The 72,089-nt window shown below is 44.9% G+C and overlaps 1 protein-coding gene across 5 annotated transcripts; it reads left to right on the top strand.

The window, feature by feature from the left end:
* Positions 1–6,507: 6,507 nt before the first annotated feature.
* Positions 6,508–39,845, top strand: ZC3H12A (zinc finger CCCH-type containing 12A). 5 transcript variants are annotated; one of them, XR_005777568.1, is made up of 10 exons: positions 6,508–6,568; positions 10,403–11,354; positions 11,446–12,261; positions 13,792–14,357; positions 22,545–22,684; positions 23,221–23,455; positions 23,885–23,991; positions 25,042–26,246; positions 35,279–35,281; positions 39,835–39,845. XR_005777568.1 is itself a non-coding variant. In XM_040424424.1 (8 exons), exons 4-8 carry the CDS (start codon positions 13,837–13,839, stop codon positions 25,974–25,976), a joined length of 1,938 nt encoding a protein of 645 aa, XP_040280358.1. In that variant the 5' UTR covers positions 6,508–6,568; positions 10,403–11,354; positions 11,446–12,261; positions 13,792–13,836; the 3' UTR covers positions 25,977–26,374. The 5 variants fall into 5 exon arrangements, 4 of the variants coding, with proteins under 4 accessions (XP_040280358.1, XP_040280360.1, XP_040280361.1 ...); XM_040424424.1 differs by lacking the exons at positions 35,279–35,281; positions 39,835–39,845 and having other exon boundaries at positions 25,042–26,374; XM_040424426.1 differs by lacking the exons at positions 11,446–12,261; positions 35,279–35,281; positions 39,835–39,845 and having other exon boundaries at positions 10,403–10,510; positions 25,042–26,374.
* Positions 39,846–72,089: the final 32,244 nt, after the last annotated feature.

Genomic DNA, 72,089 nt, shown 5'->3' on the forward strand with positions numbered 1-72,089 from the left:
TTATAGTGCTGTGCCTGCCACAAATAAAGCTTGTTGAAAGGTTGCAGGGCAGCCAATCAACAAGCTTTTAAGCTGTATGCCCTTAGAAGCCATCACAGCCATGCCTACTAATGGCATGGCTGTGATTGGCCAGTGCATCATGTAACCCAGCCTCTATATAAGCTGGATCACGTGTAACACCGCCCTTCAGCTCTCAGTAGTGAAGGGACAGAAAGCAGGTAGCTGAAGTGAGGGACAGTGTTAGTGCAAATTCTTTTGTGGGTGCAATACACCATCTTTGCACCCCTGACACAGAAAGATGGCTGTAAATTCTGTGGGTGACTTATAGCGATTTTTATTTTATTTTTTGTGGGTGCAATACAACATTGTACTTTGTACCCCTGACACACAAATATAATAGTTAATCCGTCTGTCTGTTAGGTGCACGTCATATACCCATTTATTGCGTGAAGTACACCTGCACTGCATACGTGACAGGGAAATTTATATATTTAATCTGTCTATTAGTTAGGTGCATGTCATATACCCATTTATTGCGTGAAGTACACCTGCAGTGCATACGTGACAGGGAAATTGATATAGTTAATCCGTCTGTTAGGTGCACGTCATATGCTCATTTATTGCGTGAAGTACACGTGCACTGCATACGTGACAGGGAAAATAATATAGTTAATCCATCTGTTAGTTAGGTGCACGTCATAGAACCAAATATTGTGTGAAGTACACCTGCACTGCATACGTGACAGGGAAATTGATATAGTTAATCCGTCTGTTAGTTAGGTGTGCGTCATATACCCATTTTTTGCGTGAAGTACACCTGCACTGCATGTATGACAGGGAAAATAATATAGTTAATCTCTCTGTTAGTTCAGTGGGTGACCTCAAAGAATGAGGAGAGCATCAAATAAGGGAAGTGGCCCTGGTCGTGGTGCTGCTGGGGTTGGTGGAGCTCCTGTTGCAGGGAGAGGACGTGGTCGATCTGTGCCAGCTAAACCCCCAAATGAAACACCTTCCTCAGGTGCACGTAGGCGACAGAACGTTCAGCGTTATTTTGTACGCCCGAATACCGGTATACGAATGGTGAGGCCAGAACAATTACAGGCAGTAGTAGATTGGGTGTCTGAAAATGCCTCCATTCCCTTGCATTGTCTCTCACCCGGTTCCCTGCTGAAAGCGCAGAATTGGCACCTGCAGCCCATGGGCATCTGTCTTTCACCTCACCCCCTTGCAAATCAGCCAAGCAGTCTGAGCCTCAAGTCATGCAGCAGTCTCTTATGCTTTTTGATGACTCTTCTGGCAGGGTTTCCAAGGGCCATCCACATGGCCCTGCTCCACCGCAGCACATCTCTGATGATGACGAAACACAGGTGCCAACTGCTGCGGCTTTCTGCAGTGTGCAGACTGGCAAGTAGGGCAGGGGAGAAGAGTGGGTGGAAGATGATGTGGAGGATAATGAGGTCCTAGACCCCACATGGAATCAAGATCATGCACAGCAAAAGAGGGAGCAGGGTGCAAAAGCAGAGTGGCCGTCCCCTAGCCAGTACGCCTGCTACTGCCCACCGCACCCAGGGACTGAGCACACCAAAGCCAGCTCCAAAGAGTTCCCTGGCGTGGCAGTTCTTCAGACAATGTGCTGATGACAAAAAGCGAGTGGTTTGCATACTGTGCAATCAGAGTCTGAAGTGAGGCATAAATGTTCTAAACCTGAGCACCACCTGCATGACCAGGCATCTAAATGCAAAGCACGAGCTGCAGTGGAGTAAACACCTCAAAATCCACAAAAGATCTCAGGCTACTCCTGGTCCCTCTTCTACTGCAGTCCTCTTCCTCCCCCTCTGGAGTGACAGTGGCACCTGCAAACAGAGGATCTTCCAGCAACGCCACCACGTCCGTCACTGTCACCAAGCATCTCCACAATGTCCCATGGAAGCGTTCAGCTGTCCATTTCCCAAACACTGGAGTGATAGAGGAAGTACCCCCCTACCCACCTGCGATCCCTGGCCCTGAATGCCAGCATTTCAAAATTCCTGGCCTTTTTAATGCTGTCATTCCGGCTGGTGGAGATGGAGACTTTTAAAAAATTTATGGCGGTGGCTGTCCCACAGTACAAGGTTCCCAGCCACCACTACTTTTCCAGGTGAGCCATCCTAGCCCTGCACAACCAAGTGGCGGACAAAATTAGGTGTGCACTGAGCAAAGCTATCTGTGGCAAGGTCCACATAACCACTGATATGTAGACCAGTACGCACGGGCAGGGACGTTATATTTCCCTAACTGCACACTGGGTAAATGCGGTGGCGGCTGGGCCTGAGGCTTATAGCAGTTTAGCGCATGTCCTTCCACCACCGAGGATTGCAGGACATTTCTCTTTGCCTCCTGTTGCCTCATACTACTACTACGCTTCCTCCTCTATCAACTCCTCATCTTGTCAGCGTAACACTTTCACCACCAACTTCGACAGCAGGCTGTTTTGAAACTCATCTGTTCGGGGGAAAAACCCCACACCGCGCAGTTGCTGTGGACGGGCATGGAACAACAGACCAATGAGTGGTTGGTGCCACTGAGCCTCAATCCCGGCCTGGTGGTGTGCGATAATTGTCGAAATCTTGTAGCAGCTCTGGGCCTTGCCAGTTTGACGCACATCCCTTGCCTGGTGCATGTGCTGAATTTGGTGGTGCAGAAGTTCCTGAAAATAACACCAATATGTCAGAGCTGCTGCAGAAAGTGAGGCCCGTCTGTGCGTGCTTGCCCACAAGGTGGAATTCTACCTTGCACATGCTGGGGAGACTGTACGAGCAGCACCAGGTGATAATGGAGTTTCAGCTGCAGCACGCACGGGTGAGTCGCTCTGCAGAAGAGCACCACTTCACCACCAACGAGTGGGCCTCCATTGGAACGTGTGTGCCATGTTGCGCTGTTTTGAGTACTCTACCAACATAGACAGTGCCGATGACGCAGTCCACAGCGTTACTATACCACTTCTATGTCTCCTTGAAAAAAACGCTTTTGGCGATGATAAAAGAGGATGTGGAACAGGAGGAAGAGGAGGAGGAAGAGGAATCATTTCCATGGTTATCAGGCCAGTCATTCACAAGTGGCTCAGAGGGTGGGTTCCTGCATCAACAGAAGCCAGGTACACTATTGTCCAGCCACAGCACAGTTCTGGAGGATGAGGAGGAGGATGATGATGAGGAGGAACCGTGTTCACAGCAGGGTGGCACCCAAAGCAGCTCATGGGCATCACTGGAGAGTGGCTGGAGGGATACAAAGGACACAGACGATACACCTCCCACAGAGGACAGCTTGTCATTGCCTCTAGGCAGCCTGGCACACATGAGCGATTACATACTTCAGTGTCTCCGCAACGATCGCCGAGTTGCCCACATTCTAACCAGTGCTGATTACTGGGTGGCCACCCTGCTGGATCCCCGCTACAAGGACAACGTGTCGTCCTTAAATCCTTCACTGGAGCATGATTGGAAGATGTGCGAGTACAAGCGCACGCTGGTAGACACGCTGCTGATGGCATTCCCACCTGACACCGGGGGCTCAGTGGAAGCCCAAGGCGAAGGCAGAGGAAGAGGAAGAAGTCTCCAACGCAGCTGGGGCACCGCCAGCACCTCAGAAGGGAGGGTTAGCATGGCCGAAATGTGGAAAAGCTTTGTCAGCACGCCACAACAACCAGCACCACCAGCTGATATGGAATGTCTTAGCAGGAGGCAGCATTTCACCAACATGGTGGAACAGTACATGTGCACACGCCTACACGTACTGAATGATGGGTCTTCTCCATTCAACTTCTGGGTCTCCAAATTGGGCACATGGCCTGAGCTTGCCCTTTACGCCTTGGAGGTGCTGGCCTGCCCTGCGGCCAGTGTATTGTCCGAACGTGTGTTCAGCATGGCAGGGGGGTAATCACAGACAAGCGCAGCCGCCTGTCCACAGCCAATGTGGACAAGCTCACGTTCATTAAGATAAACCAGGCTGGATCCCACAGGACTTGTCCGTACCTTGTGCAGAATAGACAAGTATACCGGCCTCACCCAGCCATTGTTATATTCCAGCGCACTTTCTCTTTGTTTTCTTTTTTATATTTCCCAATGTTTTGGGATCTTCCCAAATTTATAAAAAATAAATAAATAAATAAAAAATAAAAAAAAATACTAAAATAGTGTTGGCTACCTTCTCCTCCTCCACCACCGCTTTCACCTACACCGCCATGTCCACCGCCTCCTCAACCTCCTACTCCACTTTGACCTCCGCCTCCTAGTTAAAGATCATTATTTTTTAACTTTTTTAAAATTCTATGTTATTTTAATTCATTTTCCTATCCACATTTGCTTGCAGGGCAATTGTCCTGCTCGTACCCCTATTTTGCTTCCTTTTGCAGCGCTCATGCCTTTCTATGACTTTTTTAGAGCCATTTTAGTGCCCCAAAGTTCAGGTCCCCATTGACTTCAATGGGGTTCGGGGGCAAGTTTGGGTCCTGAACCTGAACTTTGCAGCGAAGTTCGGCCGAACCAGGCGAACCAGAACTTCCAGGTGTTCACTCAACTCTAGTCAGCACCCAAAACCATTATTATTTTCCCCACTTCATCATATTGTCATGTCTCCCTTTTTGAAGTCCAGAGTGGTAGGAACAGCTCTCACATCTATATGTCTATTCCAGAGTTGTGCCTGAGTTAGTGCAACTCACTCCAGTAAGCACAACCATAACAATTCATTTATTTGAACACAGTTCTTCACTAGAAAGCACCTGGAATGCTCCATTATTATTTTTTTGTCTATGATCAAAATCAGGGGCACAGTGTTTGCTGCTATTATATTTATGGCCATGCTTGTGGCACTTTAGAGTTGTTTGGACTATTACATAAGTGAGATGTGTTGGTAAAGCGAGAAGCTGAAGACGAGTCATGACTGGAAGAAGTCATCATGGTGGTTTGAACCAGATGGAGAAGAAATCAGGAGATGTCACTAAATGCAAATGTTTATTCTGCCGCTGACTGTTTCTAATCAGTGCTTTAGTTGCTTGTGTATTGTCCCACTCCAGTTGGATGGGAACACTCCAGATTGCTATATGTCATTTCATACCATTTTATGCATTTCCTTTGTCACAGCTGCTAAATTCCTATTTCAGGCTGGGGAATGCATTGCATACGTCCAACACTAGAGGTCTCTGTAACACGATTTATATAGGTCAGCCACAGGAAATTAGGGAGAGATTAGGAGTGAGGAGTTAGGAGAGGAGAGGAGACAGGCTTGTCTCTGTTCTCCTGGGCCTAGCCCAGGGGACCATACTACTGCAATCTTTGTAGTCCAAGACTAGGACTTATTGATCCTTTACTGTAATACCCCTTCCAGGGACCCTTCCGGGGTTTAAGAGAATAATTGCTGTATCTTGTGCAACCTTTTAAAAGAATGGAGCAGAGAGTTTGCCTGCCATAAAGGAGACCACCCTAGGGTTGCTGAATTACTGAATCATTGAATATTGCTGAATTGCAGAATAGAACTTACAGAGGATCTAAACTATTATTAAAAGACTGAGTAACCAGAGCAAGATCAGGAACCAAGTACAAGATCATCACTCCTATACAGTTGAGCTGGAACCTACATACACCACCTCACTGAGCCTGTTATTGGGAGTTACAGCTTTACCATCTGTATTTATAACAAAGTGCTGCTATACTTATTGCAAGACAAGTAAAGTTCGTGTTTGGTTCAACTACTGCCTCTCTCATCATTCAACTCTACCTCCTAATTGCACTTTACGGTGCTGACGTCACGAACGAACACAGGGGCCCAGCCACCAAAGCACATTAAGCATACCCATTAACATCAAGGGCACCTCAACTTCCATCTGGCTGGTGTTGCCTGCAATAGAAAATGCCCCTCCACAGCAGGCCGGCCAAGGGAGATGCGGCAAAAGTGAGTACAACTACTACACCCATTCGGCACACCGTTACACTCACGTATCGCTCCTGCTGTCTGGCACGTTGCATTTGTATGATCATCATCTGATTATGGGTGGTAGAATTCTGTTTTGTAAAACTAACATCATTCTTTTACAACTGTTCAAACCATACTGGGAGCTGTAGTTTCACACTGTAAAAGCTTATATGGCAAGGTCTAACCAGACTTTTCAAATGGTATTTGTACTGAACCTTTTTTAAGCTGGTGCCGTATACTGTACATGTACTATACTTGGTTCTGGAGCCCACTTCGATATGTTTTGCCTCTCCCTTGTGCTGAATTCATAGCTACACCTCTGCTACCAGACACTTTGCTCATGTTTAATCCTAGCTGTCACCTACCGCAGAACATAGAAAAAGATACTTCAAGTGGCCAGAAAATGAATTGAAAAAGTCAGCACACACTTCCTTCACACGTCACCTCAGCACTGTGTACAGTAACGGAATAGTTAATCCTTAGAGCGGGTGGAGCAGTCAGGTGTAGAGCGGGTGGAGCAGTCAGGTGTGAGTGACAGAATATAAAAGCCTCCAAAGTGGCTTGACTTGTCACTGTGGAGGAAGCACAGTAATGTGTCTGTACACTGCAACGGAGAACCTCTGTGAGTACAAATGATTTACGCTCCTCAGGTGACAGTGACAGCAGAGTGGAGCCTGTGTGAGCTGGGAAAGGTCAGGTCTGTCCTGCTGTCATAATGGTCTGTGTGCTGCTGTGACTATGTAGCAGAGCTTGGCAGGGCTGTTCTTCTGACCAGTGTCTGGATATATGAGGGGGCGGTAAAGGCGTTGATATACTGTCATTATTAGTATTGCTATTCTGATCATTGTCAGTGTTATTAAACTCCAGCAGTAGTGGCAGAACTACCGTACTTTATGGCAAAACCAGACTTTTCATGTGGTAAATAGTTACGAAAAGACACAGGTACACCAACTCCAACCTTTCTCAGAGCACCTATACCACATTCCTTTTTAGAATAATTATACCCTCCATGCCATTTGTTATTAGAGAAGCACATTGTGCTTTTTTCAACATCTATTGTACAGGGTTAAACATGAATTCATATGAAATATGGTATTTCTCACTCACACCGCAGACACTGGTGGAGATATTGAAATAGTACATCAATCACAATATATTCGGCCCGCTAGCTAGCTAGGCAGTATGCCTCCTCATCACTATGCATTCATTTCAACTAACATTTTGTGTCTGTGTTGTATTCTTTTAAAAACATGGCTTATTGTATGACTCCTTTAAGACCTCTTTCACATGTCAGTGAATCACGGATGTGTGCTGTCCATGGTCTCCACACGTATCCATTGACTTTAATGTGTGTATTCACGTCAGTGGTTTTCCACAAACTGTGGGTCTTTGGGGACTCCACAGAAGCACGCCATATTTTTGTATGTGAATACGGATCCTTCACACACATGAGTCTACGACACAGCACAGATGCCATCCGTATTTGTAACGTGGTTTTCACTGATTTTTGCTAGGATAGGCTCTGGAAATTGATTTTCAGCCTAGCAGTGTCCATGGCATACAGATGACACACAGAGAAAAAAGACACACAGGTCCTTCACTGATATCCTCACGGATGAACCACTGACCATCTTGTCACGGCTGTCCTCGAGGACACAGACATTGAAAGAGGTCACATGGCTTTCTCTTCAAAGTTGTAAAAGGTGATAAATTTGGCATATGCTATGTATTCCATTCTTTGGTAAGCATTTATTTTCTCCATGATTGTGAGCTGACACAGTTTCCGAATGATGCACCCAGGGGTACTGCAAGCGCGCCCCATTTTATGATGCCCATCACAATGTAGAACTAGGTGTTTAGCACTGGCTTTACACCCTTGCCTCATTATAAGAAACTGATCTTCCTATTGTATTCTATTGGATTAAGTTGCACCAGGTATATTTGGTGCTCTATACATGACTGTTCCAACAGTGGAGCAGCATTCCTTAATATCGTTTGCGTTATGTGTTGGAGATTATGGTTCCGTACAGTGCAGTGTGAGGTTTGTGATCGATTGACAACTTGTGAACTCCTGTCAAAGCTTAGGTTCAGAGTCCCACCTTGCTTCATCACTACGCAAACAACATGCAAACTGTCAAACAAAATGCATGTGAATGCTATGGAGAGCTTCCTGACTCATACATAGTATTTATTTAGTGTCTCCTAGAACAAAAGTGATGATTTATGCAATGTTAAATACGAAGGAATATAGGTGATCTGAGAAGATCACATTATTATTGTGAATATGAAAATGGGTGCTCATAAAACTCGTTTCCAATTTTATCACAGGGCCTATTCCTCCAATAACTTTGAAGGCACTTTGATTAGATATGTCATCCATGTCTGATCCAGGGGTGTCTGACCTCAGATCCTAATAAAGAAGCTAATCCTTTAATAGATACAGCACCCTCTTTCATCAAAACTCCACCAATCAGATATTAATGTCTGTCGTACCTTATTCATATGCCATCAACGTTAGTGATGAGAAGACCTAAATGATGGTGCATTAAAGGGGTTTTCTGGGAATGATTAACTTTTTATTTATGGACCCTAGCGTGTATAACCTAATGAAAGATTCATACTACTCCCAACCGCTCCGGTCCTCCACCCTGTGTCCTGTGCCACCACTTACAGGCTTGTTTACTTCTGGCCGGATATGAACATGGTCACATGCACTACTGAAACCAATGAATGACTTCAGTGGTGATGTGTCCCCAAGCAGCACATAGGATCGGAATATGTTGCATCTCTTAGGGAAGATGTACTGTGAAAATGCATTACTGCATGGTGTCAATTTAAATAGAGGAATTATGTAATCCGTGGATAGCTTCATATAACTTTTAAACTGTGGTGAAATAAAGGGAAAACGATCATAGACAACATGTTTCCAACCGAGGCTGCTAGAGGAATCAGCAGATTGACCTGGGTCCCACTTCAGTACTCCTAGTGAACAGCCGATTTTGCAAGGGAAAGCCACAGCCAGCCAGACATTATGTATTGTGTAAAATGTAGTATTGCATGGCAGCTATTGAAATGAATGGCCATCTGGTTTGTCCATGTAATACCTACAGGGGTTCTCTCTCTGTGTCTCTCTCTCTCTCTCTCTCTTTCTCTCTCTCTATGCATTTCCCTTAAGTTAAAGGGGTTTTCCCATAATCAATGTAAAAATGAAAATCAGACATCCTATAGTACATGACAATCTCTTTCTAACAAAGCTAGAACCAGCCCTGTACCTCACATGGATCCAGAGCTTCACCTCATTTATTGCTCCAATTGTTCTGCTCGATTTATTTCAACCTGGCTGTTCTTTCTCGGGAAATGTCCATTTTGCTGCATCTTTCTTCCTATCACAGCTGGGGGGGGGGGAGGGTATCCTTTCTCAGCTGTAGTTCTCTCCATATCAGGGGGTGTGTCCTTCCTGCTGCAGCTCTTTCCCTTTAACAGTTAAAGCTTCTAACAGTACATATGGCTGGTCACAGTTGAAGGATAGAACCAAGCATGTGCAACCATCTTACAGAGAAATTAAAAAAGAGAAAACAGCAAGTAGCGCTATACATATAAATGTGATTGAATATTCTAAATTGACCGTACATGCAGTTACAAAAGTAGTCAGACAAGTTCTGGTTTGAAAAATGCGGAATATTTTTCATGGAAAACCCCCCTTCAATTATCTGATGTCTTCCCAGTTGTAGACAGTCTGCAACAGGTATGGTGCTGTAAGCTGACAGCATCTGCTAAAGGAACATGTTCATTCAACTCAGTCCACTCTATATGGAATGTATGGACATTCCAGAGGAAACGTGGGGCAGAAAGTCTTAGGTGGCATCTGAAAGCTCAGGGGTCTGCCCATAGGAATCGACACAGTGCAATGCTAGAGGTTTGCTAGTGTGAAAATAGTTCTGAGAAAAAATTATTTTTAAGTATTTTCTTTCTATGACTGAATGTAATTTTATGTGTTGTATTTAGTCACTGATCACCATGTATGTATGTATGTATATGTATCCCTTGGACATCCAGAGGTCTATGATATGAGGGATGCTACTACACATCTGCTACTACTGAGTTATACAGTAACCCCTGCCTTTTAATGGAGGAAATTTACTTTAAGGGTATATTCATACATGGATATTTACCAATATTGTAGTGGATAGATTCAAGATATGTAATGAGAATGAACAAATCATCCCACGACAGCCCACTTATGGGTGCACTTCCATAAACCCTGCTCATTTTTGGCCTGAGACTGTCTCTGAAAATCCGTGCAGTTTAGGGACTGTTGGCAACTATGCACATGCAGGTTTTAAGTAGGTTATGCTTATTTTTTCTGCTGTTCCCTATCTGTTTTAGATTGGTAGTATCTGTCCTTTATATTTCCTCTCTTTAAATGACTGACACCTGATTTTGGCTTCACAAACAGCATGAACTGCACGTGTGAATATACCCCAAGACTGGCATGAGCAGTGACTCAGAGGATCACTACAAAGGGTGGTTTTAATGCTAAGAAGAGTTAACCTCATGCTACAGAGTTAAGTACTTATTTTTCTTGTACACTATGTATGGGCAAAAAATAGTTCCGACCACATTTCAAGGCCATTCAGACAGTAAGATACTGCACGCTTATGGCAATAAGACTAATGTTTGTGAAAAGGGAACATTGCTTCTGTGCCCACCACACTTTGAGATGGACTAGCCATCCGGATCTAAGATCTGCACTCCACAGCCTGGGAACCGCAGAAAGCGTTAATGAGAACAGAATCTCACACCTGTGGTTAAGATTGCAAAATGAACTTGGAGTGAGAATTAGGGAGGATTGCAACCATCATTGTTTGTACATATACACAGCTATTGGGAAAAGACTACACTGTAATATACTTTGGAACTGTGCCTATTGCTATTTGTACTGCTACTACTCCCATCATCAGCTCAGTAAGGGCCAATGGGCCTGGTTATTGACTCCATCATCCATACACAGGCCTTTGCACCTGCCCTTGTGCCTTGCACCCATCAGTCTAGCATCAAGGGCAACCCAATCACCAACAGACCAGAGCCCCTAGAATGTCCAGCCAATGTTAACCACCACTCCTATCATGCCAAAACTATCACTCCCCTCCTCCCAGCTCTGTCCCTGCTGGTCACTGCACTTGTCTCTTGGGTGTGTGCCAGTCTTTCAAAGCAATATGAAGAGTACAAAGTTTACTGCATGGTAAAAAAAATAAAAAAATAAAAAATTGTGAAGAATTTTAGTAAATCGGTGAAGATATGCCCTTTTTTAAGATGTATAAGATGTAGCTCACACAGTACGCCACCCCACCCCAGTGCTAAAATAGGTTGTGCCACGGGTTGTTTTAATAAAATTTAGCATAAAAAACGTGTTACTTTTGTAATTTAACTTCTGTTACAAAAATGTTCCAGTTGTTCCTCTCATATCTGCCTTTTGATTTGATGAACTCCATTGTCTAGATCCCCACCGGTCTCTACTTCTGGATCCCTCTCTACACAGGTTGGCCACTCACTGGTTGAGGTTGGTCCAGGATAGGACCATGATGTAGAGATCAGAGGGGACCTAGGAACCATTAGGACTGAAGCACCATAGGGCTGGTGATGTATGACTTTTATATATATATATATAGAGAGAGAGAGAGAATTCTGACCCTTAAAAACAAATCAACCAGACATCTTTTGTATAAAGTTTAATAAATGTACTAATGAACTAATACATTGGCCAATTACAGATGGAAAACGTCCTATGCGTGTCCTTTTCTACTTTTCCACATGTATTTTACTAAATCTATCCAATGAAGGGAACAGGGAAATTAAAAATATATGTCTATATGGGGTAGGTTAACCAAGTATAGTAAAGCTATAATGAAGCAACTGTCCTCTACACAATCATGTAGTATAATGGGTGTAACGCTGGTTTATGTGACGGTCTACCTTTTGCATAATGTTTCAGCTCTGCTTTTCTAACTCTAATATATAGCTGTAGAAAATACATCTTTAGTATTTAGCATCTCAGATACAGACACACCACCACGGCATCCAGAGATGTTTTGACATCTCCTCTAATTCCCTGATGCATACAATTGAGTGAATGTATCTTTAAATCTCCGGATGTAGCTATGTCATTACCACGCACATGTACACGCCCGACTGACTGTACACTAGCTTCCTGTTACATAAAAACACAGAGAAGAAATGTCACAGCCAGGCCTGCACTGCAAGTCTCATGCTCTCGGCTTTAGCAACTCTTCTATTTAGTTTGTGCGTCTTCTCCTGGTAAGCTATAGACATTCTGCCCCATATACATTCTACTAACTTGCATCCATAATACGCCTGATCACCAGAAAAGTTTTCTTTTTTCACCCTCTGATTCACTAATCTTCTTGTCTAGCCCCTATCATATATCCATTTGGAACATATTTATGTGTATATATAGATAGTATGTTCCTACTGAATACGTTGTATATGCTGTTTCTCATTCTCTTCTTGTTTAGCTTGTTTATAATTGTTACTATAGCCTTGCCATATACTTTTATATAGTCACTAATACATAGCTTATGCTGCTGCTTAGAGAATGCCGCAAAGCCTTCAGCTTTACTGATAAAGATGTCAGCACAAGGTATTAGTGTACCATTGCCTTCAGTAGTTAAAACAATTAAAAGGTTCATGACCAGGTCTGGGGTTTTCTGTGAAATGCTCACATACTGACGTATGAAGAATGGTGAACTGATCTCATTTATAGGAAGATTGCCCAATCTTCATCTGAACTTGCTTAACATCCTACTTCTCATTATTTATCTCATAACTATTATTGAGTATAATAATCCAGATAAAAAGCAGAAGTCTAACCACACTTATATGAATCTGAAAGTTAAAGTTTAGAGTAACATTTTCTTTTATTTTTCCACTACCCACAATAACTATGATGTCTCTTGTTTTTAATTTTATATATATATATATATATATATATATATATATATATATATATATTGGAAAGATCTGCACCTGCTCTGTGTTTAGAGCCGCAACTGGTTTTGGCTCAAAATCACTGATGGAAGTCACTGACCGAACACCGACTGTGTGAATAAGGCATTAGACTGCCACTAATGCCATTTTCTGCCATATCTATCTGAGATTCCCTTTAAGTAAACTGTGGAACCTCTTTAAGTTCAGGAATGTACAATAATAACCTTTGACTAAGCACTGTAAATTGATTTTATATCATCATTTCTGTAGCACAGAAATATTAAACCGCTATATATTTAATAATTCTAACCTATTCGTTTAACATATTTGCTTTATCAATAGCCTTAGGTTATTTTCAAACTAGCAGCAGGGGACTCCGGCAGGCTCTTCCGGCAGGCGAACAGCCTGTCGGATCTGTCCTGCCGCTAGTTCACGTGTGCCCCCGGACTGCCGCTCTGTCCCCATTGACTGTAATGGGGTCGGGCGCGGAGTTCCGGCGGCAGCGCACGCCAAGAGGCAGCCGGACTAAAAGTACTGCATGCATTACTTTTAGTCCGTCCGGCTCTCGGTGTGCGCTGCTGTGCTGCTGCCGGAACTCCGCCCCCGCCCTCATTATAGTCAATGGGGACGGAGCGTCAGTCCGTGGGCACACGTGAACTAGCGGCAGGACAGATCCGACAGGCTGTTCACCCGCCGGAACAGACTGCCGGAGTCCCCTGCCTCTAGTGTGAAACTAGCCTTAGTGGAAAGTTCTTGAGCTTTTATAATCGAGGAAGTGAGGCTTGAAAGGTGAAGTTAATAGAAGTTAACCTAAGTTAATGATTTACGTTCTGCTTGCAGATAAAGCTGGAGGCCATTGAAGCATACTAGACTGAGAACTTCAGAATGGATAGCCTTCCTTATGATCTCAGTCATTGTCTGGATCTTCCAAGTTGGAGTGAGCTCAAAATATTAAATGAGAATGAGCATTTAAAGAGTGACAACGCAGTAAAATATGGGGACTCGTTTGATTCAGGATTTCCAAGCCTAAACCATGTTGCACCCAAAGGAAAATCTCTCAAAGGTACAAGAGGTGACTGGTCACTAGAAAAGTCCAGTTCACCTGACTTTATTGACCAGTCCGAAATGCAGATGAAAATGGACTTCTTCAGAAAACTAGGCTATTCCGCAGTAGAAACCTATGCCGTACTGCAGAATCTTGGCATGGAAGCAGATATAAATACTGTATTGGGAGAGCTGGTAAAACATGGAGGCAACCCAGAAAAGGAAGCAGTGCCAGAGGAGTCAAGTGATGCTGTTTTAGTCCCACCAGGAGGCACACGCACACGGCCAACCACATCTTCAACAGAAGACAATAGTAACAACTTGCGACCAATTGTGATTGATGGAAGCAATGTGGCAATGAGGTTTGTTATTTTTCCTATACTCCAGTTTTCTAATGTAAATTATTGTGAAAATGTCGGGCAGATGAAGCCCTCCTCCTCCCCCAAACCTGCATACTTTTTAAATTAAAAAAATGGCATGAACAGCAGAAAATGTTGCTTGTGCGAAATATTGTGGCTTTTGTACGCCAGAAAACTGCCATAAAGTGTTGCTAATTCCCCTCTGTATGTATTTCTAAAAAATTGAAGGGGTTTTCACATTAAGAACATGTATCACCTATCCATAGGATATGTGATTAAAGGGTTTTTCCAGGATTACAATATTAAAGAGGTTTTCTGAGACTTTTATATTGATGACCCATACTCAGGATAGGTCATCAGTATCTCACCCAGGAGTCCCACAGGTCAGCTGTTTGAAAAGGCACCTGTGCTTGCAAATGTCTTAACCCAGGCCATTTGGCATCACATTTATCTGTCACATTGTCTAGATGCAGCTCAGCCTCGTTGAAGTGAATCGGTCTGAGCTGCAATACCAAGCACAGCTGCTGTACAATGTATGTAGTGCTTGGGGAGCTGAGTGAAGACCACGGTGTTACTCTGAGCACTGGTGCCTTCTTAAACAGCTGATAGGTGAGGCTCCCAGGTGTTGGAAATTCACTGATCAGATACTGACGCCCTATCCATCAGTTTAAAAGTCTCAGAAAACCCCTTTAATGACCCATGGGTAATCAATATCTGATCAGTGGGGGGCAGACTCCCAGTAGCCCCAGCCAATAGGCTGTTTAAAGAGTGCTCCGGTGAGTGCTGCTGCCTCTGCCTAGGTCAGTGACATCACATTCATTGGTTACATGGCCTATGTGCAGTTCAGTCCTGTTCAAGTGAATGGACCTGGGCTGCAACACTAAGCACAGCTGATAAATGTATGGCACTGTGCTATGAGATGGGGTGCCAGGAGTCAGACATCCACCAATCTGATATTGATGACGTATCCTAAGGATAGATCAGGACAGTTGATGAAGGTCCGGCCACTGGGATCTCCATTGATCATGAGAACAGGAGTCAATTCAATTCTATGGAACTGATAGAAATAGCTGGGTGCAATCCCATAGAAGTGAGTGGAGTGGAGGTCTCGCATACGCACTACTGCTCTATCCGCACAGACTTAGGGACCACTGTTCACATGATCATTAGGCTGTTACAGCTGTGAAACCCCCAATGATTATACATTTATAAGTATTCTTTGTTAGCCACCGTTTTAAAAGGGTTTTTCGAGATTTTTTTTTACTGATGACCTATTCTCAGGATAGGTCATCAGTATCTGATCAGTGGGGGTCTGACAACAGCTATTGTGTCTGACTCCTCTGAGCGCCGCTGCCTTCCCGCAGCTTACCAAGTCCACCGCCATACACTGTATAGCAGCTGTGCTTGGTATTGCTCCTAGGCCATGATGAAAGTGACGTCACTGGCCTAGTAAAAGCAGAGAGAAGGCAGCTGCGCTACTGCGAGCTCTGCTGATCGTCAGGTGTCCCAGGTGTCAGACCCCCACCCATCAGATACTGATGACCTATCCAGAGGAAAGGTCATCAGTATAAAAATCTTGGAAAACCCCTTTAAGCCTGGTTGGCTGTCACTAGTGTATTACATCCTCTCTTTCATTTCCTTATTAAAATTCAGAGGAAGAATGAAGACTTTATTCAAACAGAAGCAGTGATGATGAACGCCCATGCATTGTTTATTATCAATACAGCACATTGATCTTGATAATTTGAGGGTAGGAGTTATACTTATTCCTGAAGTCTGCTTGCACCTCCTCATCATCATATTACATTCTATTAGGTATTATTTACTATACAGGAGCATTGTTTAGTCAGTATCAGTGTACAAGAGTCACATTGTTTACAGTCTGGTACTAATATGACAGTGTATTTGGCATTTTACATGGTCGCTTGTGTAACCTGAAAAGAAGCCAGATCTATGGCTACTAGGCAGCGATCCGAGCAGCTCCAAAGCTATCTTGCCAGACAAGTGTGCAGGCTTCTACTGTGCCTCCTATTGGCAGGCGTGCAAAATACTATGCATGGTTTAGTCATTGACATTATCATTCTCTTTTATCATAGTAACACCCATGTGGTATAGATCTTTTATGTCATGACATTAAATAACACTATTAGGGCTTATGCACACAAACATATTTTCTTTCCATGTCCGATCCGCATACGGTGCGCAAAAAAAATGGAACAGACATGGAAAGAAAATATGTTCGCGTGCATGAGCTCTAATAGTGTTAATAGTGTAATACGGATGATGTCCGTGTGCATTCTGTATTTTACGGTACGGAACAGCTGGCCCCTAATAAAACAGTACTATCCTTGTCCGTAATGCAGACAATAATAAGACAAGTTCTATTTTTTTGCGGAACCGACATACGGACATACGGAAACGGAATGCACACTGAGTAACTTCGTTTTTTTTTGTGGACCCATTGAAATGAATGGATACCGCAAAATACAGAATGCAAATCTGTTTTTTGCAGACTGCAAAATACATATGGTCATGTGCATGAGCCCTTAGTGTTGAGCGCATCAAAGTTCACAAAGTGGACTTCGATACGAATTTCAGGAAACATTTGATTTTCCGCAAAGCCAAATTTCCTCGTGCCTTGTGGTAACTAATTGATTTTCCCTGAAATCACGGTAAAAATATAAACAAAACATACTTACCTCATCCATTTGCACACGAAGAGGCTGCCACAGCCATCTTGCTCAAAGATCCGGAGCGAAATCTTGTGTGCGGTGACATATGACATCACCACGCCGGTCGACGTGATGATGTCATCACTCGCCGCACGAGATTTCGCACTGGATCTTTAATCAAGATCGCTTGGGCTACCTCTTCCCACTCAAATGGATAAGGTAAGTATGATGTTAATTTTTTTTTTTTTTTTTATAAACCCCTGAAAGGCCTTAATATTCATCTCAGATGCCGCGATCAGTGATGAAACGGCATCTGAGAGGTTCAATGACGGGGGGCCAGCTCCTTGTCATTGCACCTGCTATTTACGAAGAAATGCACTTTGTGACAAAGTAATTAGCCAAAAAGCTAATTTTTTGTTCAAATTTGGCAAAGCAGCCGAATCAAATTTTTGAGAACTTTGCTTATCTCTAATCACTATAATATGGGGAAAAAAAAGGATCCTGTAGCTGTAAAAATTTAATGCAATCTGCAAGCAGCATTTTATAGAGCAGGAGGAGCGGAGCAGACTGATATAGAGTTTTATAGGAAAAGATTTGGTTATACCTGTAATTTATTCATTTAAATCTCTGCTCATTCTGGGCTTAGGAGGAGTCATGTGGGCGGTCCTATCAGTAACTGACAGCTTACTCTGCATCCTTTAGTATACAGAGTAGAACCGCCCACATGACTCCTAAGCACTGAAAGCGCAGAGATTTAAATTAATAAACTAGAAGTTACACTGAATCTTTTCCCATAGAACTATATATCAATCTGCTCAGCTCTTCCTGCTCTATCATAATGCATTTTCATGGTGACAAATTCCATTTAATACAGTCAAGGCTTTCCCCACACATTCCTATTGAATCAAAGGGATACATTCGTTTGTAGCCATTCAGCCTGGCCCTAATATAGTTTCATTTACTTGAATGCATGTGAGCAGTGTACTGATAAGTAACCGTCACAGATTTACTCATCTAAGCAAGGAAAAGAGGACAGTTAATATTCTGCCTTCATCTGCTTTTTGTGGCTGAGTGAATTCTATGGAAGGCTCTGCTTTTTTCGTTGCAAGCAGCACTGTGCTGATTCATTTCCTGTGTTCTGAGGGGTTTTGTTATCTGAGTTTTGAAACCTATTTCAGAGAATTGTAAACGTAGAAGATGCATACCCCTTGACCCATATTTAAAAGTGACACAAATCTTCTCCTTCATACAATAGATTTTGCACCAGATAAAGCTGTACTTTCAGTTTGTGGATTGTCTGATCAAGAAAAATGTGCATGTTGTAAATAGCATGTGCAATGCAAGATATATCAGCTGATAAGTATACCCTCATAAGCTTAGGAGGAGAGATAAAATCCTGGCAGACCATTGTACAGATAGAGGACATCAAGGAAGAAGGCACAAAATAAAGCAGAAACATCAAACCCTTGTGGGTATATATATATAATCTACATATCTATCTTCTATCTATCTATCTATCTATCTATCTATCTTTCGCCTTCAATCTCATATCTCATAGTGGTTTTTAGGTAGTGCACCCTCTTCTATAGTGGTCTCTGGTGGCGTCATGATGTTGTCATCGCAACCTCCTGCACGTTAGCACTGCCTCATATGCCACAGGCCTAGTGGCCTTCAGCCTATGAGGCTAAATCGCGGGGCACAGAAACCAATAGTTCCCTTCCCCAGCGCTCCCTGGGGATCAGTACCAGCTGGCCCATAGGCCGGTACTGGGCCATGGCCCAGTGGATGGGGACCGCTGCTATAGAAGACACAGATATAGCCAATGTATAGCCAATAATAACTTCACACTTAAAGTGCTCCTGTACTTTAAATATGTCATAGAGACTTTTGAGGTTTTGATCAGTGGAGGTCTTCATGCTGAGACCCCCACTGATTGCACTCTCTGTCGCTGCAGGAGATGGACTCATAGACTCTCTATTGAGTCTGTCTCCTGTAGTGAGGGCTTCTTTCTCCTCCCTCTAGCGAAGGATCACTGCCAATCAATACCTCTGATATGTCCATTTGACATATCATGCTAAAGTTTGCTATGACTAAACATGCTAAGATTGCTACATCTGTAAGTAACTATAATCTGAACAGCAGTTTCCATCGTCAATACCAGGAACAAAACTTAAAGGGGATCTGCAGTTTTTTTTAAACTGATGATCTATCCTCTGCAGAACCCCTTTAAAGTAGGGAAAAGTAGAAAAAATATTTTGCTTGGATATAAGGACACTGTTTATTGTATCCAGTCAAAGAAAAGTGTTTGACACCGCGGAACAAAGTGCAAGGTTTAATGTAGTGGTGTCAGGTGGACGAGAGGGAATTTCCACTCTGCTGCTTCCTGTATAGTGACTCTGCTGCTACATTGTTCCTCAATGATTCACATGCCCAGAGACCTGCCTGCCTGAGCAGCTCACTACTAGTCTTATGCAAATGTGCTGTATGTAAATCTCCACACTCTTTCCTCCTTCTGGGAATTTTCTTTGCATTTGCAAATTCAGAGTCTCTCATCTGAGACAGTAACACCTTTTAGCCTTGGGTAAATACTACACATATCGTAAAGCTCAAGCAGGAACTACACCTAAAGACTGCTTTTATGAAGTCATATCCCATTGTATTGATGCTTCCAGTTTCGAGGTTGTGGTTGATATTAAAGGGCCATCATCAGATCTCATGCTCTACATATAACCTTGTATGTTCCTGTTGCGATTTGATTTATAAGTTCTTTAGCTTAAATGGGTTGTATGACATTAGAAAAAGAGTTTCAAAAAAATTCCAGAAAAAGTGCCACTTTTGTCCATGGGTTGCATCAGGTATTGCATTTTGATCCATTGACTTGAATTTAGTTTATTTTACCATAATAATGGGACTTGCCTACATAATACCAATGTGCCGCTGATAGAGAGTGTTGTGGTGCCCTACATTATGTTATAATACAGGACTGAACAAATCTTAGGAGCAAGGCCGCCAATGCACCTAGTTTTTGCTAGTATCTAAATTTATAGATTTTTTTTCTTTGGACTACTAGGTTAATTTTCACCATGTACTAAAAAAAAACTGGTTCATGGAGTGGCTGAACTGGTTTGTCTACAAGCCTTGCTAAAATCTATCCTATTATTGCTTTTATATGTAGGTATTTTTTTCCCCACTTTCCAAAGGAGCTGTTTAAGCAGGAAATGTGGTAAAAACAAACAAACACTCGGCTAGTAAAATTCATCAGCACTCTGGTGCTACCCCTCCAGTGATTTACGCCGGTCTTTGCTTACTTGAAGACTTCACGTACAACCATGTGACCACTGCAGCCAATCACTGGCCTCAGCGCTCTAGCTAAGGCCAGTGATTAGCTGCTAGACCACATTAATGTGCAAGTAGGGAACATTATCACTGCAGCAAAGTAAATAAAGACCGGTGGGATGGGGGGGCTACTGGAGCATCTGTGATGGAGGACCTAGGGATTGAACAGATATATATTGTTTTTTGTTTGTGTTTCTTTCCCGCTTTCCCAATATGTTTTTTCAATCTGTTTTAGTCCTGGATTGTCCCTTTAAGTAGGCTTTTGTAAGATTAGAGATCAGAACAGTGAGTTATGTGTTTTGGTTTTAAAAGACAATATTTAGTTTTGTCTCTAAGTCCTGAAGCTTATGCTGACCTTGTTCTTTTGCACTAAAGTTAAAAAACACTGTACTGTAGTGGAAGTGTTTGAAGCACTAGTTTCTGCAATTTCCACCAGACCTTTTAGAAAATAACACATCAGAATCTCCACAGGACTATGGTGATTCGAATATGTTAAGTGCTATAATACTCCCAGCATCTTTTCTTGAATACATATTCTAGTCTAAAAGTTTTCTTAAAGAGGTTGTCCCAAGATATAAAGGTGGGGGAATCTGTCTGCTGTCACCCTCATGATCATCAGAATGGGGGTTACCCTTCCACTTATTCATGGAGTGGTAGACGAGCATGCACACTGCTACTCCATTTATCGCTATAGGATGGCCCAATAGATTATGGCTATATTGCTCGGCTCTCTTCATCGGTCCCATAGAGATGAATCAACCAGCAGCATGCATGCATGCTTGACCACCGTTCCATTCGTAAGGGGTGCAAAGGGTCCACATTCTTGTGATTGATGGTGGTACTAGCAGTGAAACCCTCACCAGTCAGAAGCTTATCATCTATCCTAGTTCATCTTGGGACTATTCTTTAATGAATAAGTGCAATTGGAACTTACATCTTTGCTGTAGATTTCCTATTATATAGAATGGAATCTACAAGAAACCATACACGCTGCAGCAGTATGGCATGGTGAAATCAGAAATGCTCAGGAAATTATTACTCTTAGTACAACGTAAATTATCTCCACTTCAGATTCAGATTTTTTTTATCTCATTCAGTTTGCCCATTATCCAGAATCCTCCACCTTTACACCATTCTTCGTATAACAGCCAAATTATTAATCTTGTGATAGGTGAATATAACAGGGACATAAAATGTATCAATAATGTGACATGGGGCAGATTAAACAGATAGTAGTTTAAAAGATTGTGATAGATAGATAGATAGATAGATAGATAGATAGATAGATAGATAGATAGATAGATTTAAAGCTGTTTGAATACATATGTGTACAAAACTAAACCAATGCAAAGCTTTGGGACAATTGTGATCCTTTCTTGAATGCTATTACAATCTCATGTTTTGTGCATCATGTTCTAAGAGTCTGTACAACATGGTTGATTGATCCATGATGGAAAATAGTTAATAGCTAAAACTTGGTGATCGTGCAACCTGACTTGTTCAACCAGGAAATTGTCCTTCACAAATACTCATTAATAACATGTTGAAGGTCACCTGTAATATGAGAAGACGGTTATTTTTATTCATATTGATTTCCTGGTCAGTGACCTTTGATGGAACAGCTGTCCATAGTTCTCAGTGGTCAGGCACATCGCAGTTTATATATTTGTGCCAATAAAGACATCTAGAAGATATACAGATGCACAATTATTTCTCATGTTTAGTTTAGGAAAACATCTACAACCTGGAGCAATTTATAGTTGTTTTACCAATACTGGGTTTCCATATTTTGTCACCTCACTCCACACGGCTTTTGTGCACCAATTTTCATGGTAACATAGTAACACAGTTTGTGAGGCTGATAAAAGACATCCATCCATCCTGTTCAGCCTGTTATCCTGCAAATTAATCCAGAGGAAGGCAAAAATCACCATGAGGTGGAAGCCAATTTTCCTCCTTTTTAGAGGAAACAATTCCTTTGTGATGCTAATCAGGCAATAAGAATAACTCCTTGGATCAACAACCTGTATCCAGAAAGCTAGTACATAGTAACTTTTTCATTTTCATTTCTGCATTGTTCTTTATTGCTCTTCACCTTCTTTAGAATTAGCCTTTTTCTATATATGTTTTTGTCTATTGCTAACAATTACATGAATTACATAAATATTTTCACCTTCTATAGCCATGGAAATAAAGATGTATTCTCCTGTCGTGGAATATTGCTCGCTGTCAATTTTTTCCTGGAAAGAGGCCATACAGATGTTACAGTCTTTGTACCATCATTCAGAAAGGAACAGCCTAGGCCTGAAATGCCCATTACTGGTAAGTACAAATAAGTTACACCTAAATGACTATAGAAGAAGTGTTCCAAGACTATTCCAACAGTCATAGTCTCACACTGGTATATTCTTATCATATTATTAGTCTATGCCTAGCCAATGACATGTACATTGATTCATAGGTGATGTGTAGTGTCCCTGTTGCTGTAATGTTCGTAGGGTTCTGTTAACCTGTCACTGCACCCAAAGGCCCACATTAATCATTCAATGTGCACTAGTAAACTGGTGGCACAAGCCATTTTTAAACTAAAATGTGAGACCTTTGTCATATCCAGATTTGAAAAGTGCTGATAAAAGTGGGCAAGGTTTATCAGAAGAGGGCATGGTAAGCATCTTTTACATAGATTCAAGAAAATTGAGCACATTTTGGGGTAACTCTATGAGCAGGTGTAGATTATATTTTCTGACTTTAGGACATCCCAATTAGCAACACATTTTTTAAAAGGCATGTACCTTCTGATACATTTAGTTCAACAAAAATTAAATTGCTAACTCTCAAAACATCATTGTTTTCTTCAGATCAACACATTTTAACTGATCTTGAGAAGAAGATGATTTTGGTTTTCACTCCTTCTCGGAGAGTTGGTGGGAAGCGGCTGGTGTGCTATGATGATAGATTTATTGTCAAGTTGGCCTACAAAAGTGATGGAGTTATCGTTTCAAATGATACCTACAGAGATCTCCAGAGTGAAAAGCCAGAATGGAAGAAGTTCATAGAAGAGCGGCTTCTCATGTACTCCTTTGTTAACGACCTGTAAGTGGAGTTGTTGGATAGTTAACAAATATTCTAAAGGGGTTTACCGAGACTGACAAAAAAGTTAACGATTAATGTTAGCAATTAAAATAAAAACACTCATCTTGTCAGCATATCCCAGTTCTAATGGTATGGCTCCAATCACTTCTGGTTGCCGTCGGACCAGAAATGTGACATACTGTAACGTGCTATTTACATCCATGTTACCACTGCAGACCAGTCAGTAGCCTCAGTAGGGATGTCTGCAGGAATGATAACTTGTAATACCAGTTTGATTTAGTCACAAACAACTCAAGCTTGGCCTATCTTGATTTCACATCATTTGTATTTTATATGCTAGTTAAATATAGTTTAAGTTATGTGCATATTGTTCAAATTGCTCATATTTTTGAAAACACGTTGCCTACTCATTTTATGTCTTTAAATCAGATTTATGCCTCCCGATGATCCTATGGGTCGAAAAGGACCAAACCTGGATGATTTCCTGAGGAAACGGCCTATTGGACCAGAAAACAAAAAAGTACAGTGTCCTTATGGTAATGAACAATTCTCTTTTTCTCTCTACCAGCAAATATCTTGACTTTTCAAACCCAACGAGTACCTCTGTACCAGCAGATTACAGATTTACTGGACTGCTACAGCTAAATAAATCATGTAACCAGTCACTGAATAGGTCAGGATAGGTCATCAATATCACATTGGTGGGGTCCAACTTTCAGCACCCTGCCGATCAGCTGTTTGAAGGGGTCACAATGCTTACATTAATTGAACAAAGCTGCAATACACTGCACCAGTGTATAGTTAGATGGACCTACAGTATGTAAACAATTAAGCACGAGCCCCACAGCCCCCTTCAAACAGCTAATTGTCTGGGGTGCCAATAGTAGGACTCACATGGATCTGATTCTGAACTCCTAAAGGCCCATTTAAAAGGCTCTTTAATCCCATCATTATTTTGAGAGCCAGGGCTATCATGTAATTTACAATAAAACAGTAGTTTAGATCTATTTAATGCACAGTTTCTATAAATTCGGAATTAATGAGGGGTTAACTTGGGACACACTGATACCATTCCTTTCATCATTATTAACTGTACCATACAATGTCAAACTTCCTGGTTTGGAGGTGGGACCTGCATGATCTTCCTAGCATCCTCCTCCTGGCTTCCCTGCACCACTGCCGTCACCTCCCTAACAAACACCTACTTAATGTCAGAGGATTAAAGTGTTCATGTAACTGCATGAGGTGGTCATAATGACTCTGTAAAGCCACTTTAGCTGAAGTACCCGATGATGTCCCAGACACAAACAGGGCAGAGCTGTAACTTGCCCATCTTTTGGTCACATGATACGTGGATTGTGTCAACATGCCACAGGAGGCTCTGGGGAATAATTTTTTTGCTGACCGGATAATGCCTTTATTAATGAACTATACCTGAACTATACTGAACTAGTAATTTTCTAGGCATCAAATTAACAGAACATTTCTGTTTATGTGTTGTCTAAAGATCAAATATATTAATAGGTCTGTGTTGAAATCCATTTATTGCTATATTAACTAACATAAGTTTAAAACTTTGACTGCAGGTAAAAAATGCACCTATGGAATGAAATGTAAGTTTTATCATCCAGAGAGAATAAACCAAACTCAACGTTCGGTTGCTGATGAACTGCGTGAAAATGCAAGGTTGTCACCTACTAAGAACAATGCTTATTTAGAAGACAAAAAGATGAGAAAAGTGTCAGTTGCTGAGATATCTACAGTGGATCCAGACTCCACTTTTATGCAGAAACCTCCTTTAGAGAGAACCGGATCTTCTCAAAAAGCTAAGACATCAGACAAGAGTAAATTAAATCAATGGAATGGAACATCTGAATGGTATCCTCATGCTGTCTGCCCAAAGGACTCCCATAATCAAATCTCTTATGACTCTGGTGTGGAACTATGGACAAGTGTTTCAAACAGTTTCTGTGACCATTCTCATGATTACTGCAACAGTAATCATCGGATGCCATGCTGTCAGCATACAAAGGATTTGGACAGTGATCCGCGTAAACACTATAGTTCTCAGAAATTGGTTCCACATGGTTGCCATGCAACCTCCTTTTACCCATATAGTCCATCTTCTCCCTGGTCTTCCCAAAATGCATCACACCAAACTTATGAAAGAGAAATGGCTGAGAAGTCTACCACAGCCCATCATAGTGTACCAAATGACTATACACCCGGGCCTACCCACTCACTAGAGTTTTGGTCAGAACCAGGACCCATTCTTCATTCTTCCAGGAGACATCAGTCTAACTATCAATTATACAGCCCGGTTCCACCTTCTAGAAATGATTATCAAAAATGGCAAAACTCAGATAATTACGCAAGAGAGAGATTAAGCATGCGCAACAAACTGTGTGCCATCTTCCAGCCCTCATTAGTAGATTCTGTGATGAGCATGTTTCCAAATTTGCTGGATCCACAAAGGCTTGCAGCAGAAATAGTGAATTACAAGACTCAAAATGGGTTGTGAAAGTAACCAGATATTTGAAAAGAAGCCTAATGATTAAAAGCCTTTTCTGGTAAAAATGATTTCACACAGCAGTTCACACAACATGGCCCCTGAAACAGAAGACTCATACATACCAGCTCCACGCTGTTTCGGTCCTCCACTCTGCATCCACTCTCTCCATCTTACAAGCCCAAAACTGTTTACATCAGAATGGCTATGGGCATGGTCACATGCACCTCTCCAGCCAATGACTGGCTTCAGTCATGAAATGCTCCTTGTGGTCACATTACTGTCATTGCCCATAGCCAGCCGGATGTAAACAGTGCTTAGACCAGAAGATGTAGAGGGCGGAGGCAGCATGGATCAATGGAGCAGTTAAGTATGAATCTTCTGTTTCAGGGGGTATGCTGTAGGAACTTTAAAAATATTTTTTTTTTTTACTGGAAAACCCCTTAATGTAGGATGTAGAGCCATTGAGGGAGATTTATTAAAACTGGTGTAAATTGGTTTAGTTGCCCATAGCAACCAATCAGATCCAACCTTTAATTTTTCAGAGCTCATTTGGAAAAAAAAGGTGGAATCTGATTCTGGTTGCTATGGACAACTACTAAACCAGTTTTCCTTTACACTGGTTTTGATAAGTCTTCCCCACACTGTTTATTATTAGTACTTGAAATAACTGTTAAAAAAACGACGCATTATTGTCCTCAGGACTGGTTTTGTGGCTCAGTTTACACTGTGGAAGTTCCACTTGAAAGTGGTGTTCCATTCTCACTAGGATATGCCATCACTTCATGAGAGGTTACCACCCCTTCAAAGAAGCCCTGTCATCTCTCCTGACTATTTTAATAAATATTTGCATTCTCCAATACTACACCATCTTTTTTAGAGCTTTGTGATATACCACTAGAGTAAAGGAGGAACTGCACAACACAGAGTTCTAAGACAAGATGCTCCAGAGCCATTATTTCATGGGAAGTGCAAGTATATACTAAAACAGACGTGGCAGTGGTCATGCATTTTCTTATTTTTAAGAAATGACTGAAAAACAAATTTTGCAGTGTTCATTTACTAAAAGAAAGGCTACACAATACTTAAATTCCTGATTAGAATATATGTTCAAAAACTGTGACTTGAGAGTTTGTTTTTTTATTGAATATAGGTATATCAGATTTTTTTTTTGTATAGTTTTAAATGTTTATATACTGAAATATTTTAGCCAAAAAGAAACATTATATGTTTCAGAAGCAAGTTAACTGGGCTGTGGTATCATCAAGTCTTTCTTAGGCCTCTTGCACAAGAACGTGTGTTGCCTGTGCCCATGCTGCGGACCGCAAATTGTTATGCGAAATGCATGGGCACCGACCGTGGCCCAGCCGCACTTGAATGGGGTCCGCGATCCATCCGTTCCGCAAAAAGAAAGTTCTATCTTTTTGCGGAACGGAAGCACGGAACGGAACCCCACGAAAGCACTCCATAGTGCTTCCGTTCCCTAGTTCCGTTCCGCACCGCATCTCCGGATTTGGGGACCCATTCAAGTGAATGGGTCCGCATGCATGATGCGGAATGCACACGGCCGGTGTCCCGTTTATTGCGGACCAGCCGTATGCGGGCCGCAATACGGCCACAGGGGACATACTGTCGTGTACAAGAGGCCTTAAAGGAATACTTTGGGAAAACACAGTGCTTATAACAGGGCCTAAGGGGTGCACCACCAAAAAGAGAATCCCTGCATTATCTTACAATATAGTGTTTCTCTAACTATAGAGCCATTCTTTGACCATATGTATGTCTGACACAGAAGTGCCTTTTATTTATATGCACTGTCCAGGATTCAGTTCAGGATTGGAATGCTTTCTAAAGTCCTCCTGAACTCAGATTTTTGTGTGATTTAATTACACAAGATGGAGTTATGGCTTCCAGGAGCTACTATTAGAAAATATTTTACAATTCAGGACTATTTTGTTTAATTCTTATATGCTACTTAGGGTTTGTATTTGACTTGCCTTTTTAGTGGATCACAATGTAAGTCTATACTGTACTTAGCTATGTAGAGCTATAACAAACATAATGACATACCTGTCATGGGAAAACAACCTAAAAAATTGCCACAGAGCAATTGACAAGTTGATACATATTGTATCAGAACCTGAGTGCAAATCCAGTGGTTTGTTATTATCCAGTGACGGGATTGAGACTTTATCTAGAAACCTTCTACTTGCCTTTAATATCATTGTCAAAATATCACTGCAGATGGCAGTAACGCTAAGGGTACTTTCACACTAGCCTTTTTGTTTTCCGGTATTGAGTTCCGTCGTAGGGGCTCAATAATGGAAAACAACTGATCAGTTTTATCCTAATGCATTCTGAATGGAGAGCATTCCATTCAGTATGTATCAGGATGCATCAGTTCAGTCCCTCTTACCTTTTTTGGCCGGAGAAAATACAGCAGCATGCTGCAGTTTTCTCTCCGGCCGAAAATCCTGAACACTTGCCGGAATGCCGGATTCAGCATTAATTTCCATTGAAATGCATTAATGCCGGATTCGGCCCCAAGTGTTCCGGCAAAACGTATCTGTTCTTTCTGTGCGCGCATGCGCAGACCATTAAATCTAGGGGGAAAAAAATACCAGATCAGGTATTGCAATGCATTTATGAGACGGATCCGTCTCACAAATGCATCCTTTTGCGTCCAGATTGCCGGGTCGACGGAACTGCCTGCCGGAATCCTCTGCCGCAAGTGTGAAAGTACCCTAAAGCTTCAAGCTTATGAAGTGGTTTTGGTAGAGAAATAAATGTTCTATATGGCCAAGGCTACATTCACATGACAGTGAAAATAGTCTAACTAAAAACTGCAAAATGGTAAGTTTATAACAGATGTTCTTTTCACTGACACCTTTCTTAAAAAAAAAATAACTCTATAGTCCATTGTTTTTAAAACAGAAATGTGACAGCTATTAAAAATTGTACGTCACATATCTGTTTTTCACTGTTATGTGAATGTAGCCTAAATGTGTCTACTTCATAATTTTTTTTGTTCAATCTTTGTAACTAACATGTACGAGGTCAAGTGGACATACGGCTTCATTTATCACAATTTTCTTAGTAGAAGTTGCTTTGGTGACCACAGAAACCAATCAGAGCTCAGCTTTCATTTCTTAAACTGATCTTGAAAAACCAAAGCTGCTCTAGGGTTGGTTGTTCCAGGTAACACGAGAGTTTTGATAAATGAGGCCCACTATGTTATTTCTTTACATGTGTCCTAGATAGAATGTATTTTGTTTTTCTTTTCATTTGGTTACCATGTTGATCCTTGAACTTGGTAATATGTATAACCTCTGTAAATGGCACTATGTGCCATTTCACCACTCAGGAATGCAAATATTTTAATATCTGATTATAAGCATTACATGAGCTGTAATGTTTCAAAATTGTAAGCAAAATGCTTTCTTAATTATTTAGTTGTAATATAACCTGTGTAATAATATCAGGTGAAATCCCATGGATGGGTTTCATTCTGTGTACCCGGAGGTGGCACTGCAGTTGTTTGTGTACAGCTGATTGCATGAATAAAAGTATTGATTTTCACAAAATATTGTTCTGCTTATTTAACGCCTTCAGGACCCTGCCATTTTTCTCCTCCCTGACTCGGGCTATTTCTGCAAATCTGACATGTGTCACTTTATGTGGTAATAACTTTGTAATGTTTTTACTTATCCAAGCCATTCTAAGAATTTTTTCTCGTGACACATTGTACTTCATGTTAAAGGTAAATTTGTATTTATATGTTTTACCTTTATGTATAAAAAAAATCAAAAATTTGCATAAAATTTTGAAAATTAAGCAATTTTCTAATTTGAATTTCTCTGCTTTTAAGACACATAGTGATGCCTCACTAAATAGTTATTAATTAACACTCACAATATGTATACTTTATGTCAGCATCTATTTGCAAATGTCATTTTATTTTTTTAGGATATTAGAAGGCTTAGAATTTTGGAAGCAATTTTTCTTATTTTCAAGAAAATTCCCAAAAACATCTTTTTAGAAATCACCAATAAATGACCCCATTTTATGCTTAATAGTATTTTATTAGAGCAGTAATAGCACTTAGTACATTACTGTCGTACATTTAGACAAGGGTACAGCAAATAGCCAATGTACAAAAGTCACATATACCAACAAGTTCTGCTCCCTGTTTTCTTTTCTGAGTTACATCGGTACAAGATAAAATATTGGTTGACATACATTATGATATCCGATCACATGGGTCATCATAATTAGCAGAGTTGAGCGAACCCGAACTGTAAAGTTTGGTTTTTCGGCACCCAGACCTGAACCAGAACATTTACGTAAAAGCTCGGGTTCGGTGTTCGGCGATTTTTATGGCGCTTTTTGAAAGGCCAATCAACAAGCGTCATACTACTTGCCCCAAAAGGCCATCATTGGCATGGCTTTGATTGGCCAACTGCAGCATGTGACCCAGCCTCTATTTAAGCTGGAGTCACGTAGCGCCGCCCGTCACTCTGCTCGGATTAGTGTAGGGAGAGGATGCAGCTGCTGTGAGGGAGAGATCAGGGAGGAATCTTATGAAGAACTGCTTCTTTACTCAGCGATCTACATCAAATGTGTTTTGTGGGTGCAGTGCACAATTGTTTTAAGCCTGCCCTGAGCCAACTACTACTGAAAACGAACTTTTTTTCCTTCAGTTAGTCAATATCAATACATAATCGGCAGCCATTTTATGCAACGATAGTGCACCAGCACAGGATATCTGCATGTCTGCAAGTCCAGAAATACTGCTTTGAGACACTGGGGTTAAAAAAAAAACTTTGTTTCATATAGTGCACATCTAGGATTATCACTGCATAAGTGACTGTGAAATTTAGGCCAGAAATACGGCTTTCTCATACTGGGGCATATTGGGGTGAAAAAAATCCCCATCTGTTTCATATAGTGCACATCTAGAATTATAGGTGCACAAGTGAGTGTCACATTTAGGCCAGAAATACAGCTTTGGCATACTGGGGCATACTGGGTGAAACAAACCCCTCTGTTTCATATACTGCACATCTGGGATTAGACGTGCATAAGTGACTGTGAAATTAAGGCCACAAATACGGCTTTTTGCTTACTGGGGTTAAAAAACCCTCTGATATACTGCACATCTGGGATTAGACACGCATAAGTGACTGTGAAATTTAGACCACAAATACGGCTTTTTGCTTACTGGGGTTAAAAAACCCTCTGATATACTGCACATCTGGGATTAGACATGCATAAGTTACTGTGAAATTTAGGCCAGAAATACGGCTTTCTCATACTGGGGCATACTGGGGTGGAAAAAAAAACATCTGTTTCATATAGTGCACATCTAGGATTATAGGTGCATAAGTGAGTGTCACATTTAGGCCAGAAATACGGCTTTGGCATACTGGGGCATACTGGGTGAAACAAACCCCTCTATTTCATATAGTGCACATCTAGGATTATAGGTGCATAAGGGACTGTTCATTTTAGGCCACAAATACGGCTTTTGCTTACTGGGGTTAAAAAACCCTCTGATATACTGCACATCTGGGATTAGACGTGCAAAAGTGACTGTGAAATTTAGGCCACAAATACGGCTTTTTGCTTACTGGGGTTAAAAAACCCTCTGATATACTGCACATCTGGGATTAGACGTGCATAAGTGACTGTGAAATCTAGGCCAAAAATACGGCTTTTTGCTTACTGGGGTTAAAAAACCCTCAGATATACTGCACATCTGGGATTAGACGTGCATAAGTTACTGTGAAATTTAGGCCACAAATACCACTGTCATATAGAGTTAAAAAAAAGAGTGCAATACCCTACATCAGGGTTTTTATTGGCGGTTAATTATTTTGAACAGACTTAAACACTTTTTTACTTTGCTTGGTGAACACTAACTATGAGGCAAACATCTAATAAGGGATGCGGTCATGGTTGTCATGGTGGTGTTGGTGGAGCCTCTGGTGCAGGGAGAGGACGTAGCCGTTCTGCCACAGCTACACGTCCTACTGAACCTACTACCTCAGGTCCCAATAGCCGCCAGAATCTACAGCGATATTTGGTCGGGCCTAATGCCGTTCTAAGCATGGTAAGGCCTGAGCAAGTACAGGCGCTAGTCAATTGGGCGGCCGACAGTGGATCCAGCACGTTCACATTATCTCCCACCCAGTCTTCTGCAGAAAGCGCACAGGTGGAGCCTGAAACTCATGCCCATCAGTCTGTCACATCACCCCCGTGCATATCGGGGAACCTGTCTGAGCCTCAAGTCATGCGGCAGTCTCTTATGCTGTTTGAAGACTCTGCTGGCAGGGTTTCCCAACAGCATCCACCTAGCCCTTCCCCAGGGGTGAAAGACATAGAATGCACTGATGCACAACCATTTATGTTTCCTGATGAGGACATGGGAATACCACCTCAGCACGTCTCTGATGATGACGAAACACAGGTGCCAACTGCTGCGTCTTTCTGCAGTGTGCAGACCGAAAAGGAGGTCAGGGAGGAAGACTGGGTGGAAGACGATGCAGGGGACGATGAGGTCCTAGACCCCACATGGAATGAAGGTCGTGCCACTGACTTTCAGAGTTCAGGGTGATGAGGCAGTGGTGAGACAGAGCCAACAGCATAGCAAAAGAGGGAGCAGGGTGCAAAAGCAGAGCAGCCGTCGCCAAAACAGTTCGCCTGCTACTGGCCACCGCCACCAGGGACCGAGCACACCAAAGGCAGCTTCAAGGAGTTCCCTGGCATGGCACTTCTTCACACAATGTGCTGACGACAAGACGCGAGTGGTTTGCACGCTGTGCCATCAGACCCTGAAGCGAGGCATTAACATTCTGAACCTTAGCACAACCTGCATGACCAGGTATCTAAATGCGAGACACGGGCTGCAGTGGAGTAAGCACCTTAAAAACCAAGAAAGGGCTCAGGCCCCTCCTGCTCCCTCTTCTGCTCCCACATCCACCCATTCACCGCCTCCTTAACCTCTTCCTCCTACATCATTCCTAATTTTTATTTTTTTAAGGTCTTATGTTTTTTTAATTAATTTCCCTATCCACATTTGTTTGCAGAGCATTTGCCATGCTCTTAAGCACATTTTGCTGCCTTTTGCAGCCCTATAGCTCCTTCCAGGGCTATTTTAGAGCTATTTTAGTGGCCAAAAGTTCAGGTCCCCATTGACTTCAATGGGGTTCGGGTTCAAGTTCGGGTCAAGTTCGGGTCCCGAACCCGAACTTTTTTTCAAGTTTGGCCGAACCCGAACATCGAGGTGTCCGCTCAACTCTAATAATTAGTAGAAACATAAGGATAAACAGAAAGGGAAGGGAGGAGGGGGATGGATGGTATTAGGAGGGAGGGACATGGGGTATAAACAATATATACTCACCTAAAGAATTATTAGGAACACCTGTTCTATTTCTCATTAATGTAATTATCTAGTCAACCAATCACATGGCAGATGCTTCAATGCATTTAGGGGTGTGATCCTGCTCAAGACAATCTCCTGAACTCCAAACTGAATGTCAGAATGGGAAAGAAAGGTGATTTAAGCAATTTTGAGCGTGGCATGGTTGTTGGTGCCAGACGGGCCGGTCTGAGTATTTCACAATCTGCTCAGTTACTGGGATTTTCACGCACAACCATTTCTAGGGTTTACAAAGAATGGTGTGAAAAGGGAAAAACATCCAGTATGCGGCAGTCCTGTGGGCAAAAATGCCTTGTGGATGCTAGAGGTCAGAGGAGAATGGGCCGACTGATTCAAGCTGATAGAAGAGCAACGTTGACTGAAATAACCACTCGTTACAACCGAGGTATGCAGCAAAGCATTTGTGAAGCCACAACACGCACAACCTTGAGGCGGATGGGCTACAACAGCAGAAGACCCCACCGGGTACCACTCATCTCCACTACAAATAGGAAAAAGAGGCTACAATTTGCACGAGCTCACCAAAATTGGACTGTTGAAGACTGGAAAAATGTTGCCTGGTCTGATGAGTCTCGATTTCTGTTGAGAAATTCAAATGGTAGAGTCCGAATTTGGCGTAAACAGAATGAGAACATGTATCCATCCGCTGATGGCTACTTCCAGCAGGATAATGCACCATGTCACAAAGCTTGAATCATTTCAAATTGGTTTCTTGAACATGACAATGAGTTCACTGTATTAAAAGGGCCCCCACAGTCACCAGATCTCAACCCAATAGAGCATCTTTGGGATGTGGTGGAACGGGAGCTTCATCCCTGGATATGCATCCCTCAAATCTCCATCAACTGCAAGATGCTATCCTATCAATATGGGCCAACATTTCTAAAGAATGCTATCAGCACCTTGTTGAATCAATGCCACGTAGAATTAAGGCAGTTCTGAAGGCAAAAGGTGGTCCAACACCATATTAGTATGGTGTTCCTAATAATTCTTTAGGTGAGTGTAGATGTTTGTTGTTATGAACAATAAAAATAATAAATACCAGTAAAATAGTGTCCAATAATAAGAGTTATCTCGTCTAAGCTTGAAATAACTGAGGTACATATGATGGTTTTGAAACATAAAGGTCCCTGGCGATCAATGAAGGGAGAAATTCCAAAATTGTTCCCATGGTTCCCATATCTTGGAGAACCTCTGGGACGTCCCTGTCTCCCAGGCGGCAATTTGTTCCATGCGATAGATATTGTCACATTTCTGGATCCAACAAGCCATTGATTGCGGGCTTGTGTTTTTCCAGTATGTAGCTATTAAAATTCAAAAAATTGTAGAAGATGCCAATAAAAGTGTTGTCAGGCTTTTGATATGTGTTGTACCTACCATGTGGCTCATTATGTTCAAAAGACACAGATGTGGAGAATGTGGAACATGTAGTCCACATATCCCTGAGATTGTGGTACATATCTCCTTCCAAAAGTAATTTATGGAAGTGCATTCCCACTAGATGTGTATGAATGTTTCTAGTGAGGAGTTACATCTCCAGCAGAGAGGATCAGAGGTCGGAAAAGAATTTGTAGTCTCTGTAGAGTATAAAACCATCTGGTTATAACTTTATAAAAGTTCTCCTGTAGTCTTACACAGTTAGAGATCACTGGGGTAGATCTAAGCAGGCCATTTTTTTCTTCTTCTGTGAAAGTAGTATGGAGATTAGTGATGAGCGGCATAGGCAATATTAGAATGTGCGATATTTTGCTAATTTTTTGCAGAATATTTGCCATAAATTAGTAAATTCGTGATTGCGAAAATCAGCAATGTTATATGCGCGTATTGCATGCAATTTCATTACCTATAACATATAACAGACAATTACAGAAAGGCTGTATGCCAATAGCCGAGTATGTGCAAGCCAACAACCTATCCATGAGACAGGTACAGTCAGTATACCTTACAATGGCAGCCTTGTGTACTATGAGACATACAAGACCAGCTTACATTTTTATTATAAAACAAAAAAACTTACAATCAAAACAATTTCATCAAAAGTTACTCAAGAAGCACATTCCACATGTTAATATTCCACAATGTAGCAGCTATAACACCTAAACGTTTTCTGTCACGTAAATATAAAACATAAATCTCACTTAGGCCTCATGCACACGACCGTTGTGTGCATCCGTGGCCGTTGTGCCGTTTTCCGTTTTTTTTCGCGGACCCATTGACTTTCAATGGGTCCGTTGAAAAATCGGAAAATGCACAGTTTTGCAGCCGCATCCGTGATCCGTGTTTCCTGTTTGTCAAAAAAATATGACCTGTCCTATTTTTTTGACGGACAACGGTTCACGGATAGGGATGAGCGAACCCGAACTGTATAGTTCGGGTTCGTACCGAATTTTGGGGTGTCCGTGACACGGACCCGAACCCGAACATTTTCGTAAAAGTCCGGGTTCGGGTTCGGTGTTCGGCTCTTTCTTGGCGCTTTTTGAAAGGCTGCAAAGCAGCCAATCAACAAGCGTCATACTACTTGCCCCAAGAGGCCATCACAGCCATGCCTACTATTGGCATGGCTGTGATTGGCCAGAGCAGCATGTGACCCAGCCTCTATTTAAGCTGGAGTCACGTAGCGCCGCTCGTCACTCTGCTATGATCAGTATAGGGAGAGGTTGCAGCTGCGACGTTAGGGCGAGATTAGGCAGATTAACTCCTCCAAAAGACTTCATTCTGTGATCGATCTGCAGCTGTGGATCATTGAAGTGCTATTATTGACTTGCTCACTTTTTTGAGGCTGCCCAGAGCGTTTTTAGATCACTTTTTTTCTGGGGTGATCGGTGGCCATTTTGTGACTTGTGGTGCGCCAGCACAAGCTATCACCAAGTGTATTTAACCATCGATAGTGTGGTTATTTTGTGCTATATCCTACATCAGCTGCAGGCTGAGCCTGTGTCACCGAAGTGCATTTAACCATCAACAGTCTGGTTATTTTTTGGCCATATACTACATCAGCTGCAGGCTGAGCCTGTGTCACCGAAGTGCATTTAACCATCGACAGTCTGATTATTTTTTGGCCATATACTACATCTGGTGCAGGCTGAGCCTGTGTCACCCAAGTGCATTTAACCATCAACAGTGTGGTTATTTTTTGGCCATATATTACATCAGGGGCAAGTTGAGCCTGTCACCCAGCGCCTAAAAAATAGACCTGACATTTCTATTCAACAAAATCTGTACTGTTTTAGCTGGTCAAGTTATTTGTAGTGACCGTAAAAGCACACTTTTTTTTCTGGGTTGAAAAACCATTCCCAAATTTGCCATTCTCAAAATAACTAGTTTCTGGTATTTGAGGCCTACTTCAAATCTATCCCAAAAATAATATCTTACATTGAAGCTAGTGATAGTGTCATTCAGAAAAACCTAAGACACACGCTAGCGTGCTGATAGAAATCTGATTCTGTGATTAAACCTATACCTGTCACACAGCGCAAAAAAAAACAGGCCTCACATCTCTATTTAACCAAATCTGTACTGTTTTAGCTGGTCAAGTTATTTGTAGTGACCGTAAAAGCACACTTTTTTTTCTGCGTTGAAAAACCATTCCCAAATTTGCCATTCTCAAAATAACTAGTTTCTGGTATTTGAGGCCTACTTGAAATCTATCCCAAAAAGAATATCTTACATTGAAGCTAGTGATAGTGTCATTCAGAAAAACCTAAGACACACGCTAGCGTGCTGATAGAAATCTAATTCTGTGATTAAACCTATACCTGTCACACAGCGCAAAAAAAAAACAGGCCTCACATCTCTATTTAACCAAATCTGTACTGTTTTAGCTGGTCAAGTTATTTGTAGTGACCGTAAAAGCACACTTTTTTTTCTGGGTTGAAAAACCATTCCCAAATTTGCCATTCTCAAAATAACTAGTTTCTGGCATTTGAGGCCTACTTGAAATCTATCCCAAAAAGAATATCTTTCATTGAAGGTACTAATAGTGTCATTCAGAAAAACCTAAGACACACGCTAGCGTGCTGATAGAAATCTGATTCTGTGATTAAACCTATACCTGTCACACAGCGCAAAAAAAAACAGGCCTCACATCTCTATTTAACCAAATCTGTACTGTTTTAGCTGGTCAAGTTATTTGTAGTGACCGTAAAAGCACACTTTTTTTTCTGGGTTGAAAAACTATTCCCAAATTTGCCATTCTCCAAATAACTAGTTTCTGGTATTTGAGGCCTACTTGAAATCTATCCCAAAAAGGATATCTTACATTGAAGGTATTGATAGTGTCATTCAGAAAAACCTAAGACACACGCTACCGTGCAGATAGAAGTCTGATTCTGAGATTAAACCTTAACCTGTCACACAGTGCAAAAAAAAACAGGTCTCACATTTCTATTCAAGCAAATCTGTACTGTTTTAGCTGGTCAAGTTATTTGTAGCGACCGTAAAAGCACACTTTATTTTCTGGTTTGAAAAACTATTCCCAAATTTGCCATTCTCCAAATAACTAGTTTCTGGTATTTGAGGCCTACTTGAAATCTATCCCAAAAAGGATATCTTACATTGAAGGTATTGATAGTGTCATTCAGAAAAACCTAAGACACACGCTACCGTGCAGATAGAAGTCTGATTCTGAGATTAAACCTTAACCTGTCACACAGTGCAAAAAAAAAACAGGTCTCACATTTCTATTCAAGCAAATCTGTACTGTTTTAGCTGGTCAAGTTATTTGTAGTGACCGTAAAAGCACACTTTTTTTTCTGGGTTGAAAAACTATTCCCAAATTTGCCATTCTCCAAATAACTAGTTTCTGGTATTTGAGGCCTACTTGAAATCTATCCCAAAAAGGATATCTTACATTGAAGGTATTGATAGTGTCATTCAGAAAAACCTAAGACACACGCTACCGTGCAGATAGAAGTCTGATTCTGAGATTAAACCTTAACCTGTCACACAGTGCAAAAAAAAACAGGTCTCACATTTCTATTCAAGCAAATCTGTACTGTTTTAGCTGCTCAAGTTATTTGTAGTGACCGTAAAAGCACACTTTTTTTTCTGGGTTGAAAAACCATTCCCAAATTTGCCATTCTCAAAATAACTAGTTTCTGGTATTTGAGGCCTACTTGAAATCTATCCCAAAAAGGATATCTTACATTGAAGGTATTGATAGTGTCATTCAGAAAAACCTAAGACACACGCTACCGTGCAGATAGAAGTCTGATTCTGAGATTAAACCTTAACCTGTCACACAGTGCAAAAAAAAACAGGTCTCACATTTCTATTCAAGCAAATCTGTACTGTTTTAGCTGCTCAAGTTATTTGTAGTGACCGTAAAAGCACACTTTTTTTTCTGGGTTGAAAAACTATTCCCAAATTTGCCATTCTCAAAATTGTGGTGAACGGGAACAATGAGGAAAACATCTAATAAGGGACGCGGACGCGGACGTGGACATGGACATGGTCGTGGTGGTGTTAGTGGACCCTCTGGTGCTGGGAGAGGATGTGGCCACACGTTCTGTGGCCACACGTCCTAGTGTACCAACTACCTCAGGTCCCAGTAGCCGCCAGAATTTACAGGGATATTTGGTGGGGCCCAATGCCGTTCTAAGGATGGTAAGGCCTGAGCAGGTACAGGCATTAGTCAATTGGGTGGCCGACAGTGCATCCAGCACGTTCACATTATCTCCCACCCAGTCTTCTGCAGAAAGCGCACAGATGGCGCATGAAAACCAAGCCCATCAGTCTGTCACATCACCCCCATGCATATCAGGAAAACTGTCTGAGCCTCAAGTTATGCAGCAGTCTCTTATGCTGTTTGAAGACTCTGCTGCCAGGGTTTCCCAAGGGCATCCACCTAGCTCTTCACCAGGGGTGGAAGAGATAGAATGCACTAACGCACAACCACTTATGTTTCCTGATGATGAGGACATGGGAATACCACCTCAGCACGTCTCTGATGATGACGAAACACAGGTGCCAACTGCTGTGTCTTTCTGCAGTGTGCAGACTGAACAGGAGGTCAGGGGTCAAGACTGGGCGGAAGACGATGCAGGGGACGATGAGGTCCTAGACCCCACATGGAATGAAGGTCGTGCCACTGACTTTCACAGTTCGGAGGAAGAGGCAGTGGTGAGACCGAGCCAACAGCGTAGCAAAAGAGGGAGCAGTGGGCAAAATCAGAACACCCGCCGCCAAGAGACTCCGCCTGCTACTGACCGCCGCCATCTGGGACCGAGCACCCCAAAGGCAGCTTCAAGGAGTTCCCTGGCATGGCACTTCTTCAAACAATGTGCTGACGACAAGACCCGAGTGGTTTGCACGCTGTGCCATCAGAGCCTGAAGCGAGGTATTAACGTTCTGAACCTTAGCACAACCTGCATGACCAGGCACCTGCATGCAAAGCATGAACTGCAGTGGAGTAAACACCTTAAAAACAAGGAAGTCACTCAGGCTCCCCCTGCTGCCTCTTCTGCTGCTGCTGCCTCGGCCTCTTCTGCTGCTGCTGCCGCCGCCTCGGCCTCTTCCTCTGCCTCTGGAGGAACGTTGGCACCTGCCGACCAGCAAACATGGGATGTACCACCAACACCACCACCTGCGTCACCAGCATCTCAACCATGTCACACGGCAGCGTTCAGCTCTCCATCTCACAAACATTTGAGAGAAAGCGTAAATTCCCACCTAGCCACCCTCGATCCCTGGCCCTCAATGCCAGCATTTCTAAACTACTGGCCTATGAAATGCTGTCATTTAGGCTGGTGGACACACACATCTTCAAACAGCTCATGTCACTTGCTGTCCCACAGTATGTTGTTCCCAGCCGCCACTACTTCTCCAAGAGAGCCGTGCCTTCCCTGCACAAACAAGTGTCCGATAAAATCAAGTGTGCACTGCGCAACGCCATCTGTGGCAAGGTCCACCTAACCACAGATACGTGGACCAGTAAGCACGGCCAGGGACGCTATATCTCCCTAACTGCACACTGGGTAAATGTAGTGGCGGCTGGGCCCCAGGCGGAGAGCTGTTTGGCGCACGTCCTTCCGCCGCCAAGGATCGCAGGGCAACATTCTTTGCCTCCTGTCTCCTCCTCCTCCTACTCAGCTTCCTCCTCCTCTTCTTCCACCTGCTCATCCAGTCAGCCACACACCTTCACCACCAACTTCAGCACAGCCCGGGGTAAACGTCAGCAGGCCATTCTGAAACTCATATGTTTGGGGGACAGGCCCCACACCGCACAGGAGTTGTGGCGGGGTATAGAACAACAGACCGACGAGTGGTTGCTGCCGGTGAGCCTCAAGCCCGGCCTGGTGGTGTGCGATAATGGGCGAAATCTCGTTGCAGCTCTGGGACTAGCCGGTTTGACGCACATCCCTTGCCTGGCGCATGTGCTGAATTTGGTGGTGCAGAAGTTCATTCGCAACTACCCACGACATGTCAGAGCTGCTGCATAAAGTGCAGGGCCGTCTGTTCGCGCTTCCGGCATTCACACCCTGCCGCTGCTCGCCTGTCTGCGCTACAGCGTAACTTCGGCCTTCCCGCTCACCGCCTCATATGCGACGTACCCACCAGGTGGAACTCCACCTTGCATATGCTGGACAGACTGTGCGAGCAGCAGCAGGCCATAGTGGAGTTTCAGCTGCAGCACGCACGGGTCAGTCGCACTGCGGATCAGACACACTTCACCACCAATGACTGGGCCTCCATGTGAGACCTGTGTGCCCTGTTGCGCTGTTTCGAGTACTCCACCAACATGGCCAGTGGCGATGACGCCGTTATCAGCGTTACAATACCACTTCTATGTCTCCTTGAGAAAACACTTAGGGCGATGATGGAAGAGGAGTTGGCCCAGGAGGAAGAGGAGGAAGAGGGGTCATTTTTAGCACTTTCAGGCCAGTCTCTTCAAAGTGACTCAGAGGGAGGTTTTTTGCAACACCAGAGGCCAGGTACAAATGTAGCCAGACAGGGCTCACTACTGGAGGATGAGGAGGACGAGGATGAGGAGGAGGTGGAGGAGGATGAGGATGAAGCATGTTCACAGCGGGGTGGCACCCAAAGCAGCTCGGGCCTATCACTGGTGCGTGGCTGGGGGGAAACACAGGACGATGACGATACGCCTCCCACAGAGGACAGCTTGTCCTTACCTCTGGGCAGCCTGGCACACATGAGCGACTACATGCTGCAGTGCCTGCGCAACGACAGCAGAGTTGCCCACATTTTAACGTGTGCGGAATACTGGGTTGCCACCCTGCTGGATCCCCGGTACAAAGACAATGTGCCCACCTTACTTCCTACACTGGAGCGTGATAGGAAGATGCGCGAGTACAAGCGGGCGTTGGTAGACGCGCTACTGAGAGCATTCCCAAATGTCACAGGGGAACCAGTGGAAGCCCAAGGCGAAGGCAGAGGAGGAGCAAGAGGTCGCCAACGCAGCTGTGTCACGGCCAGCTCCTCTGAGGGCAGGGTTAGCATGGCAGAGATGTGGAAAAGTTTTGTCACCACGCCACAGCTAACTGCACCACCACCTGATACGGAACGTGTTAGCAGGAGGCAACATTTCACTAACATGGTGGAACAGTACCTGTGCACACCCCTCCAGGTACTGACTGATGGTTCGGCCCCATTCAACTTCTGGGTCTCCAAATTGTCCATGTGGCCAGAGCTAGCCTTTTATGCCTTGGAAGTGCTGGCCTGCCCGGCGGCCAGCGTTTTGTCTGAACGTGTATTCAGCACGGCAGGGGGCGTCATTACAGACAAACGCAGCCGCCTGTCTACAGCCAATGTGGACAAGCTGACGTTCATAAAAATGAACCAGGCATGGATCCCACAGGACCTGTCCATCCCTTGTGCAGATTAGATATTAACTACCTCCCCTTAACAATATATTATTCTACTCCAGGGCACTTCCTCATTCAATACTATTTTTAATTTAATTTTACCATTATATTGCGGGGCAACCCAAAGTTGAATGAACCTCTCCTCTGTCTGGGTGCCGGGGCCTAAATGTGTGACAGTGGCCTGTTCCAGTGGTGGGTGACGTGAAGCCTGATTCTGTGCTATGACATGAAGACTTATTCTGTGCTGACATGAAGCCAGATTCTCTGTTACGCGACCTCTCTCCTCTGCCTGGGTGCCTGGGCCTAAATATGTGACAGTGGCCTGTTCCAGTGGTGGGTGACGTGAAGCCTGATTCTCTGCTATGACATGAATACAGATTCTGCGCTGACATAAGGCCAGATTCTCTGTTACGGGACCGCTCTCCTCTGTCTGGGTGCCGGGGCCTAAATGTGTGACAGTGGCCTGTTCCAGTGGTGGGTGACGTGAAGCCTGATTCTCTGCTATGACATGAATACAGATTCTGCGCTGACATAAGGCCAGATTCTCTGTTACGGGACCTCTCTCCTCTGCCTGGGTGCCTGGGCCTAAATGTGTGACAGTGGCCTGTTCCAGTGGTGGGTGACGTGAAGCCTGATTCTCTGCTATGACATGAAGACAGATTCTGCGCTGACATAAGGCCAGATTCTCTGTTACGGGACCGCTCTCCTCTGTCTGGGTGCCGGGGCCTAAATGTGTGACAGTGGCCTGTTCCAGTGGTGGGTGACGTGAAGCCTGATTCTCTGCTATGACATGAAGACAGATTCTGCGCTGACATAAGGCCAGATTCTCTGTTACGGGACCTCTCTCCTCTGCCTGGGTGCCTGGGCCTAAATGTGTGACAGTGGCCTGTTCCAGTGGTGGGTGACGTGAAGCCTGATTCTCTGCTATGACATGAAGACAGATTCTGCGCTGACATAAGGCCAGATTCTCTGTTACGGGACCGCTCTCCTCTGACTGGGTGCCGGGGCCTAAATGTGTGACAGTGGCCTGTTCCAGTGGTGGGTGACGTGAAGCCTGATTCTCTGCTATGACATGAATACAGATTCTGCGCTGACATAAGGCCAGATTCTCTGTTACGGGACCTCTCTCCTCTGCCTGGGTGCCTGGGCCTAAATGTTTGACAGTGGCCTGTTCCAGTGGTGGGTGACGTGAAGCCTGATTCTCTGCTATGACATGAAGACAGATTCTGCGCTGACATAAGGCCAGATTCTCTGTTACGGGACCGCTCTCCTCTGTCTGGGTGCCGGGGCCTAAATGTGTGACAGTGGCCTGTTCCAGTGGTGGGTGACGTGAAGCCTGATTCTCTGCTATGACATGAATACAGATTCTGCGCTGACATAAGGCCAGATTCTCTGTTATGGGACCTCTCTCCTCTGCCTGGGTGCCTGGGCCTAAATATGTGACAGTGGCCTGTTCCAGTGGTGGGTGACGTGAAGCCTGATTCTCTGCTATGACATGAAGACAGATTCTGCGCTGACATAAGGCCAGATTCTCTGTTACGGGACCTCTCTCCTCTGCCTGGGTGCCTGGGCCTAAATGTGTGACAGTGGCCTGTTCCAGTGGTGGGTGACGTGAAGCCTGATTCTCTGCTATGACATGAAGACAGATTCTGCGCTGACATAAGGCCAGATTCTCTGTTACGGGACCGCTCTCCTCTTTCTGGGTGCCGGGGCCTAAATGTGTGACAGTGGCCTGTTCCAGTGGTGGGTGACGTGAAGCCTGATTCTCTGCTATGACATGAATACAGATTCTGCGCTGACATAAGGCCAGATTCTCTGTTACGGGACCTCTCTCCTCTGCCTGGGTGCCGGGGCCTAAATGTGTGACAGTGGCCTGTTCCAGTGGTGGGTGACGTGAAGCCTGATTCTCTGCTATGACATGAAGACAGATTCTGTGCTGACATAAGGCCAGATTCTCTGTTACGGGACCTCTCTCCTCTGCCTGGGTGCCTGGGCCTAAATGTGTGACAGTAGCCTGTTCCAGTGGTGGGTGACGTGAAGCCTGATTCTCTGCTATGACATGAAGACAGATTCTGCGCTGACATAAGGCCAGATTCTCTGCTACGGGACCGCTCTCCTCTGTCTGGTTGCCGGGGCCTAAATGTGTGACAGTGGCCTGTTCCAGTGGTGGGTGACGTGAAGCCTGATTCTCTGCTATGACATGAAGACAGATTCTGTGCTGACATCAGGCCAGATTCTCTGTTACGGGACCTCTCTCGTCTGCCTGGGGGCCGGGCCTAAATGTGTGACAGTGGCCTGTTCCTGTGGTGGGTGACGTGAAGCCTGATTCTCTGCTATGACATGAAGACAGATTCTGCGCTGACATAAGGCCAGATTCTCTGTTACAGGACCGCTCTCCTCTGTCTGGGTGCCGGGGCCTAAATGTGTGACAGTGGCCTGTTCCAGTGGTGGGTGACGTGAAGCCTGATTCTCTGCTATGACATGAATACAGATTCTGCGCTGACATAAGGCCAGATTCTCTGTTACGGGACCTCTCTCCTCTGCCTGGGTGCCTGGGCCTAAATGTGTGACAGTGGCCTGTTCCAGTGGTGGGTGATGTGAAGCCTGATTCTCTGCTATGACATGAAGACAGATTCTGCGCTGACATAAGGCCAGATTCTCTGTTACGGGACCTCTCTCCTCTGCCTGGGTGCCTGGGCCTAAATGTGTGACAGTGGCCTGTTCCAGTGGTGGGTGACGTGAAGCCTGATTCTCTGCTATGACATGAAGACAGATTCTGCGCTGACATAAGGCCAGATTCTCTGTTACGGGACCGCTCTCCTCTGTCTGGGTGCCGGGGCCTAAATGTGTGACAGTGGCCTGTTCCAGTGGTGGGTGACGTGAAGCCTGATTCTCTGCTATGACATGAAGACAGATTCTGTGCTGACATAAGGCCAGATTCTCTGTTACGGGACCTCTCTCCTCTGCCTGGGGGCCGGGCCTAAATGTGTGACAGTGGCCTGTTCCAGTGGTGGGTGACGTGAAGCCTGATTCTCTGCTATGACATGAAGGCTGATTCTGCGCTGACATGAAGCCAGATTCTCTGCTATGGCATGAAGAGACTGATTCTCTGCTGACATGAAGCCAGATTCTTTGCTATGGCATGAAGAGACTGATTCTCTGCTGACGTGAAGCCAGATTCTCTGCTATGGGACCTCTGTCCAATTGATATTGGTTCATTTTTATTTTTTTTATTTTAATTTTAATTCATTTCCCTATCCACATTTGTTTGCAGGGGATTTACCTACATGTTGCTGCCTTTTGCAGCCCTCTAGCTCTTTCCTGGGCTGTTTTACAGCCTTTTTAGTGCCCAAAAGTTCGGGTCCCCATTGACTTCAATGGGGTTCGGGTTCGGGACGAAGTTCGGATCGGGTTCGGGACGAAGTTCGGATCGGGTTCGGATCCCGAACCCGAACATTTCCGGGAAGTTCAGCCGAACTTCTCGAACCCGAACATCCAGGTGTTCGCTCAACTCTATTCACGGACCCATTCAAGTCAATAGGTCCGTGAAAGACCACGGATGCACACAAGATTGGCATCCGCGTCCGTGATCCGTGGCCGTAGGTTACTTTCATGCAGGTGGATCCGAAGAATCACCCTCCCTCCCTCCCCAGTTTGAAAATCATTGGTGGCCAGTGTGCGGCCCCCCCCGGCCCCCCCCCCCCCCCTCCCTCTATTGTAATATCATTGGTGGCCAATGTGCGGCCTCCCCCAATCCCCCCCCTCCCCCCCCCCCCCCCCCCCCGGACATTGGTGTCAGCGGAGATTCCGATCGGAGTCCCAGTTTAATCGCTCTGGGGCTCCGATCGGTAACCATGGCAACCAGGACGCTACTGCAGGCCTGGTTGCCATGGTTACTTAGCAATATTACAATATTAGAAGCATCATACTTACCTGCTGGCTGCTGTGCTGTCTGTGTCCGGCCGGGAGCTCCTCCTACTGGTAAGTGACAGGTCTGTGCGGCTCTATTTCCGACTTCAGGAGCTGGCCACGTCACATGACCCTCACTCCCCACTATAAATACAGGCGGCCTGCTGGCTACAGGTTGCCTGTAATTTTAGTCTCTTAGGCTGTGTGTATTGTTAGCTACTCTATTGATTGACCTCTGGAATTTGACCTTGACCGTTTCCTGACTTCCCTTTGCCTGCTCCCTTGGTTTTGACGCTACATCTCGGATTCTGACCTTTGCTCGTTATCGGATTTGCCACCTGCCTCTTTCCTTTGTATTGACGTGACCTCCTGGACTGACCTCGGCTAGCTGACCCGCCTTTGCCTTCTCCCTCACAGGCTACCTATCTCTTGTCTACTTCCTTGTCTATTTATCTGCCTGCATCTCGCGTACCGTTCTCTGCCTAGCTGTTCGGTACCCTCTCTGTTCCTTCCTCCCCTACCCGGCACTTACGGAGGTTAGGGACCGTCGCCCAGTTGCGCCCCGTCACCTAGGGCGGGTGGTCCAAGTAGGCAGGGACAGGGTTGAGGGTGGCAGTCTAGGGGGTGCACTTCCTTCTACCTTCCCTTCCCGTGACAGAATCACAGGCCTAATTAGCATGGACCCTCTACAGAGTCTTACCGAGCATGTGCAGGGTCTTGCTAAAATTGTGCAAGAATTAGGGGAAAGGTTACAGGCACAGGAGACCGCCCGTACACCCCCCGTTCTCGCTCCCGCCGCCATTCAAGTGGAACCGCATATTAAATTACCCGATCGGTTCTCGGGTGACCACAGGAGTTTTTTAGCTTTCAAAGAAAGTTGCAAGCTCTATTTCCGACTACGACCTCACTCCTGTGGTCCTGACCAACAAAGGGTTGGGATAATCATCTCTTTACTTCAAGGGGACCCCCAGGAATGTGCCTTTAACTTGCCGCCAGATTCCCTGTGTCTTAATTCTGTTGACCTCTTTTTCCAGACCCTAGGGGTCATTTATGATGAGCCTGACCGAGCGTCTGTGGCTGAGTCTAATCTAAAGGCCCTTACCCAGGGGGATCGTCCCGTGGAGGATTATTGTACCCAGTTCCGCAAGTGGTGCGTTCCTTCGGGTTGGAACGAACCAGCCCTTAAATGCCAGTTTAGGGCAGGGTTGACAGAGAGGTTAAAGGATATGCTGGTCTGTTACCCTAGTCCTGACTCCTTAGAGGAAACCATGACGTTAGCCATAAGACTAGACAGACGGATTAGAGAGAGACAGCGGGAGCATTTGTTTTCTCCTCATAGCCTTCCAAGGTCTGAGGTTTCTCCTATCGAACCCAAGGTGGAGACTCAGATGGATGAACAAATGCAGCTCGGGATGACACGAAGAGAACTACGCCGTCGCCGTGGCTCTTGTTTTTATTGTGGCGATTCCAACCACTTGGTCCGTCAGTGTCCCAAGGCTCCTCCTTCCGGAAGATCTTTCAAGTCAGAGGGATTCAAGGACAAGGTACTCCCGGAGGTGGTAAGAAGCAAACTATTGCTGCCTGTCTCAATTGCCTTTTGGGTCTTAAAGGGGTCAGGAAGTCTTTTGTGGATTCAGGGTCAGCATTTAGTTTTATTGATCTCAAATTTGTTGAACAGGTAGGGATCCCAATACTAAAATTGTCCACCCCGATTCAGGTGGTCGCCATCGACTCTACCTCCCTGCTGAGGGGCACGGTAAAGCTCCGTACTCCCGAGATAATCCTGTCTGTTGGGGTCTGCCAAATGTTCCTTTTTTGTTCTAGAGAATCTTCCTGTTCAGGTAGTACTAGGCATGCCCTGGCTTCAGTAACATAACCCGGTCATCAACTGGAGTTCGGGCGAGTTAGAGAAATGGAGTTCTAACTGTAGTTCTTGCTTAACTGTAATTCAAGCTGGGGTTTCTTTAGATGTCATTCCTCACTTTATTGCTGACTTTCATGATGTTTTTTCCACTGCTGAGACAGATATTCTCCCTCCCATAGGTCTTATGACTGCGCCGTTGAGTTGGTTCCTGAGTCTAAATTTCCTAAGGGGCGGATTTACAATCTTTCTGGCCCTGAACGCAGTGCCATGAGAGATTATATCCAGGGAATTCTTAAAAAGGGGCATATTAGGCCCTCCACCTCTCCTCTGGGAGCAGGGTTCTTTTTCGTTAAGAAGAAAGACGGTGGTCTCAAACCCTGCATTATTTATAGAAACTTGAATAAAATCAGTATTAGGAATCAGTATTCCATCCCGTTGATTCCTGATTTATTCAACCAGGTCTTGGGTGCTTCTTGGTTTTCTAAACTCGATCTGAGGGGGGCTTATAACTAGTGTTGAGCGAACAGTTCGAGCATAGTTCGGGTCCGTACCGAATTTTGGGGTGTTCGTGACACGGACCCGAACCCGAACTTTTTCGTAAAAGTTCGGGTTCGTCGTTCGGCATGTATTTTGGCGCATTTTGAAAGGCTGCAAAGCAGCCAATCAACATGCATCATACTACTTGCCCTAAGATGCCATCGCAGCCATGCCTACTATTGGCAAGGCTGTGATTGGCCAAGTGCAGCATGTGACTCAGCCTCTTTATAAGCTTGTGCGCACGTCGGGACGTGCTCACTCCCGATGTGAATAGAACAGGGATAGACGCAGCTGATGCTAGGGCGAGAATAGGCAGGGATAATTGAATAACTGGAAGCAAATTTCTCTCCTCCACCTGTGATTCATCTGAACAACTGCAGCTGAGCTGCTTTTTTGATAGGGATTGGCTATTTTTAGAGTGGCCAGAGTGATTTTTCCATCCACATGTACCTGGGCTGACCGCCGGCCGCCATTTTGCGACTTGTAGTGCTGCAGCAGAAGCTGCCACAGTGTGCATTCCAAAGCTCCAAACAAGTCAGACATCTACACCTGGGATTCAGACCAATAGCGATTTAGCAGCACAGTCCAAGGCTATTTTTTTTAAAGGTTGTGCAGACCATTTTGTGGCACATGTTACTGGGCTGATAGGCGGCGGCCATCTTGGGACTAGTGCTGCAGCACAATCTCTCCCAACGTCCATTAATCACTTGTAATAGTGGTCTGTGCCATAGAAATCCTACATCAGGGACTTGGGTGTGCTTGTGTCACCCCTACTAATACCAGTCCACCTGTAATCCATACAGTGAAAAGCCATAAAGTATTCCAGTGAGGGAATTTTTATTTTATTTAAAAAAGGCCAAGTTAGTTTATCTGGCGTTCAATATACTAGATACAGTTAGGCCTGCGTTTCATACATCTGGAATTAGCAAACTAATGTGCTGGGGTTGGGAAAACATATATGTACCCATACTAGAATCTGTCAAAGAAAGCGGTACTCACATATAACAGTCATTCCATCTGTAATCCATACAGTCAAAAGACTGAAAGTATTCCAGTGAGGGGATTTTGCTTATAAAAAATAATATATTTCATTGTGGTGCGAGTTGAATCGCAACAATGAAGAAAAATACTATTAAGGGACGAGGACGCGGTCGTGGTGGTGTCCGTGGAGCCTCTGTTGCTGGTAGAGGACGTGGCCGTTCGGCCCCAGGCGCACACAGTAGGGAACGAACTCCCTCAACTAGCCGGCAGAATGTACCGCAATATCTCGTGGGGCCCAATGCCGCTCATAGGATGGTAAGGCCTGAGCAGGTACAGGCATTAATCGATTGGGTGGCCGACAGTGCTTCCAGCACGTTCACCACATGGTCTTCCACCCAGTCTTCTGCGGAAAGCGCACAGGTGGCACCTGAAAACCAAGCCCATCAGTCTGTCACATCACCCCCAAGCATATCAGGGAAACGGTCTGAGCCACAAGTTATGCAGCAGTCTCTTCTTCTGTTTGAAGACTCTGCTTCCAGGGTTTCCCAGGGGCGTCCACCTAGCCCTTCCCCAGTGGAGGAAGACATACCATGCACTGACGCACAACCACTTATGTCTCCAGATGAAGAGGACATGGGAATACCACCACAGCAGAGTCACCGACTCTCTGATGATGACGAAACACAGGTGCCCACTGCCGCGTCTTTTTGCAGTGTGCAGACTGAACAGGAGGAGGTCAGGGAGGGAGACTGGGTGGAAGACGATGCAGAGGACGATGAGGTCTTAGACCCCACATGGACTGAAGGTCGTGGCGATGACTTTCACAGTTCAGAGGAAGAGGTAGTGGTGAGACCGAGACAACAGCGAAGCCAAAGAGGGAGCAGGGGGCCAAAGCAGACGAGCCGCCGCCCCCAGAGTTCGCCTGCTACTGGACATCGCCAACAGGGACCCAGCCCCACAAAGGCAGCTTCAAAGAGTTCCCTGGCATGGCACTTCTTTAAACAATGTCCTACCGACAAGACCCGAGTGACTTGCACGCTCTGCCATCAGAGCCTGAGGCGAGGCATTAACGTTCTGAACCTCAGCACAACCTGCATGACCAGGCATCTACATGCAAAGCATGAACTGCAGTGGGGTACACACCTTAAAAACCAGGCACTCGCTGAGGCTCCCCCTGCTCCCTCTACCGCTGCTGCCTCGGCTTCCGCCTCGAGAGGAATGTTGCCACCTGCCGAGCAGCAAACAGAGGATGTGCCACCGACACCACCACCACCGCCACCGTCAACTAGCGTCTCCGCTATATCACACAGCAGCGTTCAGCTCTCAATATCTCAAACCTTAGAGAGGAAGCGCAAATTCCCCCCGAGTCACCCTCGAGCCCTTGGCCTGAACGCCAGCATTTCTAAACTGCTGGCCTTTGAAATGCTGTCATTCCGGCTGGTGGACACAGACAGCTTCAAACAGCTGATGGCCATGGCTGTCCCGCAGTATGTGGTTCCCAGCCGCCACTACTTCTCCAAGACAGCCGTGCCTTCCCTGCACATGCAAGTGTCCGATAAAATCAAGTGTGCACTGCGCAACGCCATTTGTGGCAAGGTCCACCTAACCACAGATACGTGGACCAGTAAGCACGGCCAGGGACGCTATATCTCACTAACTGCACACTGGATGAATGTAGTGGCGGCTGGGCCCCCGGCGGACAGTTCCTTGGCGCACGTCCTTCCGCCCCCTAGGATCGCAGGGCATCATTCTCTGCCTCCTGTAGCCTCCTCCTCCTACTCGGCTTCCTCCTCCACTGCTTCCACCAGCTCATCCGGTCAGCCACACACCTTCACCACCAACTTCAGCACAGCCCGGGGTAAACGTCAGCAGGCCATTCTGAAACTCATATGTTTGGGGGACAGGCCCCACAGCGCAAAGGAGTTGTGGCGGGGTATTGAACAACAGACCGACGAGTGGTTTCTGCCGGTGGGCCTCAAGCCAGGCCTGGTGGTATGCGATAATGGGCGAAATCTCGTGGCAGCTCTGGGACTAGCCGGTTTGACGCACATCCCTTGCCTGGCGCATGTGCTGAACTTGGTGGTGCAGAGGTTCATTCACCACTACCCCAAAATGTCAGAGCTGCTGCATAAAGTGCGGGCCGACTGTGCGCGCTTCCGCCGTTCACATCCTGCCGCTGCTCGCCTGTCTGCGCTACAGCGGAACTTCGGCCTTCCCGCTCACCGCCTCATATGCGACGTGCCCACCCGGTGGAACTCCACCTTGCACATGCTGGAGAGACTGTGCGAGCAGCAGCAGGCCATAGTGGAGTTTCAGCTGCAGCACGCTCGCGTCAGTCGTACTGCCGAACAGCACCACTTCACCACCAATGATTGGGCCTCCATGCGAGACCTGTGTGCCCTGCTGCGCTGTTTCGAGTACTCCACCAACATGGCCAGTGGCGATGACACTGTTATCAGCGTTACAATACCACTTCTATGTCTCCTTGAGAAAACACTTAGGGCAATGATGTTAGAGGAGGTGGCCCAGGTGGAGGAGGAGGAGGAGGATGAGGGCTCGTTTCTAACACTTTCGGGCCAGTCTGTTCGAAGTGGCTCAAAGGGAGGTTTGTTTAAGCAGCAGAGGACAGGTTCACAAGTCGCCAGCCAAGGCACTGTACTGGAGGACGAGGAGGATGAGGAGGAGGAGGTGGAGGGGGACGAGGATGACGCAAGTTCACAGCGGGGTGGCAGCCCAGGCCCATCACTGGTGCGTGGCTGGGGGGATACGGTGGACGATGACGATACGCCTCCCACAGAGGACAGCTTGTCCTTACCCATGGGTAGCCTGGCCCACATGAGCGAATATATGGTCCAATGCCTGCGCAACGACAGCAGAGTTGCCCACGTTTTAACGTGTGCAGACTACTGGGTGGCCACCCTGCTGGATCCCCGGTATAAAGACAATGTGCCCACTTTAATTCCTGAACTGGAGCGCGACCGTAAGATGCGCGAGTACAAGCGCACGCTGATAGAGGCGCTCTTGAGAGCATTCCCACATGTCACAGGGGAACAGGTGGAAGGTGAAGGCAGAGGAGTGGCAAGAGGTCGCCAACGCAGCTGTGTCACGGCCAGCTCATCTGAGGGCAGGGTTAGCATGGCAGAAATGTGGAAAAGTTTTGTCTCCACGCCACAGCTATCTGCACCGACACCTGATACGGAACGTGTTAGCAGGAGGCAGCATTTCACTAACATGGTTGAACAGTATGTCTGCACACCCCTCCACATCCTGACGGATGGTTCGGCCCCATTCAACTACTGGGTTTCGAAATTGTCCACGTGGCCAGAGTTAGCATGTTATGCCTTGGAGGTGCTTTCCTGCCCGGCGGCCAGCGTTTTATCTGAACGCGTATTCAGCACGGCAGGGGGCGTCATTACTGACAAGCGCAGCCGCCTGTCCACAGCCAACGTGGACAAGCTGACCTTCATAAAGATGAACCAGGCATGGATCCCACAGGACCTGTCCCTCCCTTGTGCAGAGTAGTCCTTATTAACTGCCTAAAACATGTCTTGTTGTGCTACGGACCACTTCTTTATTTGATACAAATTTTATGAAACCCACAGTTGAATGAAACTCTTCTCTGTCTGGGCGCCGGGGCCTAACCAGATGAAAGTGGCCGGTTAAACTAACGGGTGACAGGAAGCCATAACCTCTGCCATGCTACCTCTGTCTTCTGTCTGGGTGCTGAGGCCTAAGTCAAATAAAGCGGTCTTCTGCTGTGCTGGGGGATATGAAGCTAATCTCTGACCTCTCTCCTCTGTCTGGGTCCAAAGGCCTAAATCACTGAAAGAGGCCTTCTCCTGTGGTGTGTGATATGATGCCAGAATATGTGCTGTGGGGCCTCTCTCCTCTTCCTGGGTGCAGGGGTCAAATAAACTAAATTGTGGCCTACTCCTGTGGTGGTTGATACGATGCCTGATTCTCTGATGTGGAACCTCTCTCCTCTGTTTGGGTGAAGGGGTCAAAGTAACTAAATGGTGGCTTCTCCTGTGGTGGCTGATATGATGCCAGAATATGTGCTGTGGTGCCTCTCTCCTCTTCCTGGGTGCAGGGGTCAAAGTAACTAAATGGTGGCTTCTCCTGTGGTGGCTGATATGATGCCAGAATATGTGCTGTGGGGCCTCTCTCCTCTTCCTGGGTGCAGGGGTCAAAGTAACTCAATGGTGGCTTCTCCTGTGGTGGCTGATATGATGCCAGAATATGTGCTGTGGTGCCTCTCTCCTCTGTCTGGGTCCAAAGGCCTAAATCACTGAAAGAGGCCTTCTCCTGTGGTGTGTGATATGATGCCTGAATATGTGCTGTGGTGCCTCTCTCCTCTTCCTGGGTGCGGGGGTCAAAGTAACTCAATGGTGGCTTCTCCTGTGGTGGCTGATATGATGCCAGAATATGTGCTGTGGTGCCTCTCTCCTCTGTCTGGGTCCAAAGGCCTAAATCACTGAAAGAGGCCTTCTCCTGTGGTGTGTGATATGATGCCTGAATATGTGCTGTGGTGCCTCTCTCCTCTTCCTGGGTGCGGGGGTCAAAGTAACTCAATGGTGGCTTCTCCTGTGGTGGCTGATATGATGCCAGAATATGTGCTGTGGTGCCTCTCTCCTCTTCCTGGGTGCGGGGGTCAAAGTAACTCAATGGTGGCTTCTCCTGTGGTGGCTGATATGATGCCAGAATATGTGCTGTGGGGCCTCTCTCCTCTTCCTGGGTGCAGGGGTCAAAGTAACTCAATGGTGGCTTCTCCTGTGGTGGTTAGTATGATGCCAGAATATGTGCTGTGGGGCCTCTCTCCTCTTCCTGGGTGCGGGGGTCAAAGTAACTCAATGGTGGCTTCTCCTGTGGTGGCTGATATGATGCCAGAATATGTGCTGTGGTGCCTCTCTCCTCTTCCTGGGTGCGGGGGTCAAAGTAACTCAATGGTGGCTTCTCCTGTGGTGGCTGATATGATGCCAGAATATGTGCTGTGGGGCCTCTCTCCTCTTCCTGGGTGCAGGGGTCAAAGTAACTCAATGGTGGCTTCTCCTGTGGTGGCTGATATGATGCCAGAATATGTGCTGTGGTGCCTCTCTCCTCTTCCTGGGTGCGGGGGTCAAAGTAACTCAATGGTGGCTTCTCCTGTGGTGGCTGATATGATGCCAGAATATGTGCTGTGGGGCCTCTCTCCTCTTCCTGGGTGCAGGGGTCAAAGTAACTCAATGGTGGCTTCTCCTGTGCTGATTGATATAAAGCTGATGGTTGTGCCATCTGACATGGTTGCCAGGGTCTGATTCAATGGGGGCCTACTCCTGTAGTGGGTGATCTAAATGCCTGATTCTCTGCTGTGAAACCTCTCTCCTCCGTCTGGGTGTAGGGGTCAAAGTCTTTCAAAGTCGCCTTCTCCTGTGCTGATTGATATGAAGCTGATGGTTGTGCCATCTGACATGGTTGCCGGGGTCCCATTAAATTGTGGCCTACTCCTGTGGTGGTTGATATGATGCCTGATTCTCTGATGTGGAACCTCTCTCCTCTGTTTGGGTGAAGGGGTCAAAGTAACTAAATGGTGGCTTCTCCTGTGGTGGCTGATATGATGCCAGAATATGTGCTGTGGGGCCTCTCTCCTCTTCCTGGGTGCAGGGGTCAAAGTAACTCAATGGTGGCTTCTCCTGTGGTGGCTGATATGATGCCAGAATATGTGCTGTGGTGCCTCTCTCCTCTTCCTGGGTGCGGGGGTCAAAGTAACTCAATGGTGGCTTCTCCTGTGGTGGCTGATATGATGCCAGAATATGTGCTGTGGTGCCTCTCTCCTCTTCCTGGGTGCGGGGGTCAAAGTAACTCAATGGTGGCTTCTCCTGTGGTGGCTGATATGATGCCAGAATATGTGCTGTGGTGCCTCTCTCCTCTTCCTGGGTGCAGGGGTCAAAGTAACTAAATGGTGGCTTCTCCTGTGGTGGTTGATATGATGCCTGATTCTCTGCTGTGAAACCTCTCTCCTCCATCTGGGTGTAGGGGTCAAAGTCTTTCAAAGTCGCCTTCTCCTGTGCTGATTGATATAAAGCTGATGGTTGTGCCATCTGACATGGTTGCCAGGGTCTGATTCAATGGGGGCCTACTCCTGTGGTGGGTGATCTAAATGCCTGATTCTCTGCTGTGAAACCTCTCTCCTCCGTCTGGGTGTAGGGGTCAAAGTCTTTCAAAGTCGCCTTCTCCTGTGCTGATTGATATGAAGCTGATGGTTGTGCCATCTGACATGGTTGCCGGGGTCCCATTAAATTGGGGCCTACTCCTGTGGTGGGTGATCTAAATGCCTGATTCTCTGCTTTGAAACCTCTCTCCTCCGTCCGGGTGTAGGGGTCAAAGTCTGTCAAAGTCGCCTTCTCCTGTGCTGATTGATATAAAGCTTATGCTTGTGCCATCTGACATGGTTGCCGGGGTCTGATTCAATGGTGGCCTACTCCTGTGGTGGGTGATCTAAATGCCTGATTCTCTGCTGTGTAACCTCTCTCCTCCGTCTGGGTGTAGGGGTCAAAGTAACTAAATGGTGGCCTACTCCTGTGGTGGGTGATATGATGCCTGGTTCTCTGCTGTGGGACCTCTCTCCTTTGTCTGGGTGCTGTGGTCAAAATAATAGTAAGTGACCTTCTCCATTGGTGGGTGACTTGAAGCCTGATTCTGTGCTATGGGACCTCACTCCAATTAATATTGTTTAATTTTTATTTATTTTATGTTAACTCATCATTTCCCTATCTACATTTGTTTGCAGGGGATTTAACTACATTTTGCTGCCTTTTGCAGCCCTCTAGCCCTTTCCGGGTGTGTTTTACAGCCTTTTTAGTGCCCAAAAGTTCGGGTCCCCATTGACTTCTATGGGGTTCGGGTTCGGGATGAAGTTCGGGTCGAGTTCGGATCCCGAACCCGAACATTTTTCGAAAGTTCGGCCGAACTCGTCGAACCCGAACATCCAGGTGTTCGCTCAACTCTACTTATAACCTGATTCATATTAAGGAGGGTCATGAATGGAAGACTGCCTTTAACACTCCAGAGGGACACTTTGAGTATCTTGTTATGCCATTTGGTCTCTGCAATGCCCCAGCTGTATTTCAGAACTTTATGAACAACATTTTCAAAGAGCTTATCGGCAAGGTTTTGATTGTTTATCTTGATGATATTCTTGTCTTTTCATCGGATTGGAAGACCCATGTTTCGCACGTCAGATTGGTTCTTAAAATCCTCAGAGAGAATCATCTATCTGTTAAATTAGAAAAATGTGTATTTGGAGTTCAAGAGATTCCCTATCTTGTGTATATTCTTACTCCTCATTCATTTAAAATGGATCCCAGTAAGGTTCAGGCTATCCAAGACTGGGTAAGACCATCCTCCTTAAAGGCACTTCAACGCTTTTTAGGATTCTTCAACTTTTATCGTAAATTTATAAAAAAAAATTCGGTCATTGTCCAAACCCCTTACTGATTTGACTGAGAAAGGGTCTGACCTTGTCAACTGGTCGTTGGAGGCCTGCCAGGCCTTTGAGACTCTAAAAATTAGCTTTCAAAAGGCCCCAGTCTTGGTTCAGCCTAATCCAGAGGAACCTTTTGTGGTGGAGGTGGATGCCTCGGAGGATGGCGTGGGGGCCATCCTCTCCCAGGGGTCTTCCAACTTCACAAATTTAAGACCGTGTGCCTTCTTTTCTCGCAAGTTCTCTCCCTCGGAGAGAAATTGCGATATTGGAAACCGTGAGTTACTGGCCATTAAGTGGGCATTCGAGGAATGGAGATATTTTTTAGAAGGGGCTAAACACTGTGTTACTGTTCTCACAGATCATAAGAATTTAGTGTTTCTTGAGGCGGCCAAATGCCTTAATCCTAGACAAGCTAGGTTGGCCCTGTTTTTTTACTCGTTTTAACTTCTCTGTTACTTTCAGACCAGTAAGTAAAAATATTAAAGCAGATGCCTTGTCCCAAAGTTTTAATGCCGTCCAACCTCCTGACACCCCTCCTGAATCCATATTGCCGTCAAGCATCTTTGTGGCAGCGATTTCTTTGGATTTTTCCTCGGAGATTCAACGGGCTCAGCAACTTGCTCCTCCACAAACACCTTCAGATAAGTTGTTCGTTCCCGAGCATTTTCGGTTTCGACTATTGGGTGAGTGTCATGACTCCGTTCTGTGTGGTCATCCAGGCATCGCTGCCACTAAAGAATTACTTTTGAGGTCTTTCTGGTGGCCCACTTTATCTAAGGATGTGCGATCTTATGTTTTGGCTTGTGAGGTATGTGCCAGATCTAAAACCGCAAGGTCACATCCCGCGGGTGAACTACAACCACTACCCATTCCCTGCAGGCCATGGTCACACATTTCCATGGATTTTATCTCTGACCTGCCCCCCTCTGAGGGGTGGTCAGTGGTTTGGGTGGTGGTTGACCGTTTTAGCAAGATGGTGCACTTTGTTCCCTTAAGTAAGCTCCCTGATGCGAAAACCTTAGCATCCTTATTTATTGAACATGTGGTATGCCTGCATGGTGTTCCTGAAAATATTGTCTCTGGATTTTGGAGAGCCTTTTGCCAAAGATGAGACATCACTTTATTCTTTTCGTCCGCCTTCCATCTAAAGACTAATGGGCAGACGGAACGGTTAAACCAGGCAGTGGAGCTTTTTTTAAGGTGTTATATATCGCACAATCAGCTCATGTGGGTGAGATACCTCCCGTTGGCAGAGTTTGCCATCAACAATCGGGTTAATTCATCCACGGGGGTATCTCCTTTTTTTTGTAATGGTGGTTTTCATCCTCGTTTTTTGCTCAAATTCTTCTGTGTTCTCACTCAACCCGCAGGCAGATTCTTTTACCTGTAGACTGTGCACAGTCTGGGCACAGGTTCAAGCGAACCTGGAAAAGGCCTAAGAGATTCAGCGTAGACAGGCCAATAAACGCTCTAAGGGAGTAAATTTTGTACTCGGCGATAAAGTGTGGTTGTCGACTAAAAATCTTTCTTTGAAACATGTTCTAGGAAATTCTCTCTGCGTTTCATAGGACCATATAATATTATTGAGGTTATTAATCTGGTGTCTTAGAGTGAAACTACCCGACTCCCTGCGTATACATAATGTGTTCCATAAATCGTTACTCAAGAAATATGTGTCACCAGTGGCTCCTTCCAAAAAACCTCCCCCACCTGTGGAGGTTGAAGGTCAGGAGGAATTCATCATCTCTAGAATTATTGATGTTAGAAAAATTAGGAACTCCTTTCAATACCTGGTCCACTGGAAAGGTTTTGGACCTAAGAGAGGTCCTGGGTTCCTGTGTCTAGGATGCATGCCTCCAAGTTAATTGCTAAATTTCACCGGGAACACCCTGAGAAGCCCTCTCTACGATTGTTTGGTTCACAGGCCCCTCGTGGAAAGGGGGTACTGTAACGGGGCACCAAAGGCGCACTCGGTCTCCCATCAGCCGCAGACCTGCTGCTTAGTTCGGTAGCGAGGATCTGTGTTTGGCCTCGTTCCCAGGGTGGCTTTGCTAGCTGGGAGGCTCCCTCTTCTCAATGCAGGTATTGTTGTACACAAAATTGTGACATCATCCATGTAGACCCCTGTTTTAACAGCAAGTCCATTACCACCAGGTATAAAGACACCCTTGATTACATTGTCTTTTTGTAGTAGCAAGAGTAGTGGCTCCAAAACACAAATAAACAGAATGGGTGACAAGGGGCAACCTTGCTTGTCTCTGGAAAACAAAGTGACTTTTCCAGACAGAAAACCATTAATAAGAATTTGGCTGAAGGATTCTTTGTAGAGCAATGATATCTGTTTTATTTCATCTGGAAAGTTAATTTGCTTCAGCACCAGTCACAGAAACTCATGTGACACTCTGTCATATGCTTTGAGAAAGCCCAAGGATAGTATGGCTAGATCTTGTTTTCTCTCATTCTGATACCAGATACAGTCTCTTATTATGTTGAGATTTTCCCATACTCCTCTACCTTGGACTGCATATACTTGGTCTTTATGTATCACTTTGCCAATTACTTTTTTAATCCGGTTCACAAGCAACTTGGCCATAACTTTGTAATCGGTATTTAGGAGTGTGATTGGTCTCCAATTTTCTAATTGCGATTTGTCGCCTTTTTTGTATATTAATGTCACAATACCTTTCCTCCAAGATTTTGGCAACACTTCTGTATTTAAAGCTTCCTTGAAGATAGCCATCAGGTCTCCTTTCAATACATTCCAGAATTTTAAGTAAAATTCTACTGTAAGTCCATCAGACCATGGCGTTTTGTTTTTTGCGAAACCTTTAAAGACAGCATGCAATTCTGCTAGCGAGATGTCCTTGCAGAGCCTTTCTTTCTCCTCTCTCTCCAGCTTGTTTTCTAAAGAGTTTAAGGCATCTTCAACAAAGGCTTTATAGAATTGTTTGACTTTTTTAAGCATTTATTCTTTCTTTGTTTCACCACCGATATTTAATATAACTGTTTTTTGCCCAGTTGTTTTTTTGAAGAAGAATCTTGTACATTTTTCATCAGCTTCAAGCTGCTTCCCTTTGGTATTGAATATTATTTATTTGCCTTTCTGGTAAATTTCCTTTTAAGGGTACTTTCACACTAGCGTTTTTGTTTTCTGCTATTGAGTTCCGTCACAGGGGCTCAATACTAGAAAAAAACTGATCAGTTTTATCCTAATGCATTCTGAATGGAGAGCATTCCGTTCAATATGCATCAGGATGCATCAGTTCAGTCCCTCTTAGGTTTTTTGCACGGAGAAAATACCGCAGCTTGCTGCAGTTTTCTCTCCGGCCAAAACTCCTGAACACTTGCTGGAATGCCGGATCCAGCATTATTTCCATTGAAATGCATTAATGCCAGATCCGGCCCCAAGTGTTCCGGCAAAACGGAACCGGTTTTGCAGTCTGCGTATGCGCAGACCTTTAAAAATGAGAAAAAATAAATACCAGAAGCGTTTTTTCCGGATAACAACCGGAAAGACGAATCCGGTATTGCAATGCATTTGTGAGACGGACCCGCATCTGGGAACCATCTCACAAATGCATCTGTTTGCGTCCGGATTGCCGGATCTGGCAGGCAGTTCCGGCGATGGAACTGCCTGCCGGAATCCTCTGCCGCAAGTGTGAATATACCTTTAATTTCTCCTTTTGTTTTCTGAGATGTCTGAGACATCGATGCCTCCATTTCTCATCTTCAGGTAAGTCTGTAGTTTGGGATTAAGATTTTTGAACCACTGTTTTTTCTCTTTTGCTTTTTTAATTCTAATTTTGAGGAAAAATTCTTTAGTTTTGGTTTTTACATATTCCCACCATAGCAATATTGATTTGAACTTTTCTTTACAATAAGTCCATTCTTCACTCTTACATCTTCATCATTCAATAGATCCACATTTAGCCTCCATATGCCTTTGCCTTTTCACCTTCAGTTACTTGAATTTACACTAGAAGCAATTTATGATCAGAGAATATATTACCCTCCGGGGGGCTTCATCACAGGCTTCAGGATAATTGAAATGAAGAAATAATCCAACTTGATTGAACTAAAGAGTTACTCCATGTGTATCCTGGGTCATTGTCCTGTACATTACTTTAAATGTCAATTTTATTAAAGTCCAAAATCATATTTTTAAGTTGCTGCACTGTTTTGTCCCTTCTTACTTGCTCACCAGTTCTGTCTTCCTCTTTTAGGGCACAATTAAAGTCTCTGTCCATGATCACTGGTGATTGACCAGCTAAGAAAGATTGCATGTCCTCTAGTATCTCAGCTCTTTCATGAAGTTCGGGTGAAGCATATACATTTAGTAATTAGATTTCTCTACCATTAAAGTTGATATTTAGTGTTGATCAAGCACCAAAGTGCTCGGGTCCTCTGGTGTTCAAGTAGAACACTTTGGGATGCTCGGGTGCTCTACAGAGCACCCGAGCACAATGGAAGTCAATTGGAGAACCAGAGCATTAAACCAGGCACCCCCTGCTCTGAAAAGGTGAGGGTGTCTGGTTCACAGGAAAAAGTCAGAAATTGATGGAAACACCACTGAAATGGTTCAGGAACAGCACGGGGAGGGTGTTTGGATGCATCTTGGACTCCCAGGTCACTGCAGGGAACGATGTTGTCCGAGTAGTACGCCACTTTTACAGACTGACAATAATACGCACAAAACCGAAGATAAAATCGATTTTAGAAGAAAAATTGTTAGGAAACATTCTTTGCTGTATATTTACTTGTATATAAAGTGCAAATGCTGCCAAAACTTAAAAAGGAATTATGATTGATGGCCTGCTGGTGACCCTCAAAAACATTAGGAGCAAGGGCCTGCTGATGACCCTCTAAAACACTAGGTGCGAGAGCCTGTTGCTGATCTGACCATCTAAAACATTAGGGGTGAGGGTCTGCTGCTAAGCTGACCCTCTAAAACAGTAGGGGCAAGGGCCTGCTGCTGATCTGACCATCTAAAACATTACATTAAGGGTGAGGGTCTGCTGCTGAGCTGACCCTCTAAAACATTAGGGGCGAGGGCCTGCTGCTGATCTGACCATCTAAAACATTACATTAAGGGTGAGGGTCTGCTGCTGAGCTGACCCTTTAAAACATTAGGGGCGAGGGCCTGCTGCTGATCTGACCATTTAAAACATTATCAGCGAGGGCCTGCTGGTAACCCTCTAAAACATTAGGGGTGAGGGTCTGCTGCTGAGCTGACCTTTTAAAACATTAGGAGCGAGGGCAGCCTAATAAGCATGTTGATATGATGGAGGAGGAGGACGAGAAAAGGAAGATTGAACTATATACCCTTTTTTGTGGTGGAAGGGGTGCATGGGAATACAGTGTATTCAATACACCATAAAAGCCACATTTAAAGTGCCTTTATGTTCAGCCGCTTTCCTCTGGTGGAGTAGAGAAGTCAGAGGCAATCCAGGCCTTGTTCATTTTGATAAGAGTCAACCTGTCAGCATTTTCAGTTGACAGGCGGATGCGCTTATCAGTTATAATGCCCCCAGCAGCACTAAATACCCGCTCTGAAAAAATGCTGGCGGCAGGGCAGGCCAGTACCTCCAAGGCGTAGAGTGCCAGTTCATGCCACGTGTCCAGCTTGGACATCCAATAGTTGTAAGGCACAGAGGGATCACTGAGGATGCTGACACGGTCTACTACGCACTCCTTCAACATCTTCCAAAACGTTTCCCTCCTTGTGACACTAGGCCGCGCATCAGGACACTGACTCTGTTGGAACTGCTGTGTGTTCCCCTCATCTGCCCTCCTCGGTTGCCCAAGGAACTATGTACTCTGCCGCCATCCTAGTCATCTGGAAATTTTTGGAGCAATTTTTCCACAAGGACCTTCTGGTATTGCACTATTTTGCTAGTCCTCTCCACCACAGGAATGAGAGATGAGAAGTTCTCTTTGTAGCGGGGGTTCGAGAAGGGTGAACAACCAGTAATCGGTGTTGGCCAATATGCGTATAATGCGATGGTCACGGGAAAGGCAGCATAACATAAAGTCAGCCATGTGTCGCGGATAATGGGGAAGGGGAAAACACCAGATACACAAAATAAATAGACAACAGTCTAGGCCTCAAAAGCTAAGGAAGAGGGATGGTGACCTCCTAGTAATCCCTAGGCCTTTACCTAACTCCTGCCAGTATGAGCAGATCCTAAAGGTGGAAATGCTCATATGCCTGATACCTGTGCCCTGCTAAAACTAACGAGCCCTAGGAGAGGTAGCAGGAGACGAGACAGCTGGTTTCTTCCCAGATGAAGAAACCCGCATCTCCCTGAGGCCTAGAACCAAAACACAATAGAGAACAACAAACAGAACAGGCAACTTTTACTTAGCTTTGAGATGTATGGAGAAGCAGCAGATCCAAGACAAACAAGCTCTAGCAACTCCAAGAGGAAATATCAACCGCATGGTCAGCAGTGTGAGGCGGACCTAAATAGAGCCTCATCACTGATAACCAGCAGAACCTGAAGAGAGGTGAAATCCTGCCAAACAACAACATACAAAGAGGAAAACATAGAGACCTTTCAGATAGCCTCACGTGCAGCAAGTCTATCCGATCTTTTCACCTCTGTCACGGGAGGAACTGTGACAGTACCCCCCCTTCTACGGGTGACCTCCGGACATCCAGGACCGACCTTATTAGGATGCGCCCTGTGAAAGGCCTTCACAAGGCGACTGGCATTCACGTTGGTCGCCGGAACCCACATTCTTTCCTCTGGACCGTAACCCTTCCAGTGCACGAGATATTGAAGAGATCCACTAAGAATACGTGAGTTCACTATTTTGGCAATCTGAAACTCAAGATTACCATCCACCATGATGGGAGGGTGTGGCAGGGAGGACGGTTCAGCAGGTTCGACATATCTTTTAAGCAATGACTTGTGAAACACATTATCAATTTTCAAAGCCTGCGGAAGTTCAAGACGAAAAGCCACCAGATTAATAATGGCAGAGATCTTGTATGGCCCAAACCTTGGCCCCAACTTCCAAGAGGGTACCTTCAACTTAATGTTTCTTGTGGACAGCCACGCAGAATCACCCACTCTCAGGTCCGGACCACTCATGCGTCTCTTGTCAGCCATACGTTTATACTTTTTGCCCATTTTATTTAAATTGTTTTGAATCTTCCACCAAATAGATGACAACGAAGAGGAGAATCTTTCCTCTTCAGGTATACCAGAAGTCTCAGTACCAGAAATTGTGCCAAACTGCGGATGAAACCCATATGCACCAGAAAACGGCGACTTATCAGTGAACTCCTGTCTACGGTTATTTATGGCAAACTCAGCCAATGACAAAAGTGAAGACCACTCTTCTTGATTCTCAGAGACAAAAATTCTCAAATAAGTCTCCAGATTCTGGTTAGTGCGTTTATTCTGTTCGTTTGACTGAGGATGAAAGGCAGAAGAGAAGGAACTTGGACCCCCAGACGAGTACAGAACGCCTTCCAGAATCTGGAAACACATTGAGTCCCTCTATCAGACACCACATCAAAGGGAATGCTGTGTAGTTTCACGATGTTATCGACAAACACTTGAGCGAGAGTTTTGGCATTAGGTAAACCTGATAATAGTATAAAGTGCGCCGTCTTGCTGAAGCGATCAACAACCACCAGAAACAGTTTTCCCGGAGGAATTAGGCAAATCAGTGATAAAGTCCATGGAAAAATGAGTCCAGGGTCGGGATCGGATAGACAAGGGAAGTAGAGATCCTGAAGGCCGAGTATGAGTCACCTTAGCACGCGCACAAGTCTCACAAGCTGCCACCTAGCCCTCAACACATTTACGTAACCCTGGCCTCCAGAATCTCCGGGAAATGAGATCCACAGTGGATCTGCTCCCAGGGTGTCCCGTAAGAACACTATCGTGATGTTTCCTAAACACCACGGCACTGCTGCAGCCAGACACTTCCTCTGCCAGTCAGGGGAATGTCAGCTCCAGTAAGCAGGGAACCAGGAGAGCAGGGCAGGCCAGACAGGTGCTGGTAGTGGGAGACTCCATTATTAGGGGAACAGATAGGGAAATCTGTCACAAAGACCGTGATCGCCGAACAGTGTGCTGTCTTCCTGGCGCTAGAGTTCGACACATCGCGGATCGGGTTGAGAGATTACTGGGAGGGGCTGGAGACGATCCAGCGGTCATGGTCCATATCGGAACCAATGACAAAGTTAGAGGTAGTTGGAGAGTCCTTAAAAATGATTTCAGGGATTTAGGTCAAAAGCTGAGGGCAAGGACCTCAAAGGTAGTATTTTCCGAAATACTGCCTGTACCACGAGCCACACAAGAAAGGCAATGGGAGATTAGGGAGATTAACAAGTGGCTCAAGAACTGGTGTAGGAAGGAGGGGTTTGGGTTCCTGGAGAACTGGGCCGATTTTTCTATCGGCTACAGGCTCTATCGTAGGGACGGGCTGCACCTCAATGGGGAAGGGGCAGCTGTGCTGGGGAGAAAGATGGCTAGAAGGTTGGAGGAGTGTTTAAACTAGGGACTGGGGGGAGGGTAATTACGTTATAGGAGGAGAAGATAGTGCAGATAGAGACCGGGGGCAAGGTAATAAGAATGGGGGAGGAATGGAAGGAGGGACTAGAACAGTTCAGAAGGAAAGGTGTAGGGTAAAAAATATACATAAACCTCTCAAATGTATGTATACTAATGCCAGAAGCCTGACTAATAAAACTGGTGAACTGGAATTAGTGATGTGTGAGGAGGACTATGACATAGTGGGAATAACTGAGACATGGCTGGATGATAGCTATGACTGGGCAGTTAATGTACAAGGTTACAGTCTGTTTAGAAAGGATCGTCAAAACCGGAGAGGGGGAGGGGTCTGCCTTTATATAAAGTCCTGTCTAAAGCCCACAGTCCGAGAAGATATAAGTGAGGGACATGAACATGTGGAGTCACTATGGGTAGAGATACATGGAGCTAAAAACAACAATAAATTACTAATAGGAGTTTACTATAAACCACCTAATATACCAGAGTCCACAGAAAATCTACTACTAAACGAGATAGACGAGGCGGCAAATCATAATGAGGTGGTTATTATGGGGGACTTCAACTACCCAGATATAGACTGGGAAACTAAAACTTGTATATCTCATAAGGGAAACAGGTTCGTGGCAATAACCAAAGACAATTACCTCTCCCAACTGGTTCAGGACCCGACTAGAGGGACGGCCATACTGGACTTAGTATTAACCAATAGACCTGACAGAACAACAGACGTGCAGGTCGGGGGACACCTGGGAAATAGTGACCATAAAGTAATAACCTTCCAATTATCATTCAAAAGAGCGTTTCTACAGGGAGGAACAAAAATACCAAACTTCAAAAAAGCTAAATTTAGCCAACTAAGAGAGGCCATAGGCCAAACTAACTGGGACAAAGTCCTCACAAATACAGACACAAAATGGGATATCTTTAAAAACATCCTAAAACCTCATTGTGAGAGGTACATACCGTATGGTAATAAAAGGTTAAGGAACAAAAAGAAACCAATGTGGATAAACAGAACTGTAAAGAAAGCAATAAATGACAAAAAGAAAGCATATAAAACACTAAAACAGGAGGGTTGCACGGAAGCACTGAAAAACTATAAGGAAAAAAATAGAACATGTAAAAAACAAATAAAAGCGGCCAAACTAGAGACCGAGAGATTAATTGCCAAAGAGAGTAAAACTAACCCTAAAATGTTCTTCAATTATATAAATGTTAAAAAGTATAAATCTGAAGGTGTTGGCCCTTTAAAGAGTAATGAGGGGGGAGTCGCAGAGAGCGACGAGGAGAAAGCAAAGCTGTTAAATATTTTTTTCTCCAATGTATTCACTGAGGAAAATAAATTGTCAGATGACATGCAGAATGCAAAAATAAATTCCGCATTAAAAGTGTCCTGTCTGACCCAGGAAGAAGTACATCAGCGACTTAAAAAGATTAAAATAGACAAATCGCCAGGACCGGATGGCATACACCCCCGTATCCTAAAGGAATTAAGTAATGTCATAGCCAGACCCTTATTTCTGATATTTGCAGACTCTATACTGACAGGGAATGTCCCACAGGATTGGCGCGTGGCATATGTGGTGCCAATATTCAAAAAGGGGCCAAAAACAGAGCCTGGAAACTATAGGCCGGTAAGTTTAACATCTGTTGTGGGTAAACTGTTTGAAGGTTTTCTGAGAGATGCTATATTAGAGCATCTCAACGGAAATAAGCAAATAACGCCATATCAGCATGGCTTCGTGAGAGATCGGTCATGTCAAACTAATTTAATCAGTTTCTATGAGGAGGTAAGTTCTAGACTTGACAGCGGCGAATCAATGGATATCGTATATCTGGACTTCTCCAAAGCATTTGACACTGTACCGCATAAAAGGTTAGTATATAAAATGAGAACGCTCGGACTGGGAGAAAACATCTGTATGTGGGTAAGTAACTGGCTGAGTGATAGAAAACAGAGGGTGGTTATTAACGGTACACACTCAGATTGGGTCACTGTCACTAGCGGAGTACCTCAGGGGTCAGTATTGGGCCCTATTCTCTTCAATATATTTATTAATGATCTTGTAGAAGGCTTGCATAGTAAAGTATCAATTTTCGCAGATGACACTAAACTGTGTAAAGTAATTTACACTGATGAGGACAGTATACTACTACAGAGGGATCTGGATAGATTGGAGGCTTGGGCAGATAAGTGGCAGATGAGGTTTAACACTGATAAATGTAAGGTTATGCACATGGGAAGGAAAAATGCAAGTCACCCGTACATACTAAATGGTAAAACACTCGGTAACACTGACATGGAAAAGGATCTAGGAATTTTAATAAACAGCAAACTAAGCAGCAAAAACCAGTGTCAGGCAGCTGCTGCCAAGGCCAACAAGATAATGGGTTGCATCAAAAGGGGCATAGATTCCCGTGATATGAACATAGTCCTACCACTTTACAAATCGCTAGTCAGACCACACATGGAGTACTGTGTACAGTTCTGGGCTCCTGTAAACAAGGCAGACATAGCAGAGCTAGAGAGGGTTCAGAGGAGGGCAACTAAAGTAATAACTGGAATGGGGCAACTACAGTACCCTGAAAGATTATCAAAATTAGGGTTATTCACTTTAGAAAAAAGACAACTGAGGGGAGATCTAATTAATATGTATAAATATATCAGGGGTCAGTACAGAGATCTATCCCATCAGCTATTTATCCCCAGGACTTTGACTGTGACGAGGGGACATCCTCTGCGTCTGGAGGAAAGAAGGTTTGTACACAAACATAGAAGAGGATTCTTTACGGTAAGAGCAGTGAGACTATGGAACTCTCTGCCTGAGGAGGTGGTGATGGTGAGTACAATAAAGGAATTCAAGAGGGGCCTGGACGTATTTCTGGAGCTTAATAATATTACAGGCTATAGCTACTAGAGAGGGGTCGTTGATCCAGGGAGTTATTCTGATTGCATGATTAGAGTCGGGAAGGAATTTTTTATTCCCCTAAAGTGGAGAAAATTGGCTTCTACCTCACAGGGTTTTTTGCCTTCCTCTGGATCAACTTGCAGGATAACAGGCCGAACTGGATGGACAAATGTCTTTTTTCGGCCTTATGTACTATGTTACTATGTTACTATGTTATGTTACCTTGTGTCGTAATTCCGAAGGGACAAACAACTTCCCTGGAGGACAGGAATCAGGTGCCTCTCCCTGGGCCTCCAACACCTCTGCCTCAAGTCCAGGATAAAGGCGGATACAACCACCCCATCAGCCAATATCGGAGCAGGATCCTCCAAATCACCCCCACCCGGGAAAGCTACGCGACAAGACATCCGCTTTGACGTTTTTAATCCCAGGGCGATAAATGACAATGAAATTAAATCTAGTAAAAAACAACAACCATCTGGCCTGCCTTGGGTTCAGACGTTTAGCCGACTCCAGGTAAGCCAGATTTTTGTGATCAGTAATTATCGTAATGGGATGAATCGCTCCTTCCAACCAATGACGCCATTCCTCAAAAGACAATTGAAAGGGTTTCTGTCATCAGAAAAATCGTTATGTAGCTGGCTGACATTAGCGATGTGCTAATGTCAGCAGAACATAACTGTATGACTTATATCTCCCTGCCTTCTGCCGTTCATGCTAAATAATGACTTTTATAATTTGCAAATGAGCCTCTAGGTGCTAGTGGGGCATTATTACAGCACCTAGAGGCTCCGTCCTCTCACTGTTTAGCAAGCCCTTGTAAAGGTGATTGACATCCTCGGTCTCCTCCGTGCCACGCAAATCCTGTGCCAGCGCCGTCCATTTTAGTATTAGGCGCAAGCGCAGTGAGTGAAGGACGCTCACCTTTTCCACATGCAAAGCGTCCACCTTTATTGTGAGCAGAGAGCGTTTCAGTAGACACAGAAGTGGGATGGTTACGCTGATAATAGCAACATCTCCGCTCACCATCTGTGTTGATTCCTCAAAGTTGCGTAAAACCTCACAGAGGTCAGACATCCATGCCCACTCGTCGCTTGTGAAGAGCGGAAGCTGACTGGAAAGGCGATGACCATGTTGCAGCTGGTATTCCACTGCTGCCCTCTGCTGCTCACAAAGCCTGGCCAACATGTGGAACGTGGAGTTCCAGCGCGTGCTCACATCGCACAACAGTCGCTGAGCTGGCAATTGCAAGATGACTTTCGGAAATGGTCACACACGCGGCGCACCTTCACCAGTAGTTCAGACAAATTGAGGTAGGTTTTGAGAAACTGCTGAACCACTAAGTTGAACACATGGGCTAGGCATGGTATGTGTGTGAGCTTGCCGAGCTCCAAAGCCGCCACCAAGTTACGGCTATTATCAGACACAACCATGCCTGGTTGTAGGTTGAGTGGTGAGAGCCACAGCTCAGTTTGGTCCCTTATACCCTGCCACAGCTCTGCGGCGGTGTGCTTTTTGTCATGTAAGCAAATTTGTTTCAGCACGGCCTATTGCCACTTCCCCACTGCAGTGCTACACTGCTTCCAGCTACACACTGATGGCTGACTGATGCTGCAAGATGAGAATTCAGAGGTGGAAGTGGAGGAGGAGGTGGAGGAGGAGAAGAGGGGGTTGCGGCCACTAATGTAGGTGGTGGGGGAAATCCTGATGGAAGTAGGGCCCGCAATCCTTGGCATCGGTAGCACCTGTGCCATCCCAGGGTATGACTCGCTACCGGCCTCCACAACGTTCACCCAGTGTGTCATCAGGGAAATGTAGCATCCCTGGCCAAAAGCAATTGTCCAAGTGGACCTTCCCAATAACTGCATTGGTCAGGGCATGGGTGATGTTACGAGACACATGCTGGTGTAAGGCGGGGACAGCACACCAGGAAAAATATTGGCGGCTGGGGACTAAGTGATGAGGGACGGCCACCGCCATCAGGCTGCAGAAATCCTCAGTGTCCACAAGCCTAAATTGCAACATTTCCAGGGCTAGCAATTTGGAAAGGTGCACATTTAGTGCTATGGCCTGTGGGTGGGTGACTGGGTATTTTTGCTTTCGTTCAAAGGCCTGGGTTATGGACATTTGTAAACCTACAAAAACCTCTCTGTCTATAACTGACAGCACAACATTCCACCTGGAAGAACATCCAATGTAATAGCAAAAAGAGCCAGTGGAGATAATATATCCAAAATAGTATACATTTTATTGCATATTAAAATATGTAGATAAAGGCAAGATGGAAAAAAGTATACAGAGAAGCGAAGGGCAAAATATACTACTGGACTGTCATGTATCCCCACAAGGCTAATAAGCACTTACTGGGTACCAATGTGTGTACCACTGATGGAAAATAACATAAATGCCCCAATGGGGGACTATACAACGTGATACAACAATATAAGGGAATTCCCCGGATGTCAGTGAGATCCACAGTCTGCGTTCTAGGTGGCCATAGACAACATGTATATGACAGGCTTAATAAAGTCTATCCACAGCCTAGTCTATAGCACAGCACAATGATAACATATATACGGCCTGAAGGATAACATAGGCCTAATATGGATGTGATATATAGCAAAGTGTATAGTGGTGTCTAACTACACCTAACACGGGACGTACCTGAAGACATGACAAAACCCAAGGAGATATAGTGACCCTAAGCGCAGGACCTCAACGCGGGTTTCACCTCAACGGCTTTGTCAGGAGGTATAGAAATATGAGATAGCAGGGTATATATACTAGAGACATAAATGGAGTAAATTACCTGGGCTGCGAATACCTGTGCTCCAACCTGGCGGGCGCGAAACCACCATGATACACGGCGCCATCTCCCAGCGCGTCCACGCCATCGCACTGTGCATGCGAGGCGCGTGATGACGTATTGGAGCACGTCGAGATGGAGCCATGCAGAGCATGCGTGGAATCGCGACCCAGTGGAACGCAAGTGACCCGCAAGCTCCAGCCCATTGGTAGATTGGATTCTGTTGGAATAACGGCTGTAACTACATCTCGGGGGTTGCCGAAACAGTTTGGGGGTAATTAAATATCACTATATAACAGTAATCCATATTAGGCCTACATTTTACACAACTAGCTATTCAGACCAATATTAGGAATATCCTGCTTGTCAATATATAGTAAAAATAGAGTAATATTATTATTAATATCTAACAATGAAAATGACAGTGCCTATGTCCACATGATTACTATAACCGGTCAGACCTTTACAAGTGTAAAAAACTAATTGTAAATTAATAAATAAATTATTGCACCGGATTGAATTATACCACTATTCTACATGATTAAGTTATACCAATTAGCACTAAAGATATCTTACTAGTGATATAACACATAAACAAGGTTGGATAAAAAGAATCATCACAGTAATAAATAGAAAAAAATAAAATAATACATAAAGAAGCGCATAAAAATAGTGGTTAACACCATAATCCATATTACCATATCTAATTCATAATATAATTCATAATGTGCTGGATCACATGGATCCAAGTAAACTCAGTGCATAAATCTAAAAAGTGCGTACAATGTGAATAAGATACCAGTACCGGAAATAAAACTCAGTACATAGTAATATACCGTGCATACCGTTTCAATGATAAGATA

This window comes from Bufo bufo, chromosome 3, assembly GCF_905171765.1.
Source record: "Bufo bufo chromosome 3, aBufBuf1.1, whole genome shotgun sequence".
NCBI classification, from domain to species: domain Eukaryota; kingdom Metazoa; phylum Chordata; class Amphibia; order Anura; family Bufonidae; genus Bufo; species Bufo bufo.

Excerpts from the sequence above, each read along its gene's own strand:
- ZC3H12A (XM_040424424.1), top strand. The coding sequence starts at position 13,837 with ATGGATAGCCTTCCTTATGATCTCAGTCATTGTCTGGATCTTCCAAGT. Across the intron at positions 14,358-22,544 it reads GGAAGCAATGTGGCAATGAG|CCATGGAAATAAAGATGTAT; the intron begins GTTTGTTATTTT and ends CACCTTCTATAG. Across the intron at positions 23,456-23,884 it reads TACTCCTTTGTTAACGACCT|ATTTATGCCTCCCGATGATC; the intron begins GTAAGTGGAGTT and ends TCTTTAAATCAG.